Source organism: Cryptomeria japonica, chromosome 8 (genome assembly GCF_030272615.1).
Source record: "Cryptomeria japonica chromosome 8, Sugi_1.0, whole genome shotgun sequence".
NCBI lineage: Eukaryota > Viridiplantae > Streptophyta > Pinopsida > Cupressales > Cupressaceae > Cryptomeria > Cryptomeria japonica.
Window position 1 is genome coordinate 12,767,052 of NC_081412.1, and position 72,089 is coordinate 12,839,140.

The following is a 72,089-nucleotide window of genomic DNA, read 5'->3' on the forward strand; positions in this document are numbered from 1 at the left end:
ACAAGCTAAACTACCCACATAAAAATATGGCAAAGGCCTTACTATCATGCAAAGAATGGGCTATGATGGCCAGGGTGATTTGGGACCTTGCAAGAAAGGATGACATGAGCCCTTACAACTAGAGTTAAAACCCAAAGATAACATTGGATTAGGTTTTCAAAAGGAATCTCTTCCTAAGCTCAGATTCAAAGGGAAAACCAGCAAACCTCTATATCAACCTAATACTCTAAAGAGGCCACCCTTGATTATATTGGCAACACCAAGAACAACACTAACTACCCCAACAAGGTTCAGAATTCCATTAGTAGAATCCACAACACCACTCACACTGCTAAAAATACTTACAAAACCCATAATCCCACTAGCAGCACTGATAATACTTCCTACAACACTGATAATCCTACCTGCAACACCAATCATCCCACCAATCAAACCCACAACCCCATCAATAGCAGCAACCACATCAACAACACCATTAGTAGTATCTGTACCCCCAACAACATCGACATAACTAGTGAAACCATTAGCAACATTAGTGGCACCCATAGTACCAGCTGTAGATGTCTAAAAATGGTCAACGCTTGCGGAGTCATACTTTAACATTGGCGAATTGCCTTATTTTAGGTATTTTTGCGTCGCATTAACATTTCTCCTATGATTCACACTTGGTCTTTATCATTTGCTAGCATCGAGTCATTCTTCTGCATTCTTCATTTGTCTCGTCTTCAAATTTGGTCTTGTCAACAACAATCTTCAGTCATGATTTTGGTCGATCTTATCCTGTCGCATCAATGTGCGTATTCATTTGTCATCATTTTGGACATCGTCAATCCTAATTAGGGTTTTTTCCTCTTATCAATCTTGTCATCTTGCGATCGATTTGTCATCGATCATTGTCGTTTTCAATCTTATCATCATGCGATCGATTTGTCATCGATCGTTCTCATTTTCAATCTTGTCATCTTGCGATCGATTTGTCATCGATCATGGTCATTTTCAATCTTGTCATGTTGCGATCGATTTGTCATCGATCCTTGTCCTCTTGTCAACTTTGTCATTTTGCGATTGATTTGTCATCGATCATCATTGTCTTCTCAATCATATCAATTTGGATCAATTAGTCATTGTTCCTCGTCAATTGGTGCATTTATCAATCAAATCATTTGTTAGCATTGGTCTTTTATCAAGTTAGAATCACGATCAAATCAATCTTTTATCAGGACCTAATTGTCATCCTTGCATTGCTAATTCATCTTCTAGGGTTTCATGATTTAATCATTTAACCTTGTTTGTCATTTCTCCCTCTAGGTTAAATAGTTGATTTATCCTAGGTCTTCGTGTTGCAATTAAATGTTTATTTAATTGGCTAACTAATTCCTCCCTCTTTGTGAATTGATTAATAAATGAAAAATTGTTAATTAATTCACTTAATTCCTAATTTCCTTATTTTCTAAATTTCTTAATTCCCAATTTCTAATTCCTAATTTCCTAATTTCTATTTCATATAATTTCAATTCTCTCCTATTTTTCTCCTAATTTCATGGGAATGACATTTCAAGTTATCATAATTTGTCATAATTGACAATCAATCAATTTTGACATAGAAATTTGTCATAATTTTGTCATAATTATCAATCAATCAATTTTTGCATAGAAAGTGTCAAATTTGTCATAATTTGTCATATTTGTCATTCTTGATTTGCAATTTCCATTCAAATCTCTTCATGCTAATTTGATCTTTTCTCCAATTTGTCTATAAATTGGGTGAATTTCTTCAATCCCAACTAATCACTTTTGCGAATCGATCCCCGAATCAATCACGCTTCGAGTATTCTTTCACTACTATCTTGTCTACTTGCTTTCATATCATGCTTATGCACTAGTAGGTGAGATCCACAAACAAAGCTATTTGAAGGAGAAAGAAGGACAATGGAGCCACATGAAGGAGACATTCAAGTCTGCATTTGGTTTGCTTAGTTTTCAATCTTGAATGTCTTTGTTTTCATGTTTTCATTGGTTGTAATTAGGATTAATCATTGCAATTATTTTTTCATGATTGAACTAGGCTAATGTTTATCTTGCTTTGATGATTTCCACATTTCCTAGCTACATTAATTGGTGAACCCGACGTGAACTAACCCCCTAAACATGCTTTTGAGTGCTTTTGAGTTGATTTGTAGTTGAAAAACCCAAGAAGTAGGGTAATGCAGGGTTTTTTGAGAACTTCTGTGCCTGTGTGAGACAATCTGCACCTGTGTTAAGCATTTTGTGCCTGTGTCAAGGACAATCTGCACCTATGTCAAGCATTCTGCGCTTGTGTGAGACATTATGTGCTTGTGTAGGGACAGAAACAAAGGTAAAAGGTAGTGTTTTTTAGTTGCAAATTGTTTTGTTTTGCATTCTGTTTCTGCGTTTTGGTTTTTGGTACTAATTCTCTGTACAGCACCTTGGTATACACATGACAAAGACAACAAATGAAACTACTAACACATTGTATGCAAGTTCACTAGTCAAAGACTAAGAAAATCAAACTTCTGACTTGGTGGTTTTGCAGGTTGCCTTGGATTACAACTAAACTTTGTGTTTGTAATTCATATTTAGGCACTTAGTATGATTTCTAAATAGGATGGAATGAATGTATGTTTTCTTTGAGTGTTGAGTTTGACATTGGAGTAGGAGAGTATGCTCTCATCCTTTTTAGGGTGATCAGAAATCTAGATCTTCGATACCATCCTCATGTTTTGATTGTGTGTTACCTTTAGAGGGCCTGCCTTCCCGACCATTTGCTTTTGCAAGCAAGTGACAATCGTGAGAAGGGAACAACCCAAAGTGAGTACGGCTAGAATACCTTGGCATTCTAACTCACTATAAATAAATACCTGATGAGTGAAAGCTTTGAAGGAAGGGTTACATGGGAATTGTAGTTACTTGGGAAGTGATGACCCTTGAACTCTTTCTCATATCAACATCTAAGTAGGGCCTCATGGTCTAAATCATTCTTGCGCGACTACATTTGTTTGGTATCTTGGTGGGCTTAATGTCTCAATCACGCTTGCATGACAACAAGGAGTAACACTTAACAGAAATCCTTACTAAACACCTTATATTTAGAGGCCAAAAATCCTTCTAGTTGCTTGAGAAGGACAAGTTCGGATACTTGGAAGAGATACTAAGTTCGCCATGGGGAGATTTCCATGGGGACTGATGCTTGGCTACCCTAAGAAGTGGGTGCCGTGGAGGGGAGCTCGTGGGGTCAAGCATCTATGTATTCTCCTTGAATCCCATAATGAGTCTACCTCTCAAGTACCTATTGTCCTTGCCTACCATAAGAAATATGTGAATGAGCATGATTGTCTTGAGTCTAAGTTGAAATATCTTGTCTTCTTTGTTTGTTAAAAGTTGAATTGTATCTCATTTCAAAAACAAGACAAATTTATTCAAAACAAGGTTAAACACAAGAACATTTCATCCAACAAAGTTCAAAACATCTTCAAACATGGTTGTCAAACATTTTTCAAAATCTTGTCTCAACATTCATGTCACTTAGATTTAGGTTCATCTTAGGTTTGCATTTTACAAATTCATTATCAACTACCAAGGTTAGGTTTCACCTAGGTCATACTCCTTTGCATATCAATAAGGGTCATCCATTTACATGTGTCCTCTTGCATTAGAGTAATACCATTTCATAATTCAAACTTAGGTTGACATTGTCATACATTTGCATTTGCATACCCTAGGTCTCTTCATTAAGCTTAGGTCATTATCATATCATATTAGTGTCATTTGCATAGTAATTGTCTCTTTGCATATAGTGTCAAAACTAGGTTTTGTCATACTTGAGTAATCCAAATCTTTGATAAACCCTAAGTCATTATTAAGAAGTCTAGACCTTATCAAACCTTCTGTCTTTTGTCATCAATGTCATTTCGTCAAACCTAGCTTAGTATCCAAGCATATAGGGGAGACATTGTCACTTTTTCCTTTGTCACTTGGTCCTTTTGTCCTTTGAGGTCTAGACATCATTTCAATTTCTTAAGGGTCTCTTTTAGATTTGTATTCCAAAAAGTTTGTCAAAATCTTGAAAAACAACCAAAAACATAGGTTGCATTCTTGCCATAGATTGCATTCTCATTTATTTAGTTTGCATTTAGTTGCATATCATACATTACCCTTGAAAAATTCCAAAAATATTGTATTTGCATAAGTGACATGCCTGTTGAGACAAGATCAAAATCTAAAAAGACGGGCGAACCAATGTATCAACCCATTGACAACATATCAAATTCACAGTTTCAAACTAGTCAAATAGTACAAATTGAAGGTTCATCAAACACATCATTACCACCATATGGAATGGTTCAACTTGAACCACCTCCATTATATGAACCAGTGTTTGTACCCATGAAACCAGGACATGGGATTGTTCCACCAACACCAAGAGGAAATGCACCTTTTGATTGGAATCAACCAAACCTACAACATGACATTCAAACTCAAATATTATATGAGGAACAAACTCTTTCACAAGGATTTGGTTCAGATCAAGGCATTCAACAGGAGGCAAATCTAAATGTCCAACCAGATTCTTCATCAGATTCTGATGCTTCTGATGATGTTGATATGTTCCTTCAAGATCCAAAGTTAACAAAAAAGATGGATAAATTCTTGAACAAGGTATTTAAGATGTTTCCACAAAAATATCTTGACATGATGAGTAATGTGACCCCCTCAAGTGAGCAAATCAATGTGCAAAAACAACAAGGCGGTGAGCTATTAAGTTTCTCTCCGCATCCAAATGAAGAACATGTGCAACAAGAAACTCAACCTACCTTGATGAGTAAACGTGCTTCAAAGGCATTGACAGTGACTATTCCTCAAAAATCACCATTTGAGACAATAAATAATCCATTATTTAACACAACACCTATAACACAAGATAAAATGAAGACCACCCAAATATTAACAGCTGTCCCTCAACAAGAAGTGGTTCCTCACATGCATAAAATTGGATCAAAATCTAAGATGCAAGAAAGCTTCACGACTGGAATGCCTGATCTCACCAATGTCCAAAACAATTCCACAATGCAACAAAGTTCCTATGTCCCACTAAGTTCAATATATTTGCCAAACACTCAAGTACCTGTTATGCAGACTATTGTGACAGATCCTTCGATAATGGTGACACAAAGAGCTACAGATAGTGGTTTCCACCAACAACAAATGTTGCAACAATTGAGTAATACACAAAAGATACAATCAAATGTGCAAACAAACAATGTACAACAACAACAATATCACATTCAACAACAAATTGTAGTGCCTTCTACACCATTACAAACTAATGCAAACTTGCAACCATTACAATGGATTGGACAAACAACACAACAAATTAATGCAAGTGCCATACCCCATCTTAAGGAGAAACAACAAAAACCACCCAAACAAATTTTTTTGCAAATGATGGGATTTACACTGCGACAAAAATTGGCACAAAGTTAGCATCAACAACAACATGTGCCTCAATATATGCCAAGACAAACAAGCTATCATACTTCACAACCACAATTGACGTCTGTGCAATATCAACAACACCCTCAATTGCAATATCAACCTAGACTACAAATGATAATTCAACCACAAGAAGCACAACAACAAGGTCAATATCAAGGCATGGCACAACCACAACAACAAGAGGTGTACCAAGAACATTATATGCTGGAGACACCAAAGACGGAAATTTCAGAGCATCAACAACCGATCGAAAACACGATGTATCGACATAGAGTACCCACTAGGATTAATGATGGAACTCCAAAATCTGACACAATTGCGCAATAGCTTGAGAAGTTGCAATGACAAGTTAACGCTTTGGAAACCAAAGGAACAAAGAAGCTATACATAGATCAAGATTTATGTCCTAATCCATTTGACAAGAGCTTATACATGCCCCCATTCCCTAAGCATTTTGAGGCACCTAATTTTGAGAAATATAAAGGGAATGGCAATCCAAAAGACCACATTCAAGCATTTTTCATGGCGTGTACTGAAGTGAGTTATGAGGAAACATATTTAATGTGCTTATTTGCACAAAGTCTCACAGGGCAAGCCATGGATTGGTATTCGCATCTGCCCGGAAACATAAAGACTTGGTCGGAACTGGCTCAAAAGTTTATATCTCACTTCACATTCAACATCGACAGTGATGTGACCATGTCAGATTTATGCAACACCAAGCAAAAGCAAGGTGAACCATTAGTGACTTTCTTGCAACGATGGCGAAGCTTGTATAGTCATTCTTCCCTAGATATACCTGAAGAACAACAAGTGAACTTGTTTATCCAAAATTTGGTCCCAAAAATGATGTATGAACTCAAATTGAAAAGTCCCAGTACTATTGAGAAACTCATTAAGAAAGGGATGAACATTGAAACCGCTCTTGTAGCCAAGGGAATCATTAAGCTCAATAAAGACAGTGACAACACAAACAATTCAGGGGACAGAAATAGATTTTGGTATAAAAACAAGAATGTCACTAATGATGGAGTTGTTGATGCAAGAACGATGAATGCAAATCAACCCCCATTCACAATCAAGAAATTGAGTGTTCCTAATATGTCAACTATGGAACAAAATCAAACACCAATGAGCAATGTTACTCAACAGCCGCAATACCAACATCATACTCAACAATACACTCAACAATATAATCAACAACAAGGTCAGCCACAAAATCAGCAACGCAAACCTTTTCGATCGAGGGATGGGCCTTTGAGATAATTTATGCCATTGGGAGAGCCTATTGAGTCAGTAATGAAACAATTAATACAAGCAAAATTTATCAAGTTACTAGATATCAAGGCAGAACCAGTGGTAAAGCCGCATTGGTGGAATGATAATGCATATTGTGAGTACCATCGGTCAATAGGACATAAAACCATGTCATGTTTTCAATTGAAACATATGATTCAAGACTTGTTAGAGAAGGGAGTAATTGAGGTAGATCTGCCCAACATGACCTCTAACACTGATCATACAATTTTCAAAACTCCTTTGCTTGATCATGACAAGGGTAAAGTGTCTTCTTCAAACTCTACCCAAACAACAAATTATGCAAATACTAGTTATAATAATGTCATCAATTGTTTTCATGTGTCAAATGAGTATGTTTCCACCCTAAGAATAAAGGGACAAGATCCTTCTTGCGCAGTCACCACTCATCGATCCAAAATAGTATTGAAAGGAGCTCCTGTAATTCCTCCCAAACCAACTCCTGCAAGTCAGTATAATCTCTTGGATCATCTAGGAAGGACACCTACACAAATATCAATCCTTGAGTTGTTGAAAATGTCCCCCATGCATTGTGTAGTCCTAGATAAAGCTTTAATTAAGTCCACTGTCCTGACGAACATTGATGTTGACCAGTTTCAAGCCCGAATTGGACATCTAGCTATTTCCCAAAATGTTGCATTTTCTGATAATGATATTTCAATAAGCTCCCTCATAATGATCCTTTACATCCTGAAGTCTTTGTCCATAATTGCAAAATCCAATGAGCCTTGATAGATGGCGGAGCAGGTCTTAATATTTGTACCTTGAGAGTGGTCATTGGCCTTGGTTATACAGAAAATGACATTGATGCTTCCAGAAGAATAACAATCAAAGCATATGATGATGTTGAGCGCCCATCTAAAGGGATAATTACATTGCCTATTAGACTTGGTCTAGTAACAAAAAACACTTTCTTGCAGGTCTTAGACCTTGATCTCCCTTACAATATGATTCTTGGCTATCCATGGATCCACGCAATGAAAGCAGTTCCATCCACCTATCATCAATGTTTAAAATATCCTTACAATGGAACTGAGATAACAATTCTAGGAGATCCTAATCCATTTCAATTTTGTGCTACACTAAAGGATTCCCCTCAGCAGCAAGTCCTAGTCAATAGAGAGGCCCACTCACATAGTTATGTGGATCCTAATGCATTGTTAGATGTTGTCAAAGGAAAATTGAAGATACAGGACCAAGGATGCAGAGAATATTCAATGGATCAAACATTCCTCATCGGGAATTTACCAATATCTCCAAAATCATATGGCAAACCACATTTGTTGCAAAAGGAACCCAAGGTAGTTATTCAATATCAGCCTCCCACTACATTTACAAGATGGGGTGAACTTGACAAAGAAACTTTAGATGATGATGTCATAGATTGGCTTTATAAAGATCGAACTAAGACCCCACCTATCAAGTTGCCCGTGGAACGGTACGGCAAAGGATTTACTATGCTGTAGAAGAAAGGATATGATGGCTGCAGTGGCTTAGGCCCAAACAAGAATGGAAGGCTAGAACCTATTATACCTGAGATGCGACCTCCAACTTTAGGGTTAGGTTTTGTACCATTGCAAATTGGATCCTCATCTACCAAAGTGACCACGTGTGGAAAGGGGTGTGAATTTGATGATGAAATAACACCTGAGGATACCAGACCCAAAACTAATTCCAATGAATGGGAGTGGAGTTCTTTTTCTTCTAGCTCCTATGCCCTTGAAAATGTTTTCCTTGACCCTAATGAGTTGCCTATGGAAGACAAACATGAAATAACTCCCCCTTCTAAAACATGTCCTAATGCTTGGATAGAGTCATTTTGGGACCCAAGCTTCGAATAAGATACAAGCAGTTCAGACAGTGATACCTTGGATGTTTAGATCTTTACCATCTCAGTCCTCTCCCTCTTTAAAACTGATGATGACATGCCCCTCATCTATCCCCAGCTTATCCAACATGACCAACAAGAACCACTCACATTGGATTGTTTTCCAAATGACGAAGCAATTGCAGAATTCCTTGGACTATGGGAAGGCATACCACAAGGTGATCATAAGGCAGGATTTTCTATTGATCTAGATTCCACAACATATTTTGGGGAGTCAACTCCATCTTCCAATCATCAAAATGAAAAAAGAAAAGAAAAAGTAAAAAATCAAAAGAATAGGTCTTTGAGTGAAAACCGTAAGGCACTCTCTGATCATGCAAAAGTAAAAATAAAAGACGTACCTGCAGGTGAAAACCTCTCTGAGGTGCCCAAAGGTGGAAGAGTGGACATACCCCTATCAAGTTAGGATAAATCAACATTGCTTGTGGAAATGACCGAAGAGATAAATTTGGGTACACCTGACAACCCTAAGGTCATTCATTTTGCTGCTTCTCTATCAAAATAGGAAAAGATAGATTTTGTCAATTTCTTTCTTGAGAAGAAGATTAGCTTTGCATGGTCCTATGCAGATATGTCTGGCCTTGATCCAGAATTAGTCCTTCATCACTTGCCATTAAAAGCAAACACCAAGCCTGTCAAACAAAAACTCAGAAAGATGCATCCCTAGGTGGCTCTTTTGGTCAAGGTGGAATTGAAAAAATTACTAGATGTGGGCTTTATTAGACCCATTGATTATGCAGACTGGATTTCAAATTTAGTACCAGTTAGCAAGGTAACTAGGGGCATCAGAATCTGTACAGATTTTAGGGATCTCAATAAAGCATGCCCTAAAGATGATTTTCCACTGCCAAATATAGACATCATAGTTGACATGACTTCTGGATATGAGATGCTCTCATTAATGGATGGTTTCTCTGGTTCTAACCAAATTCACATTGCTCCTGAAGACCAACATAAGACTTCATTCACCTGTGCTTGGGGTACCTACTGTTGGAATGTGATGCCCTTTGGTCTTAAAAATGCAGGCACAACATATCAAAGAGTGATGATGACAATTTTCCATGATTTCATGCATACTTTGATGGAGGACTATGTTGATGACTTATTATGCAAATCTGTCACAAGAGATAGTCATCTAGCCATCCTGGGCCCAATCTTTGACTGAATGGAAACTTACAAGCTTAGACTCAATCCAAAGAAGTGTGTCTTTGGTGTCACAGCCTACAAATTACTAGGGTACATTGTTTCTCACTAAGGCATCGAAGTCGACCCGGCCAACGTTAAAGCAATAATGGATATGTCTCCTCCTTCTAATCTCCATCAACTAAGAAGTCTGTAAGGAAAGCTACAGTCAATCCGCCGCTTTATAGCTCAATTGGTAGACAAATGTCATCCATTCCAGCATCTATTGCATAAAGGAGTCACTTTTAAATGGATTGAGTAATGTCAATCAACCTTTCAAGCTCTCAAGGACTATTTGTTGTCACCGCCTATTCTAATGCCTCCTATAGAAGGAAAGCCATTTATATTGTATATTTCTGCAACTAAAACGGCACTAGGAGTTCTCTTGGCCCAACAAGATGAGAATGGAAAAGAGTGAGCTATTTATTATATCAGTCGGACACTAGTAGGCTATGAGCTGAATTATTCAACTATTGAACAAGCATGCTTAGCAGTGGTCTTTGCAACACAGAAACTCTGACACTATATGTTAAATCACCAAACATTACTGGTTGCAAAAATGGATCCCTTAAAATACTTGCTTAGTAGAGAAGCTTTGACGGGTCACCTAGCAAAGTGGGTTATGATCCTCAGTGAATTTGATATTGAGTATATGGAGCGAAAGGCAATAAAAGGGCAAGTCATAGAAGATCAACTTGTAGAAGCTCCTATTTATGATGATCATCCCATGTTGATAGATTTTCTGGATGAATCAATCTTTGCTCTTACATCTTCTAATGAATGGAAGTTATACTTTGATGGATCCCATACCAAGTTTGGCTCTGGAGCAAGCATATTGTTTGTCACCCCTCAAGGTGATGCTATTCCCAAGTCCTACAGAATAACTTTTCATTGTACCAATAACATTGCAGAGTATGAAGCACTGGTCACAGGACTTTGAGTAGCAGTCCACTGGAACATCACACATTTACAAGTCTATGGAGATTCTCAGTTAGTCATCCGACAAGTGAATGATGACTACGAAACAAAAGATGAAAAGCTTATTCCCTACAAGCATATGGTAGATTTCTTCAAGACAAAGTTCACATCTATCCATTTTAGTCAAGTTCCAAGAATGCAAAACAAGTCGGCAGATGCGATGGCTATGATCGCTTCCATGTTAAATATGCCCCACAATATGGACAAATGTGAATTTTTGGTCGAGTAGTTGCTTGTCCCTTCTTTTGACATTCTGACAGCAGATGCGATGTGCCTTCTTGTTGGTCCTAACTCCCCATGATACAATGATGTAAATCAATATTTGAAATCCCAAACCTTACCACCTAACCTTTCCGCTAACCAACGCTGAGCCTTCATCTGATAGATAGCCAAATATGTCATCATTGCTGACACCCTTTACCGTCGTTCCTTTGACCATACCCTCCTCAAGTGTTTGGATTCTGACGAAGCACAAACAACTTTACACGAGGTTCACGATGGTATATGTGGGGGCCATTTCAATGGTCTGAGCTTAGCCAAAAAGTTGATTCGTGTTGGGTATTATTGGCCCACTCTAGAAAAAGATGTTCACGATTTTGTTAAGAAGTGCTACAAATGCTAGATCCATGGAAATTACATTCATGCACCAGCCCAAGAGCTTCATTCTGTCATATCTTCGTGGCCCTTTTCTCAATGGGGATTGGATCTTATTGGCAAGATTCACCCGACATCTGCAAATGGACACAAGTTTATCATTATAGCCACAGAATATTTTACAAAATGGATCAAGGCTATCCCCATGACCTATATCACTGGTGTGCAAATTTCAAAATTCCTATTGAATTATATCATATGCAGATATGGGGTTCACCTTGCCATAGTCACCGATAATGGTCGTCCCTTCAAGAATAAAGATGTCAAGGAACTCTGTGAAAAGTTTCATATCCAACACCATTTCTCTAGTCCATACTATCCACAGGGTAATGGTCAAGGTGAAGCATCAAATAAAACCATTATCAAGATCCTAAAAAAGGTTGTCAATGACGCTGGTAGAGATTGGCATGTACAGTTGAATCCAGCACTATGGGCTTATTGCACTTCTATCCACACACCTACTGGCGCCACACCTTATTCCTTGGTGTATGGTGCGGAAACCATTTTGCCCTTGGAAGTGGAGATTCCTTCTTTGTGTGTTTCCTTGCAAAATCTGATTGATGATGAGACACACAGAGTCTCTCGGTTGCATCAACTTGAGATGTTAGATGAGAAACGTCAGACAGCCTTGACACATTTGCAAGCATATCAAAACCGTCTTCGTTGCTCTTATAATAAGAAGGTCAAAGGGAAACACTTTGAAGTGGGAGATCTGGTTTTAAAGGCAAACCCCAAGAATGCACAATCTACTGACATCATCAAAGGCAAGTTTGAACCTAATTGGGTTGGGCCTTTCATAGTGACTACAACCTATGGCTCAGGGGCATATTAGCTTGCCACTCCAGAAGGTGAACCTTTGTCTGATCCAGTAAACAGCATGCACCTTTGCAAGTACTGGGCATAATTTTCTATCAGCAGTTTTTTAAGTATGATCCTGAAAAAATACAAAAAAATCAAAAAAGCAAAAAATACAAAAAAATCAAAAAGATCAAAAAAATACAAAAAAAGTGAAAAACAAAGAAAAAGCAAAAAAAAAAAGTAAAGAAACATGATTCGTCGTCTAGTGAAAACCTGGCAAACAGGCACTTTGGGCAAGTACCTTGGTGAAAACCTGGCAAACAAGCGCCATGTGTAAGAACGATCATTTCTATTTCATCTATCTTGACCTCTAGCTATGCTTTCTCTCTAAAGATTTATCGTGTCTATCCTTGTCTTGACCCAATGTCTTGTTTCAGGCCCATGATTGGTCAACATCATTGTCTTGCATACTCTGTTTCTTGTGCATATGTTTTGGTCCTGGTCGCTCTATATGTCTTTCTGATGTGCATTGGGTGTGTTCCCCTTGTCATGATCAATCACTGGAACTTTCAAATTGAAAAATGTCCTGAAATAAAACAAAAAAATTGAAAAATGTCTTGAAATAATCCATAAAAATTGAAAAATGTCCTGAAATAAAAACAAAAAAATTGAAAAAAGTCCTGAAATAATCCATAAAAATTGAAAAATGTCCTAGAATAAAAACAAATTTTTTTTAAAATATCCTGAAATAATCCATAAAAATTGAAAAATGTCCTAAAATAAAAACAAAAAAATTGAAAAATGTCTTGAAATAAAAACAAAAAAATTGAAAAATGTCCTGAAATAATCCAAAAAAAAATTGAAAAATGTCCTAAGAAAATCCCTAAAATGTCAAATAAAGTCCTGAAAAAAATGAACAAACAAAAAATTGTAAAAACATTAAAATCCAAAAACAAACATTTTGCAATAAATGATCCCTTTGTGGATAGACAGATCGCTGAGCATACCTCCAACGACACACAATCACACACTGTGCTTTAATGAAATCACGCATTAACAGATGAACTTTTCAATCAAACCAGACATTCAAACTGATTAAAATTGTCATATCAATCAATCAACATTAATACATTCATCCTTGGCACACTATCATGGGTCTTATACAGGGTGTGGTATACTCGAAACCAGACTGTGTCCTGTCTTAGACGGGGTACCGCATTCCCTAAAACCAGACAGCATGATCATCCTATCAACACTTTCAACTTTTGACAATGAAGATCAAGATTTTTGTTTGACTTGTTGGAATTAGCGAGTCTTATCATTTATTGATTTATTTTTGATCATGTTCCTATGTTGCTCGATGATGTCACTGAGTGATTTAGAGTGACCGGGATGGTTCATGGTCCCTTTCTTTTTTTGTTGTGATTGTTGTTTGTCTGTGAGGTGTCTATCTTTTGCAAAAAGGGTTGCATTTCAGCTCTGGCCTTCAATGCCATGATGCTACACATCCATTTTGCTACATTAAAATAAAGGTTCTCACCTATAAAGTGCATTAGTGAAAGCAAGTTTTTCTTCGTCTCTAACTATCCTCTGTCTCATTTCTTCTTACTAACATTTCTTCCATCAGTTTGGGCAACCAGTCCAGTCTAGTGCTCCGATCTCCAAAAACATAAGTTGCATCCTGCATCCATTTGGTTAGTACATTTGTATTATATCAAACATCATATCAAGTATTTTATCCATTTCATATTATAAATGCATCAAAAACACAATGTATCCATACATGTTCCACAATAAACAGTGCATATGCCATCTATACATGGAAAATAACATAAGTCATAACACATTGCATCCCATCATATCAATGCATATCATATCATATGTCAAAATCATATCGAAGTACAAAATTGGACTGTCTATCCTAAGTATGGCCTGCAGGCTGACTATATAATATCACACTACATAATGTCCACTGTCTATCATAAGGAGCATGTGCCTCTATCACTGGGTGCTCCCTCTATCCTCCTCATCCCTGCCATGTCTCAGAGATGATGTTCCTCCTGGTCCTGGCTGTGGTGGTCTCATAGGTCCACTCACCCCCATGCTGCTCACTGACCTCTGAGAGCGTGCCCTACTCTCTGTCCTCGATCATGCCCGATATGATGCTACTCTCTGCTCTAGTGGAACTGCACTCTCATATAGGGTCCTCCAATGGTGTATCTCCTCTCCAGTCTCTACCAACATCTGTGCCATCTCCCGTGCACTGGCACCCCTAATCGACCCAATATACTCGGTGACTCTCTGTTCTTCTTGCTGTGCCTACGCTATTGCTATATCTCAAGCCACTGTAAGTCTGGCTATCTCCACTCTAAACTGATCCTGCTCTATCCTCAAGATTGCATTCTGTCTCTCTAATGTCACAATGTGATCATGCTGACTCGCTATGGTAGCCCTGCACATCTCCATCTCCTCTATGCTAGCTGTCTCTAGCTCTATGGGTATATCCTGCAATGACTCCTGATCGACTGAATCTGGCTCATAATCATCATCCCCCTCATCATCTCCATCCTTGTCATCTCCCTCATCCTCATCACCACCCTCATCCTCCTCATCCTCATCATCTCTCTCCTCCTCTCCTATGAGTGGGAAGTCCTCCTGTCTCCTCGGTACTGGAATATCAGGATTTGTCAATGGCACTGGTTGTCATCGTGCAAACCATCTCTCATACTCCTCTGTCATCTTGGCGTTGACCACATCTGATCTCCAATCCCACTGTCTTTTTTGTAGCTATGTGAAGTCGGTGTATGCTATGCGTGGCTGAATCATACTCCCCCACTGACTCATCTCTCTGTGAGATCGGGCAAAGTGTGCAGTCCTTCTAGGTACATCCTGCCTCTCTCCAAACTATCATCTGACTCTCTCTAGCAGGTACATCTCAATCACTCTCTAGCGATTCACTAGTCGCCCAATCAGGTATCTCTCCTATCTGCAATATGGTAGCTCATCACTATCATCTGACCATCCAGGGCAATCAAGATATGGCCTCCATGTGAACTCTCTCAATCTGTCTAGCTCATGTTGCCAATACTGTATGTATCCGAAAGGACCCTATCTCAGTGATCCCCCCTAATAGTACACATATGGTCAGTGTGGTACTACCTGTCTCTTTACAATCAGTCGACATATGGCTATGTGCTCAAATGCCCATACCTGTAGCAATGTGACTCCACAGCTCAAAGTCTGTACTCCCTGATATGCTATTTGATGCAGCTGAAAATATGGCATAGCAAGTACACATAGTCCCCATGCATACACCATCCCCTCTATCACCATCCGCTCTAGCACTCTTCTGCATCCAATAGGGAATCCATGTCCTCGTTTGTCTCCTGCTAATAAGCATGCTATAACCACATATCATCGATTGTACTCTGATGCCATGGTCTCCTAGCCAATCTCCCTCTCTACGATATCCAGATCATCTGCGTTGCACTCAAATAATCTACACAAAGCATCTCTCCCTATCACTGGGTCATACTCTATCATCTCTCCATGAATCAAAATGCGAAGGATATGCCATACATCCTCTAGTGTCACAATCACCTCTCTAGTCACCAGATGGAATGAGGAAGTCTCTGAATGCCATCGCTCTACCAATGCGGTGAGTAGTCCTGTGTTTGCCCTAATCTCGGGCATGAATGTGATATAGTATATTCCAAGTCCTGCTAATGTATCTCTATCCATGCTCCTGAGTCTATGTTGTAACATGAAGCAGTCAGGTCAGTTCTCCTACATGATCAATGGATACTGTTGACTTTGCATCACAAGTGGGGCACATTTTGTCAGTTTTAGGGTTTGCTCCTATGGGTTGCATTTCCTTGTTTCATATCCAAATCAGGGTGTTTCTCATCTATTTTGACCTATCCTATTCTTATCCCCCTTTTTTCGGATCTTTTGCATGTTGTTTTTGGCCAAATTAGGGTTGCCAGAGCACAACTGTGCCTGTGTGATAAGTCTTGCGCTTGTGTAGCACAACCTATGCCTGTGTACCCTACACAAGTGTAGAAGACCCTACACAAGCACAGGATGCACTCACACAAGCGCAGAAGTCAATTCCTACATCCCCTGTGGGCCCTGCAATGTCCCACAAGCAAGTCAAATTCATAAAATTGACAATATGGGTTTTTGAGATACATACTACTGCTCCCGCATCGTCTGGTCATCTATAGGTGCGTACATGTTCTTCGAGGTGATCTACCATTGGAATGTTCACCATCTCTCTGCAAGTGTCTTTTTCTAGAGCAACAAATTCTCCTCTTTGGCTAGTGCAAATGAGCAATTTTCACTCTCTTTGTCTCATTTATAGATCTTTGTTAGTGCATAGATGGACATGCACTCTCTCCATCTCATGCTGGTCATGGTCTTTTGCACCTTCAATTTCTTGTCATTCATGTATCCGATCTCCAATTGTCAGTCCATTTGATCCTATCATATTCTATCATTATTATCGATCAATTGGCCTCTTTTTTGCATGTTTCTGGCCAATTCCTCGAGGGGGCATGCATATGTCATTGTTATTGTCTGGGGCATTTTCATATGTCATTGTTATTGTTTAGGGCATTTTCATTATTGTTCTTTGAAACAACGCTTAAAATCGCATTGTCTCAAAGAGGGGCAAAATGTAGACATCTAAAAATGGTCAACGCTTGCAGAGTCATACTTTAACATTGGTGCATTGCCTTATTTTAGGTATTTTAGCGTCGCATTAACATTTCTCCTATGATTCACACTTGGTCTTTATCATTTGTGAGCATTGAGTCATTCTTCTGCATTCTTCATTCGTTTCGTCTTCGAATTTGGTCTTGTCGACAACAATCTTCAGTCATGATTTTGGTCGATCTTATCCTATCGCATCAATGTGTGTATTCATTTGTCATCATTTTGGACATCGTCAATCCTAATTAGGGTTTTGTCCTCTTATCAATCTTGTCATCTTGCGATCGATTTTTCATCGATCATTGTCATTTTCAATCTTATCATCATGCGATCGATTTGTCATCGATCATTCTCGTTTTCAATCTTATCGTCTTGCGATCGATTTGTCATCGATCGTGGTCATTTTCAATCTTGTCATGTTGCAATCGATTTGTCATCGATCCTTGTCCACTTGTCAAATTTGTCATTTTGTGATCAATTTTTCATCGATCATCGTCGTCTTCTCAATCATGTCAATTTGGATCAATTAGTCATTGTTCCTTGTCAATTGGCGCATTTATCAATCAAATCATCTGTTAGCATTGGTCTTTTATCAAGTTAGAATCATGATCAAATCAATCTTTTATCAAGACCTAATTGTCATCCTTGCATTACTAATTCATCTTCTAGGGTTTCATGATTTAATCATTTAAACTTGTTTGTCATTTCTCCCTCTAGGTTAAATAGTTGATTTATCCTAGGTCTTCATGTCGCAATTAAATGTTTATTTAATTGGCTAACTAATTCCTCCCTCTTTGTGAATTGATTAATAAATGAAAAATTGTTAATTAATTCACTTAATTCCTAATTTCCTTATTTTCTAAATTTCTTAATTCCCAATTTCTAATTCCTAACTTTCTAATTTCTATTTCACCTAATTTCAATTCTCTCCTATTTTTCTCCTAATTTCATGGGAATGACATTTCAAGTTATCATAATTTGTCATAATTGACAATCAATCAATTTTGACATAGAAATTTGTCATAATTTTGTCATAATTATCAATCAATCAATTTTTGCATAGAAAGTGTCAAATTTGTCATAATTTGTCATATTTGTCATTCTTGATTTGCATTTTCCATTCAAATCTCTTCATGCTAATTTGATCTTTTCTCCAATTTGTCTATAAATTGGATGAATTTCTTCAATCCCAACTAATCACTTTTGTGAATCGATCCACGAATCAATCACACTTCGAGTATTCTTGTGCTACTATCTTGTCTACTTCCTTTCACATCATTCTTATGCACTAGTAGGTGAGATCCACAAACAAAGCTATTTGAAGGAGAAAGAAGGACAATGGAGAGACATGAAGGAGACATTCAAGTCTGCATTTGGTTTGCTTAGTTTTCAATCTTGAATGTCTTGTTTTCATGTTTTCATTGGATGTAATTAAGATTAATCATTGCAATTAGTTTTTCATGATTGAACTAGGCTAATGTTTATCTTGCTTTGATGATTTCCACATTTGCTAGCTACACCAGCAATTCCATCATGAGCAGTACATCAGCCGATCACAACTGTAGTGTTCAACTCAAAAGATATCTTGGTTTGGTATAGTAATCGCATACTAGAAAGCGACTCAAAGACCGACTCACATGAGTGGGAATTTGACTTTGTACATCTATACACATCAAATGAGGAAGACACATCACCACCTCCACCTCACAAATAAATCCCTATTTACAAAGAGGCACTGATTAAAACCTCTTGTGTTCTTGAACTGGAAATTGTTACTACTTATCAAATTGTCATTAGTTTTTATATTCAAAGTCATACTATATATTCTAGTCGGTTAGCATTACCAAATCATGCAGTCGGTACACACAGAGAAGTCGGTATGAATAGTCTAGTCAATTACAGAAGAAAGCAGTCACAGAATGCAGTATTCACCGAGTTGTTTATCGAGTATCTTTTTATGGCTACCAAGCAGTAAAGTTAACACACTGAGTTGATATTCACCGAGTGAAACATGTTACCAGATACATTGAACCTAGACATGCATATGAAAATGTGTTACAAGATCAAGGTACATCTAACTGTTATTACATTGGAAATTTCACTAGAAGATTGTGTATGATTGCAAGGTCAATCTAACCAATGAAATATTTTGTTTAGTTATTCATTTATAGAATCTTGTTTGTAATATCAAAGCAATGAATTAGATCACCGCTTTAAGAGATCTATTTATACAGCATGGGAAGAGAGAAAAAGAGAGGATGTATGTGTGTGTGTGTATGTATGAAGGAAGATTGTTATAGAGACACAGAGAGGTCACCAAGAAGGTTATCAGAGAACAGTCGAAGAACAGAGTAAATAGAAGGGTTTACCGAGTTACAATATGGGTTACCGAGGTATGCTATAAGAAAGGTAATCTTATTCTGAGCACATAGAATCTGCTATAACATTTTAGATGTAAAGTTGCAGATATTTATAATGATTTTATTGTAATATTGTGAAGTTGAAAGAGAAACCTTTAACAGGGTAAAAGACTCTAACCAAGTCTATAAATTGTAAGTCCTCTAACCAGGTGCAACATTCAGATTAATGTTGTAAAATCCTTTAGCAAGGTAGATCTAACAAATCTTGTTACTCCTAATAGGGTAAGCTATCAAAAATAGCTAAATGTATCTCTAACCGAGAAATCTTTATTATTGCAGTAGTGAAGTTGTGGGTGCCATCCCCACCGCAGTTTTTCTCTCTAACCAAGAGTTTCTACGTAACCAAAATATATGTGTTATGGAGTGAATCATGTATGATTGTTATCTGTTTGTTTTAACTTTATTTTATGTTACTGCACTATTTTGTTTATGCATAGCAGTAAGGTTATTATTGAAGAAGGGTTTTGGAGTACTGATTCACCCCTCCCCTCTCAGTACATTAGCTTTCCATATTGGGCCTAACAATTGGTATCAGAGCTTGAATCTTGGAAAAGGGTTTAACTACCTAAAGAGAAAGATCTTATAAATGGAAGGCTATAAACAATCTCTAAGGATTGTATATCTACAATAAGAGCTAGATAATGCAAATCAAGTGATTGCAGACATGCAAAGGCAAATGCAAAAATATCTAAAAGTAAGAAGAAGATTATCTGATGACTTGCAGGATTCTCAAGAGTTAGTGGAACAAATTGAGACATCATCTAAGAACAGTATATCTGAAGAGACTGAAGAAATGATTGGAATGTTGAAAGAAAAGAACAAAGCATTGGCTGATCAACTAAAAGCAATGAAAAGAGAACATGAACATTTCAGTACATCAATGACTGAAAATCTAGATGCATTAAGGATAGCTGAGGATAAAGCAAGAGATCTACAAAGAGAGAAACAACAACTTGAAGTCTTAGTATCTGATAAGAATGATGAAATCATAAGGCTAACTGGTATTCAACAAAATATGACAGATCGACTAGGTTATGCAAATCATGAAGCAATTCTAAAGAATGATGAAAATCAAGCATTGAAACTTGAAGTATAAAGGTTGACTGGTGAACTTGAAACAGAGAAGAAATCGAAAGAAACATTGAAGAAGAGTTATGAAGCATCAAAGATGTTGGATGAGCAACTAAATACAAGAAGACCCAACAAAGATTCAGGACTCGGTTACAAAGGAAAAGAATCAACCGAGAAAGGAATTCATACTACCGAGAGAGGAGAATCATCAAAGAAAGCTGGAAACAAGAATAACATCAAAAGGAAGAAGCCTATTTGCTACTACTATGGAAATCAAGGTCATATTGCCAACATATGTTAGATTAGAAAAGGTAAGCAACCGAATATCACTAAGTCCAATGGATATTGTTACAATTGCAATAAATATGGTCACACATCTAATCAATGTAGGACAAATTCTGTTAACAACTATCAGAAGGCAAAATTCAAAGGGTTTTGTAGAAACTACAATAGATATGGACATAATACCAAGAAGTGTTGGTCTAAGCAAAAGAACTACATGCGGTATCCACACCGAGAAAACACTAAAGGTTACCAAACTCACATAGATCCTTACCGATAATATGCAGCAGTACCATGGGATTACAATACAAGGATATGGTGTGAATGTTGTGGAAGATATGGACATATTAGTGCCAACTATTTTATAAGGTTTGGAATGAACAACCAAAGATCATGGAGAAATCCTGGTATGGCATGTTTTCATTGTCACAAAGTTGGGCATTTAGCTGGAGATTGCAGAGATCAAGCTAGAAGAGACACTGAAGAGATAAAAGAAAAATTCAAGATGATTTGGAAAAAGAAGGAAATCATGTCAGATGAAGAAAGCACCTTACCTACCTAGTTAGGTGCACCTATTCCAAATTAGTCAGAAAAAGTATGAAGGGATTGCATTCTCTAAAGGTATTCCAAATTAGTCAGAAAAGTACTTTATAGGAAACCTATCAAGTTGGTGTATACAGGAAGCCTGTCAAGTCAGTTGATGAAGGAAATTTGGTTACTCGGTTAAAAATGAAAAAATGAGTAAATCGGTAAAAGGTGAATCGAGTGCATTTAATGTTTTGACCTAACTTGCACGGAGCCTGATAAGGTATTTTTGAGTACTTAAAGGTATTTTCACAGTCATTTTCATTCACCAAGTTTTCAAGAGAGCAGAGTAGAGCGAATCAAGGTGATCAAACTTCATTCAGAGCAAATTTCAAGGTATTTACATCAAATCTATTCACACTGTTAAGCTGGTTTCCGATCTTGTCAAATTGCTATTATCTTTCGAGTATGAAGCATCAATCATTTGTAAACCCTAAGGTTAGTTTGAAAAGTTTTACCTGAAACTTACAATGGCACCCAAGATCCAAGATCCCGTAGTTGTCAAAAATGTGGAGAAGCCCTCACTGAAATATTCTTTGACTCCCAAAGTCGCCTCTGAATCGGATGACAAAACTGCATTTTCACTCATCCCGGATCGAGTCTTGTTAGTTGAAGATGTTAGATTCTTCACCAAATGTCGTGTTGAGGAACTTGGTCATGTTGAGATTAGTGACACACATGATGAACTTTGTACTGATGGCAAAATGGATAGCAAATTCAAGCATATCAAAATCAAGGGATTAACTGAAGCCCTAGCCTATCCCCGTGTTTTCAAACCCCAATGGGTTAAGTTTGTCTTGAGCAGAGTACATGATTATTTTATGTGGCTAGAGGAGAAACCATTCAAAATCACCAAGGAAATCATTCATGTGATCACCGGGTATCCTATCTATGATCATGCATGAGCACAGAAAATGATATCACAAAAGGAGCTAATCAATCTAATTGGAGTAGAATCTGATTACAGAGGATTGAAATTGAACAATGTCACTAATGCAGAACTCAAGTTTGCAATTAGAGTAATTGGTTACTTTTTCTTCCAATCTGCAAGGGAAAATAGTGTACCATGTGCCATAGTTGACTTGGCCTACAAAATAGTGAAGAAGGGAATGAAAGTAGATTTATGTGAAGTGCTACTGAAGAACTTGTTTGAGAACCTAAACACAATAAGGAAGCCGAAGAAGAACAACTCGACAAATACACTAAAGTTTGGTTCACTTCTTGTATGCATGCTTTTCTACTTTGAGAAGTTCTTTCCCTCAGTCAGTAAAGTAGTTTGGGAGCTACACCGACCTATCACCCATCAAATCAATGATTTTATCAAGAAACTGGGAGATAACTTTAAGGATATCATGGATGACTATTTCAGCAAATTTCAAGAGAAGATGCACAATAGGTACAGGATTCCACCACAACTGGTAGAAAAATATAAGGATGATATATGTTTTGAGGTAGACACCGATTATTGTTATATGAATGTTGTTGAACCAATGACTCAATCTTTTCCACCAATAGGTTATGAGATTGACTATGATATAACACAACAACAAATTGATGCCTATCTATCATTGCCAAGGCATGCTACCGAACTAAGATATGGAACATATGAAGAGGTGAAGGAAAAAGTAAAAATGAGCATTGTAGTACCTAAGGCTACAAGAAAAGCTACAAAAATGATAAAGGTTTTATCTAAGAAATTTGGAGAAGAATCCTCCTCTACACCTATCAAAGGCACTCTTGCCATTACCAAAGAGGAATAAGAAGCTCAAGAGGCAGCAATAATATTAAGTACTAAGTTGCCTAAGGGTAAAGTTTTGAAAAGAAAGAAACAAGACATTTCAAAGGCCCTACCGACTCCACCAACAAAGAGACCCAACACTAGAGCATCAGCTGCATCGTCAAGTAAGAAACAAAAGAGTGTTGCTATACCCAAGGTAACCAAGACCTATAAGAAATCTACTCAGAGACTCATTTTGGCAAAAGAGTCTAGTGATACAAAATCTGATGATGCGAAAAAATTTCAAATTGTAAAAAGCAAAAAGGTAAATATTCATAGTGTTGAAAATTTTTGTGCCAATCTTAAAGAGTATGGTGGATTTGCAGGATTTAGATATGTTAAGTATGAGACTAGGAATAATGATGAGAAACGACAAATTGAAGAAGATGTCATCTGCACACTTCTAAATTTTCGACTAGCTCCATTAGAACTAGTAAAGTCACTTCTGAGTGAATTATACTTACATATTGATAACAGATGGAAATATGCAATGGACTCAGAGAGACAAATAAGAGAAAGAAGTCTAGTCCATCTATTCCCTGATATGTCTATAGCAGAAATCAAGGAGCATTTGACCACTTACAATTCTAAATTTCTTGTCAAACAAAGAGCCTTAAAATTGATGAATGGGCTATACATTGATGTGGAAAATGAGACAAAAGCCAAGTGGTAGGAAATTTTCAAACTAAAGGATGTCGGTGAACATTCTCAAGTTGAAATTATTGATGTCATCGAGCAAGATCCTGATGTCACTAAGAAAGGTCTAGACCCGCCTGACACTATTCAAATTGATGAAGATGTCATGAATGAAGAAACACCGGAGCAGGAAATGATTGAAGGTACTACCTATGCAAAACTTGTATCTAGTGAATCTATTTTAGAACAAGTTCAGCCTTATCCACCGGTGAAGCCACCTATCTCAACCGAAGCTCCTAAGGACACAGATCAAGGCACCGAAGGTCACAAGTCTGAAGTAGTAGAAGATACAACCAAAGATCAGACGTCTCAAGCACCATCAAGCACTGTAAATTTTGCAGCTGAGACCCCTAGCACCAAGACATCCAAGGACACTACAATGACTATAGGAACCGACCAAAGTGTTGCATCTACCGAACAACCTATCGAGGGTCAGCAAGCCTCACAAGCACTCGTCTTAGTGCAACCAACCAAAGGAAAAGAGAAGAAGGTGAGAAAGAATAGTTTCAAAATTGATTTGACTAAACCGATAGTGTTGCCCAATGTCGATATCTCAAAATTAAAAGGGCAAGCACTTATCGATTTCAGTGAACTATGCAAAGCAAAGGCTGAACAGTAAAAACAATTGGCTATTCAAAAGAAGAATAAAGTACTACAGAAGGTCAAGACACTACTAACAAAAATGCTACCTTCAGCAATAGTGTCAACTGATGCAGCCATCCACATTCAACTGGATGAACTCCTTACTCAAATAGAAACATCTCGAGTTGATGCATCTAAGTACTTAAGAAAGCTAAAAGATAAAGAGCTTACAACAAAAATGATTGAAGAGGTACAAAAAGCTCTAGCTATAGGAAAAGTAAAGCTTGTCAAATTCATTGCTGAGTTGTCCCCTCAGCTCAAGCATATTCTTTATTTATTTTAGAAACTTTGTACATTTTCCTTATTCATTAAAGATATCAAGAATAAAACTGATGCAATCGAGAAAGAGATCACCAATCTCTCAACTAAGTTGACCACCGAGCCTAATTTAGTTCAGAATTTTTATACCAAGCTTCAATAGCTCATGGCTCAACAGTTAGAACTTAGAAATGAAGAGCATAAGATCAGGATGGATATAATGACCCTTCAGACATTATTCCTTCCTCATCTCTCATCAGTACAGGAATAGATCAACAGAGCTACACACCTATCAACTACACAAGAGGGAAGCACTCTTGATGGCTTAATATCACTATTAGCTGATATTCAAGCACAAAATTTCATTAATGGAAAGTGTAAAGGATTCACTCTCATTTGCCCTCATCGATGCCCGGAACAAGTATAAATCTATTTTTGATCAGTTACTGCCCCCGGATGGAAATTAAATTTTTGATGTTTGTCAAAAAGGGGGAGAAATACTATAATACTACATAGGGGGAGTAATACCAAACAAAGGGGGAGTAATACTATATTTGGAGAGTGATACAATTTTTGGTAACACAATTTTGAGTATTGTATACAAGGGGAGTATACCAAGCAAAATATATAGAGCAATCAAAGCACACAAGCATAGAACAAAATTGAGCATGCAAAATCCAAGTTATGTACAGAATAATGATAAGGGGAGTATATCTACATATACTATTTCATTGACTATTGTATATATTGTCAAGTGTAGTCATTTTGCAAAGTATATAAATTTTTGAGTTATGACTTTGAAAGTAGTTTTTGTCAAATATCTCAACTAATGTCAAAAAGGGAGATTGTTACTACTTATCAAATTGCCATTAGTTTTTATATTCAAAGTCATACTATATATTCTATTTGGCTAGCATTACCGAATCATGCAATCAGTACACACAGAGAAGTCAGTTACAGAAGAAAGAAGTCACAGAACGTAGTATTCACCAAGTTGTTTACCAAGTATCTTTTTAGGGCTACCGAGCAGTAAAGTTAACACACCGAGTTGATATTCACTGAGTGAAATGTGTTACCAGATACATTGAACCTAGACATGCATATGAAAACATGTTACAAGATCGAGGCACATCTAACCATCATTACATTGGAAATTGCACTAGAATATTGTGTATGATTGCAAGGTCAATCTAACCAATGAAATATTTTGTTTAGTTATTCATTCAAGGAATCTTGTTTGTAAGATTGAAGCAATGAATTAGATCACCACTTTAAGAGATCTATTTATATAGCATGGGAAGAGAGAAAAAGAGAGGATGTATGTGTGTGTGCGTGTATGTATGAAGGAAGACTATTACAGAGACATAGAGAGGTCACCGAGAAGGTTATCAAAGAATAGTCAAAGAATAGAGTAAACATAAGGGTTTACCGAGTTACAATATGGGTTACCGAGGTATGCTATAAGCAAGGTAATCTTATTCTGAGCACATAGAATCTGCTATAACATTTCAGATGTAAAGTTGTAGATATTTATAATGATTTTATTGTAATATTGTGAAGTTGAAAGAGAAACCTTTAACAGGGTAAAAGACTCTAACCAAGTCTATAAATTGTAATTCCTCTAACCAAGTGTAGCATTCAAATTAATGTTGTAAAATCCTTTAGCAAGGTAGATCTAACAGATCTTGCTACTCCTAACAGGGTAAGCTATCATAAATAGCTAAATATAGCTCTAACCGAGCAATCTTTATTATTGCAGTAGTGAAGTTGTGGGTGCCATCCCCACCGCAGTTTTTCTCTCTAACCAAGAGTTTCTGTGTAACCAAAATATGTGTTATGGAGTGAATCATGTATGATTGTTATCTATTTGTTTTAACTTTATTTTATGTTACTGCACTATTTTGTTTATGCATAATAGTAAGGTTATTATTGAAGAAGGGTTTTGGAGTACTGATTCACCCCTCCCCTCTTAGTACATTAGCTTTCCATATTGGGCCTAACAGAAACACCTTCCATAGAGCCTACGTCACATCCTACACCTGATTCTGATAGAGAGAGTACCATCAATGACCTTCACCACAATGTCTTAACCCTCACTGACGCATCCCATTGACTTTTTGGAACTATGGGATAAATACCAAGCGGGGATCACAAAGTTGGATTTTCCATCGAAATTAATAGCGCAACATACTTTGGGGCTGATGACAAACCTTTCAACTACAAAAATATCATAATAAAACATGGATCTTCTAGTAAAAACCACACTGTGGCACTGTTTGATCCCAAAAAAGTAAAAAGGAAAGAGCGTATCCAATGGTGAAACCTCTCTAAGGCTCCTACAGATGAAATGTTTGACATCCTCCCCTCTAGTACAAATCAAGAGACATCGACAATCCTAATCGAGGAAACAAAATAATTCAATGTGGGGACACCTGAGACTCCTCACCGAATACATTTGGCATCTCTACTCACTCCAGAGGAATAGCCAAAATTTGTAGAATTCTTCCGGAAGCATCAAATCAACTTTGCATGGTCTTATGTAGACATGCCTACCCTAGATCCTTATTTGGCCATGCATCACCTCACCATGGCAGAAGGAGATAAATCGGTAAAACAAAAGCTCAGAAAGATGCACCCATAGATTGTTGTGGTTGTCAAGGTATAATTCAAAAAGCTCTTAGATGTTGGTTACATTCGACCAATCAATTATGCTGTTTGGATCTCCAACATTGTACCTATCGGCTAGCCTAATGGGGGCATCTGTATCTGTACTGACTTTAGAGATTTGAACAAATCATGCCCTAAGGATGGCTTCCCCTTACCCAACATCAATATGATTGTTGATCTCACAGCAGGTCATGCAATGCTTTCACTTATGGATGGATTTTTCAGGGTACAACCAGAGCAAGATTGCTCCAAAAGATCAACATAAAACTATTTTCACATGGCCATGGGGAACCTACTATTGGAATGTGATGCCATTTGGTTTGAAAAATTAAGGGGCAACCTATCAATGAATACCATCTTTCATGACCTAATGCAAACTATAATGGAGTATTATGTCGATGATTTACTCGCTAAATCATTAACAAGAGAGGTTCATCTGGAAATACTGGGTTAGATCTTTGACAGATTAGAGCAATATCATGTACGACTTAATCCCAAGAAATGTGTCTTTGGAGTAACCTCAGGGAAGCTTCTAGGATACATTGTCTCAAGCAAAGGCATTGAGGATGATCCGACAAAATTCAAAGCAATCGTGGACATGCCACCTTGAAAGAACATCAGTCAATTAAGGACATTACAAGGGCACCTACAATCAATTCAGAGATTCATTGCATAACTGGCAGACAAGTGTCACCCATTCACACATATGTTGCACAAAAATATCTACTTTCAATGGGATACAAAGTGCCAGCAAGCATTCCAAATGCTTAAAGATTACCTGATGAGTACACTATTGCTAATCCCACCAGATCCAAGTAGACCTCTATTGGTCTATATTTCAGCTACTAATACAACATTAGGAGTACTGCTGGCACAACACAATGCAAAAGGGAAAGAGTGTTTGGTAGGCTATATATCTCGTGCATTGGTAGGCTATGAACTCAATTACACACCTATTGAGCGAGCTTTCCTAGAAGTAATCTTGGCAACCACCAATATAAGGCACTACATGTTGACACATAAGGTACAACTCATTTCCAAGATCGATCCACTAAAGTACCTACTCAGCAAAGCAGCATTGATAGGCCGCTTGGCCAAATGGGTGATGATTTTGACTGAATTTGATATTAAATATGTGGACCGTAAGGCTATCAAGGGCCAAGTTATTGTAGATCAGTTGGCCAATGCACCCCACACAGGTGATCATCCTCTTGTTTCAAATTTTCCAGATGAAGAGATCTTCATGATCACAACAACACAACCTTGGAAGTTATACTTTGATGGCTCATACACTAGCCATGGCTCAGGAGCAAGCATTTTGTTTATCACACCTCAAGGTGACAGCATCCTAAAGTCTTACAGGCTAACTTTTCCATGTACAAACAACATAGCAGAGTATGAGGCCTTGATCACAGGACTTAGACTAGCCATATAATGGAAACTGAAAGAGCTATAGGTATATGGCGACTCTCAACTGGTCATCCAACAAGTCACATATGAATATCAGACCAAGGAAGATAATCTTATGTCGTACAAGCAAATGGTGGACAGTTTAAAAGCATCTTTTACAACTGTCACCTTTGAGCAGATACCCAGAGATCAGAATCAAGTTGTTGACGCCATGGCCACAATTACATCTCTCCAAGATCTTCCATAGAATTTAACACGCTATGAGTTCTTGGTAGAACAACTTTGGATTCTTGCTTATGATATCCCTGAATCCGAGATGATATATCGCCTTACCGGTTCTAATTCCTCGAGGTACGGTGAGTTCTACACCTACCTACGCGATCACACACTTCCTCCTAACCAATCAAATAACCAATGCAAAACTTTCATCTGACAAACCACTCAATACACCATCATTGTTGAAACCCTATACCGACGCAGTCTTGATGGTACTCTCCTTTGATGTTTGGAATAGGATGAGACAACAAAGGCCTTGGAAGAGGTACATGAAGGAATTTGTGGGACTCACTCAAGCAGTCCTTCACTAGCCAAGAAAATCATGTGAGCAGGATGCTATTGGCCATCCATGGAAAAAAATTCCTACTATTTTGTTAGAAAATGCAAGTGCTAAGTTCACGGAGACCTAATACATGCACCAACACAGGAATTGCAACCAATCACAACACCATGACCCTTTTGTCAATGGGGACTTGACCTTGTGGGTAAAATTAATCTATCTTCATCCAACGACCACAAATTTATTATTACCGCCATCGAATACTTCACAAAGTGGATTGAAGTCATTCCACTTACCCAAGTCACTGACAAGTAGATCACCTCATTCATCCTTAATTACATCATCTTCCAGTATGGTGTACCGATGTCCATCATCATAGATAATGGGCTTCCTTTCAAAAATCAGGATGTCCGTGAGCTCTGTGAGAAGTTTCACATCCAATACTGCTTTTCTACTCCCTATTACCCACAAGGCAATGGTCAGGCCAAAGAATCGAACAAAAACATATTGAGAATCCTCAAGAAAATAGTTAATGATGTTGGTCGTGATTGGCACGTTCAATTAAATCCAGCACTATGGGCATATCGAACTATCATTCAAACCCTTACAGGTGCAACTCCCTATTCACTGGTCTATGGCGCATAAGCCATCCTTCCTATTGAGGTTGAGATACTGTCTCTACGAGTTTCCTTGCACAATCTAATAGATGATGAAGCATACCAAGTCTCACATCTTCAAGACTTGAAACTACTTGATGAAAGGCGACAAGCTGCATGCAACCACCTCAAGCATATTAGCAGCGCATGAGCATAAGCTATAATCATCAGGTTAAACCTCATACATTTGACATAGGTGATCTTATTCTCAGGGATAATCCTCATAACCAACCAAACAAAGAACATCAGGGGAATTTTGAATCAAACTGGCTGGGTCCATATGTTATCACTGCGATATTTGTGTCTGGGGCATATCAGTTGGCTACTTCAGAAGGGGAACTGCTAGTAGATCTGATCAACAACATGTACCTCAAATGGTTTCATACATAAGCTATACAGAGAATCAGGGTCCAATACATGCCAAAAAAAAACCAAAAACATTCAGAAAATTGTCCTGAAGAAAATACAAAAAAAAATTCAAAAATCAAAAAATAGTAAAGAAAAATCATTCATCCAAATAGTGAATAACCACTCTAGTGGCACCTTGGGTAAGTGCGATGGTGAAAACTTGGCAAACAGGTGCCACTTGTAAAGGTTATGGCTCCATTGTCTTTCAAAATTGTTGCAATCACAGTCATGTTGGCATTTGGCATTATAACAGACAATGGGAGATTGTTGGCATTTCAATAAGGATATTGAGAAGGTTGTTGATGATTATGGATATAACTGATTAAGGATGTTTACTATCTTAATATTATTATTTTGTCATTGACGTCAAGAAATTGTTTTTCTAATTCAGTATGATGTGATGAGTATAAAGATGTCGGTAAACAACATAGAAAGAATATGATGAATAAGGGGATGAATAAGGTATTCAATCGGCAACTATTACTGAGTCAGAAAATGATGAGATCATGATGTTTAGATTGTTTTAACATCATACATATGTTGTAAATTGTAAGGTTAATACTATACTATGTTACTGAGCAAAGAACCTAGTCGGTAAACCCTAAGGTTATCGCTATCGGTTAATGAAGGCAGAATGTCTACCGAGTGAAGTTTAGTATTTACCGAGTTATTACCGAGTTGTTATTGAGTTGTTACCGAGTTGTAACCAAGCTATAATAGAATACATTAAATGGTTACATGCATTATTTAATGAAGGAAGCTAATGAGCTGGAACTGATTAAATGATTGGTATGTCATGCATGAAATTTGTTAATGAATCTATGGCAAAGGAAAATCGGCATGAAGATCTACAACACAAATTGAACTGCATTACCTTAGCACAAGTTCCAAGAAATGTATGCAAGTTCCTAGGCGAGGTAAAACTTTTTTCAGATCGAAGGATACATTGAACCGGGACAAGTTTGAAGATCTGATGGCTATGATTGATCATGGGAAGTATGAACAAGGAGATTAAGAAGTTGGCGAATTGTTTATAAATAGGGAACCGTTGATAAACAATGCATGCAAGCAAATGTATACACAGGAATGCTACATAGTGATTACGAAGCATAGAAGCTTGAAGACCTATTTGAATAACAGAGTATAGAAGCCCAGCAGATGGACAAGATTAGTTCTATGTCTAGATTGTATTGAGCAAATAAGAATCTGCTTTAGCATTTTAGATGTGAAGTTGCAGATAGATTTTTATTACTGTTATTTTGTGAAAGTGATAGAAAATCTCTTAACCAAGTGGACTTAATAGTCTTATTTGTAAAACCCTCTAGCAAGGTGACATTATGATTGAGTGTTTGAAATCCTTTAACAAGGTCACTTCTAACAAGGTGAAGATCCTAACAGATCTGAGGGAAATCCCTTAACCGGGTCACATCTAGCAATGTGTTTGTAATCTTTAACAGGATTTGCTTTTAACCGAGCATACTCTAGAAGAGTATATTTCTTAGTGGGTCCAAAATCCCACAGTGGTTTTTCCCTATTTGGGTTTCCACATTAAATCTGGTGTTATGAATTTTATGATGTTTATATGCTTTTGAGTTTGCATGTTTAGTAGTTTTGGTTATATTACTGAAGTATATGTTACCGAGGTTGAATCTGATGTTTTTATGGAAGATTAAGTTTGTATGATTCACCCCCCCCCCTCTCATCTTGTTGGCTATTGGATTTGTACTTACATTAAGTATCAGAACTATCAATTGGTATTAGAGCTTTGGACTCCGAAAGAAAAAGTTTAAAGGTACTTGAGGCAAAGATCCAAAGATGTATAAGAGGGATGCACCAAAGCTGAACAAGTCAAGTTTCTCTACATGGCAGAAAAGGATGAAGCTACACCTATCAGGAGTTGGAGAATATGCTATATATCATCTGGAGAATGATTTCATCACACTAAGCACCTATCCATTTACTATGGAAGAAATATAGGCAAAGCAAGAACATATCCAAGAAATGATTGAAATAACATCTGCATTGACTAACTCAGAGTTTAATGATCTAGAAGGCTGCAATGATGCAAAGGCAATGTGAGACAAGCTCATATTTGTATATGGCAGTGATGAACATGTTCAAAGAGCAAAAGTAAATAGTCTAAGAGGAAAACTTGAATCTATGAGGATGAATGAAGGTGAGAACATAACCCAATACAGTTCAAGACTAAAGGAGATTGTCAATCAAATCAATGGAGTAGGTGGAACTATTGAAGAAAGGGATATAAAAAGTAAGTTGTTAAGAACCCTTCTATCGGCTTATGCAATCTGAGTCTCTGCAATCAATGAATTGAGGTCTGTACCTAATATGCCAGTTTCTTTAGATGCTACTATTGGTAAGCTACATGCATTTGAGTTAAGTAACTTTGATAACAGTGGATCTTCGGTAAATAAAGTTGAATATGCATCTAGTTCTTTTAATCTTGATGAATCTAATGATTACAATGAAAGAAAGTACAAGTACTCTGAAGGAGATCACAGTGGAGCAAGTGAAAGACTTTGTAAGAACATGGAAGAAGTACACAAACTGTATGAGGAAATCAGAAAGCAGGAAGAGTTTGCAGCACTATTAGCTAGAAGGTTACCAAGAAGAAAAGGTAAGTATAAAGGAAAACTACATTTGAAATGTTTCAATTGTGATAAAATAAGACATATGGCTTCTAACTATCCTGACAAAGATTCTACTGAAAAGAGACATTACCGAGATGACAGACAAAAAGATAATCATTACAGAGGACACAGAGACTTCAGAAGAAGAGATAGAAAGACATGCTTAATAGCCGATGAGGAATCCAACGATGATAAATTAGATGAAACAGATACAGGGGAAGTAGCTTATGTGGCTATCAAAGATGGATCAGATGAAGAAAGGTATGAAGAAAAAGCCCTAATATCTCACATAAATACTAATGATTCTTGGATCATAGATAGTGGATGCTCACATCATATGACAGGTGATAAACACAAGTTTGTTATGTTAGAATATTATGATGGAGCCTATGTAAGATTTGGTAATGATGCACCATGTCAAGTAAGAGGTAAAGGATCTATAACAATTTGTTGAGTGTAGCACAACTAAACAATACAGGTTACCGAATCGAATTTCGAAAAGGAATTGTCAAAGTTCATGACAAGACAGGAAAGTTAGCTGCTACCGGGGCACAAACAAAAGGTAATACATTTCACCTTGACTCAACTTGGAACAAGTGTCTATATGCAAAGATAGATGATACTTGGTTATGGCATAAAAGTTTTTGTCATGTAAATTTTGATAATCTAATCAAAATAAGTAAGAAGTGTCGAGTAAGAGGTCTACCAAGTCTTGAAAAACCTGAGAATGCTATGTGTCAAGGATGCTAGATAGGTGAGATGACAAGATCAAGCTTTAGAAGTAAGTCTTACACCTGTAAGGGAATTTTAGATCTTGTGCACACTGATCTTTGTGGTCCTATGAAAGTTCAAACTTATAATGGTGACAAATATTTCATATTATTTGTGGATGATTACTCAAGGATGATGTCAGTAATGTTTTTAAAAGAAAAATCAAAAGCTTTTCAAATGTTTAAATGGTACAAGGCAAGAGTTGAAAATGAAACAAGAAGACAATTGAAATGTCTTAGATCAGATAGAGGAGGAGAGTTCACATCTAATGAGTTCAACTTATTCTGCAATGATCATGGTATTAAAAGACAAGTCTCTGCACTGAGAACTCCACAACAAAATGGAATTGATGAGAGAAGAAATAGATCTATTGTGGATTGTGCCAAAACCTTGATGATTGAAAAGAAAGTGCCACAAACATTTTGGAGAGAACCAATAAGCACAGTAGTTTACACCCTGAACCGAGTACAACTGAAAAAATGTACTTTGAAGACACCATATGAAATTTTGTATGACAAGAAACCTAATGTAAGTTATTTTTAAATCTTTGGAAGTAGATGCTATGTACACAAAGATGATAGAAATGGCAAGTTTGATCAGAAAAGTGAAGAAGGAACATTTCTAGGTTATTCTTCTAGAAGCAAAGCATTTAAATGTCTGATCAAATCATTTAACAAAATAGTAGAAAGTGCAAATGTGAAAATTGATGAATTTGGAGAAAGAAATGATGAAGGAAATTCCAAAGAACTAGAATATTATGATGAATTTGTCTATGTTCAACCAACAAGTCCTACTGAGAAAACTATTGAAGAAAATGAAGAGAATATCCAGTTACTGAGTGATTTTAAAGATCATACAGAGCCTACCGAGCCTGTATAAGCCAAGTGTGTCAGAACACACCATGCACCAAGTCAAATTATAGGAAATTATGATGATCCAATGATGACAAGGAACAAACTGAGACAGAACACATGTTAGATATCTAAATTTGAACCGAGAATAGTGAAAGAGGCATTTAACAGTGAAGATTGGATAAATGCTATGACAGAAGAGATTGATCAAATCAAGAAGAATGACACATGGACACTAATCCCAAGACCGAAGGAAAAAAATGTAATTGGTACAAAGTGGATTTTTTAGAAACAAGCTAAATAAAAAAGGTGAAGTCATTCAAAATAAAGCTAGACTATTATGCAAAGGTTATGCTCAAGAAGAAGGAATTGATTATGGAAAAACTTTTGCACCTGTGGCTAGACTTGAAGGAGTAATAACATTGTTGGCATATGCTACTTTAAAAAACTTCAAGGTATATCAAATGGATGTCAAATCTGCATTTCTGAATGGAATATTAGAAGAAGAAGTTTTTATTGAACAACCTGAAGGATTTGTTGAAGACAAGAGTAAAGATCAGGTATGTAAATGAACAAAGCTTTATATGGTCTGAAACAAGGACCTAGAGCATGTTATGAAAGATTGCACTCTTATTTGATTAAGATTGGTTTTATAAGGGCAATTGAGAACAACAATATGTACATGAAGAATGATGAAAATGGGATACTGATCTCAACCATATTTGTTGATGATATTATATTTTGTGGAAATGACTCTTTATGCAAGAACTTTGGAAATGAAATGAGAAAAGAATTTGAGATGTCATTAATTGGTGAGATAAAGTATTTTATTGGTTTACAGATATTGCAAATGAAAAAGGAGATTTTCATTACTCAATCCAAGTACATAAAGGAAATCTTGAAGAAATTTGGAATGGAGGATTCAAAACCAGTAAGTACTCCTATGACTACCAATTGTAAACTATCAAAGAATGATGAATCTGCATCTGTTGATGAGACACTTTACCGATCCATGATTGGAAAGTTGCAATATGTTGTTCACAACAGGCCAGACATAGCACATGCAGTAGGTATAGTTGCAAGATTTTCTGCAGATCCTAAGGAAACACACATGACAACAATCAAAAAAAATGTTAGATACTTGAAAGGCACCGAGGATTATGGCTTAGTATATCAGAAAAAGAATGATTTTGATTTAAAAGTTTATACTGATGCTGATTGGGTAGGCAACATTGATGACAGAAAAAGCACAAGTGGAGGAGCTTTCTTTTTGGGAGAAAGACTAGTGAGTTGGCTTAGCAAGAAACAAGGATGTGTTTCACAGTCAACAGTAGAAGTTGAATACGTTACTATAGCATTGAATTGTACCAACATAGCATGGATCAAACAACTATTGGAAGGTATAAATGAGAAAGTTACTGAGCCAGTAACTATATTCTGTGATAATACTAGTGCCATTAACATTTCAAAGAATCCTATTATGCACTCTAAGACAAAGCACATCTCTATCAAATATCATTATCTTGGAGAAGAAGCTCAAGAGAAGAAAGTGGTGTTGGAGTATGTTAACACAAAGGAACAAATAGCAAATATCTTCACCAAGCCACTACCAAGGGATTCTTTTGAGTATCTTAGAAGTACGTTAGGGGTCCTACCCCTATCTTCTACTCACTGACTAAGTTTGGTGAAAGAATCAATTTGATGACTATCAAATATCTTTTAAGAGTTGATGTTGATTTACACACTTGAGGATGTTTTCTAAAGGTGTGCAGGAAACAGTGCAGGATACAATACAGGAAACAGGAATTGAAGACAAAATGCTCTGACCGAGACTAAGTTGACACATTATAGCAAGAATTCACTTCATACAGGAAGAAATTATGTTTTAGTTCTTTACTTTGGCATTGTTGTCAAAGGGGGAGGAGACTAGAGAAAGAGACTGGAAAAGAATGAGAAGACTAAAAAAAATGGAAAGGAGAAGACTAAAAAAAAAGGAGAAGTCTAATCTATGGGGGAGAATTCTGATGACAGGAAGAGAGTATTTCAGAATCTCACAAACAACTCACAGCAATCCGAATCAATTAGGTCAAATCATTGGTTTTTCCATCAATGCCAAAGGGGGAGATTGTTGGCATTTCAATAAGGATATTGAGAAGGTTGTTGATGATTATGGATATAACTAATTAAGGATGTTTACTGTCTTAATATTATTATTTTGTCATTGATGTCAAGAAATTGATTTTCTAATTCAGTATGATGTTGCCATATCTTGAGAAGTATGGTTTGATGAGTATAAAGATGTCGGTAAAAGACACAGAAAGAATATGATGAATAAGGGGATGAATAAGGTATTCAATGTGCAACTATTACTGAGTCAGACAATGATGAGATCATGATGTTTAGATTGTTTTAACATCATACATATGTTGTAAATTGTAAGGTTAATACTATACTATGTTACCGAGCAAAGAACCTAGTCAGTAAACCCTAAGGAACCTAGTCGATAAACCCTAAGGTTATTGCTATTGGTTAATGAAGGCAAAATGTCTACCGAGTGAAGTTTAGTATTTACTGAGTTATTATCGAGTTGTTACCGAGTTAGTACTAAGTTGTAACTGAGCTATAATAGAATACATTAAATGGTTACATGCGTTATTTAATGAAAGAAGCTGATGAGATGGAACTGATTAAATGATTGGTATGTCATGCATGAAGTTTGTTAGTGAATCTATGGCAAAGGAAAATTGGCATGAAGATCTACAATGCAGATTGAACCGCATTACCCTAGCACAAGTTCCAAGAAATGTATGCAAGTTCCTAGGCGGGGTAAAACATTTTTCAGATCAAAGGATACATTGAACCTGGACAAGTTTGAAGATCTAATGGCTATGATTGATCATGGGAAGTGGGATCAAGGAGATTAAGCGGTTGGTGAATTGTTTATAAATAGAGAACTGTTGATAAACAATGCATGCAGGAAAATGTATGCACAGGGATGCTACATAGTGATTACCGAGCACAGAAGCTTGAAGACCTGTTTGAATAATAGAGTATAGAAGCCCAACAGATGGACAAGATTAGTTCTATGTCTAGATTGTATTGAGAAAATAAGAATCTGCTTTAGCATTTTAGATGTGAAGTTGCAGATAGATTTTTATTACTATTATTTTGTGAAAGTGACAGAAAATCTCTTAACCAAGTGGACTTAATAGTCTTATTTGTAAAACCCTCTAGCAAGGTGACATTATGATTGAGTGTTTGAAATCCTTTAACAAGGTCACTTGTAACAAGGTGAAGATCCTAACAGATCTGAGGGAAATCCCTTAACCAGATCACATCTAGCAATGTGTTTGTAATCTTTAACATGATTTTCTTTTAACCGAGCATACTCTAGAAGAGTATATTTCTTAGTGGGTCCGAAATCCCACAGTGGTGTTTCCCTATTTGGGTTTCCACATTAAATCTAGTGTTATGAGGTTTATGATGTTTATATGCTTTTGTGTTTGCATGTTTAGCAGTTTTGGTTATATTACTGAAGTATATGTTACTGAGGTTGAATCTTATGTTTTTATGGAAGATTAAGTTTGTATGATTCACCCCCCCCTCTCATCTTGTTGGCTATTGGGTCTGTACTTACATTAAGTATCAGAACTATAAAGTCATTGCATCCATTCATCCATCAATCAAACCATGGCTTGTTATTGATCTGCAATCAGGGTTAGTACTTCATGCATCTTGCATCCTTCTTTTTCATATTAATATCTAAACTGGGGGCAATGCTCTTAACCTATTTATGGAAGTGGATTTTGCGTTACTTGTAATTCATTAAGTTCTTGATTTAAAACTAATGCACAAAATATCCAAAAACATAATAAAACATCAAAAATCAATCAAAAACAAGGTAATGCATAAAATCCTTTGTACATACGCATTGCCACAGACATCAAACAAACATTTTGAGCTACTCAAACAATGATCACTTATCAAATAAACCAAACAATCAAAACATCTACACATAATTGTCTTAACAGGGATGCATCCTTCCTTCCAAAACACAAAGACATGATAACATTTTCTTTGACAAGAAAATTGTATTTAAGCTATCAAGTATTTGGTTAGTTTGTTAGTTATTTATTCATTTATATCAGGTTCCTACACTACTACAGGATATCCACAAGTGATTAGAGTAGCTAGGATGGTTCCTAAGTATCATTTTGTTTATTATCTACGATTTGTTCCAATGAAGTTCTGGGCATGTACTAATGGTGTCTACGTGGGAAGTTCACTAAGCTACATGATCATATGCAAAAATCTAGTCATGGATCACTATGGCTTACTAACTATAGCATATACCTCGACCATCTGCACATGAACCAAAATGGAGGGTCCATATTCTTTATCTATACTGCTTGCTTACAAGTACAATGCTCCAAACTTGGTTCCTACTACCTCATCCAATATTGATACTACCATGCTTGATGATGAAAATAAAGCACTATGAATACTCTATGGAATGTCATTCCATCTCATCTGTATATATTGCATTCCCTCCATCCATACATCCATATAGCTACATATCATTCATACATAGTAATAAATGCACTCTATTTTGCTCCTCTCCCACATGAATGGGTCTTAGGTCCTCCATATCTTCTATCTAACATTGAATCCCCCCCTCACCCTCCCCATCTCAATCCTCATCATAACTTGCTTACCCTGCATCGTTTCCCATCCAACCCAATCAAGCCACATTCATCACCGCCCATCTCTAACAGGAGGGGTTGTGTTTCCCATCCTCAATCATCCCCTAAAGCAAAGCAAGTTACTCTGTCTACACAGGCACATCGACTCACACACACCTAGACTATCAATAGATACTTTTTGATCAAGTATCTTCGGGTCACAATAAGTAATCAGTTATGGCAAACCTAGACTACAACACGCATTTATCACAATGACCTAGTCTCAACAGGGCTGCTATGATTCACCACAACCAACCTACAACACAAACACTATCAATTGATCAACCATTCAAACACAATCCAACATCCAATTACATCAATTGTCTCAAGTCTCAACAAGTATTTTTCTTCAAATACCTTGACTTCATTAGGCAATTACATCAATTGTCTAAGTCAAAACAGGTCACTTTGATTCACTTACTCAGACCTTATCCTATCCAAGAGAACAACTGACATCAAGCGTCACACTTTGACTCAACCGGGGCAATTACACTGATTGCACTAGATTGTCCAACCAATTTTGATCAATTATACAATATCAATCAAAAGCACACACACATCATTTGCACCATATCTCTTGCATGACCTAAGGGTACTCACTGGCTTTCCGTTTCTCTGTATTCCCTCTATTTTTTCTCATTCTTTCACCATTATTTCTAAATTTCTTCTATTGTACTTCCCCCCAACTACTTTCTTTTTTTTGAGAGATCGCCCAATTTTTCAAAAATTTTCAACCCATCTCTTGAGGGGGCATACCACCCACTAAATTAACATTTATGGGGCATATTTCTCTGCATATATTTTTCTTTCTTTGAAATGATGCAATAAACCGCACCATCTCAAAGAGGGGAAAATGTAGTCACATAAATCTATCCACTTAATTAAATGAATATTTACTATTTATTTGATTATCTAACTCTCAATAATCAATTAATTAAATTCATATTTAATTAATTCATCTTCAACCCCTTCTTCTATTAACTAAATAAATTATTCAATTTATTTAAATTAATTCATTAAGCCACACTCAAAATCAATTAAATGAATAAATCATATTTATTTAATTCAACCCCCATTTCCTCTTTTAAATAAATAATTAAAACATTTATTTAAATCCCTAAAATACCCCCCCCCCCCCCCACTTGCATTCTCCTACAAATGCAAGTTGTAACCACAATTGAAATAAATTAATTTTATTTTTAATTAAATCCTATTTTCCCTCACCCACCAAACCCACTTGCAATCCTAAATCCTCTTCTAGACTCTTCTAACCACTTTCTAAATTCTTCTAATCATTCCTAATTATCTTAATCCATCTCCTAAATATTCTCACATTCCTAAGCAACTTGAAGTCACTTCTCAAAGCCTCCAAAAGTCTTTGAAAAGCATTTAATGCTTTATGTGTTCAACAAGCTAACCCCTAAAGTCTTCCAAACCACTAATGGCTCTTACATGACCATTTATGGCTCTTACATAACCATTTATGGTTAACTCAACTCACCCACATGGTTAGAGACTTTCCTTCTAACTCAACCCTCATTTGACTCATGGGTCTCTTCTACCATTTATTGCTTTGACCATGGTTATCCTCACTAACTCTTGCACAAGAGTTTATCCATTGGATAATGGATTTATTCATTCAACTCAACATTAACCTTACCTCCCAAGCTAACCTTCAAGTCATGTCAAGCTTTTAATGCTTCTTCTGTCTCCTCTCAACCCATCTCATGATGGCATTTGTCATCCTGGGTTGGATTGAAAACCCTCACATGGATCATAAACCCATCAATCCTAACCCTTGTTAAGATTATCCAATCTTGACCATCCATTGCTCTATTTTACCTATAATTAGAGTTCACATTCCTCATTTTAAAATCCTCAAGCATCTAAGATCATCTAGCCATAATCCATAAATCTTGTATGCATCTAAGTTATAGTAAATTTGAGAGAGCATTTTAGAGTAAATTCATAAATCCACATTGTCTTTTCTCTAAAATTAACATTAGTTAATTAAATAACATCTCATATTTAGTTTTTTTTACATTTTCAATCTTGAATCTCCATAAGACATCCAGAATAGTGCAAAAAGCTACTGAGAGCTGCACTCATTTGGAACTTGGAGAAGAGAGGAACAAGGGAGGAGCAACTACAAGCATGTTGGACAGCATTTGGGGATGTTTCACTGCATTCCTTTGTTTTGTTAAGCTTTCCATTTTAAGTTTGGTATCTCTCTTGATATGCTTTCTTAGGATAGTCTTTCATATATGATTTCTGACACTAACACTAACATTTGAATTGCTCCTTGTGTTTGTGTGTCTTCCTAACATCCTTTTTGTAGAGCATTAGTATGGTATGGTATGGGATGTCGGTATGGTTATGTCTGCATTATCAGAGAGAGGTTTATGTTGGAGCAAGGTCATATCACTCAACGAAGGGTTTGTGAAGGTTTTGGTATTGCAGGGAAGACATTTGTGCTTAACCGAAACTATATCAAGCATTAGGAGATGTTATTTTCATAGTTCATTTTGTCTAGATTTTAGTCCGATGTTTATGTAAGTCAGTGAGACTTTCTTTTGTGATGAGCAGTGAGGAATAGGTGCTTGGCCTGATTGCAAGTGCAATCCCCATTGTGATTATTTCACATACTATTGTATAAGTATTATCTAACTATGGGTAGCATTTCCCACATTGGTTTTTCCCTTTACCGGGTTTTCCACATCAAAAATATTGGTGTTGTGTGTTCTATGTTGTATCTTTCACTATGTTGTTTAAATTGTGCTGTGGTAAATGGTTTATAAATTGTATTAATTTTTTAACTTATGGAAACTGATTCACCCCACCTCTCATTTTTCCTCCAGTATCAGAGATTCTAATAGAGACATCATTAAAGATCACTAAATTATAACATTTTAAATTAAAACACATGAAGAGCATTCAAATTAAGGGAAGGTAGAGAAAGACTAGATCATAATATACTAATTCAAACAATAAGTTTATAGTACAAACATGTATTAAGGGGTCATATGGGGTCACACATGTGGTGTTAGAACACCGTATAACCCCTAAGGACACCATATAAACCATTAGGACATCATATGGTCCTAATGGTTCATATAGTATCATAACAGGTTGAATACCATATCATTAGGAGTCATATGGGGTCCTAAGGGATCACACATGGTGTTAGAACACCATATGACCACTAAGGACACCATATGAACCATTAGGACATCATATGGTCCTAATAGTTAGGGGTCATATGGGATCCTTAGGGGTCACACATGGTGTTAAAAAATCGTATGACCCTTTAGGACACCATATGAACCATTAGGACATCATAAGGTCCTAATCATTTATATAGTGTACTAAAGGGTTGAATGTGGTGTCGTTAGGGGTCATATGGGGTCCTAAGTGGTCACACATGGTGTTAGAACACCGTATGACCCCTTAGGACACCATATGAGCCAGTAGGACATAATATGGTCCTAATGGTTCATATTTTTAATGTGAGGATCTGGTTATTACTGAGAGGGGGGTGAATCAATAATATCAATAAACTGCAATCTTTCACCAATTTGAAAATACTTCTCAAAAATAGTTTATAACCAGTACCGCTAACTACTCAATCAAACACTTAAAGTAAATTTACCAAACTACTCATTCATGTGTTCATCAACATATATGCAATGTAAAGATATCAAATCCACACATAAACAAATCAACCACCATATGAACATAGAGAGTTTTCACGTGGAAACCCAAATGGAAAAAACCATGGTGGGAATTGGTACCCACAAAATTTGCACTCTTTTGGAATGTGCCCTATTAAAGACCTAGCTCGGTTATGAGTTTTACAATAATGCCCAGCTAAGAGCGGACCCTGTTAGGAGTCACTCGGTGAAGGGATTTTAACCTCAACTTTGTTAGGAGCCCTACTAATGGGGAGACTACCTATTTAACCATAAATTAAATTTCTTGATGGTTTTTTCTATCCCTTCCTGGGTTCCAAGTGTACTCTTCTAGACTTCGAGGTGCTTCCCTACCATTTGTTTGCTTAACACCAACCTCAAGCTCACAAAGTAAGATCACTCACTATATCCTTGCAGGGGTGAAGGAAACACTCATTCTTGACTCTTTACAAAACCACCCATCTGTTAGGTCCCAGAGACAACTGAGAGGGGGGGGGTGAATCAGTTGTCTAACAAATTCAAACCAAAAACAACTTTACCAACTTAATGATTAATACCAGTAAACCAGTCTTTAATTCCGGTAGACAATTTTATCATTTAATTGTAATACCAGTAAAGATTAATGCATGAAACAAAAAGACAAAGTCATCCACAAAACAACACCAATATTTGTACGTGGAAACCTTGTAAGGGGAAAAACCACGGTGGGAAACCTTGCCCACAATCAGATGATACTACTGCAGATAGTATGTGTATACAAAATGGGGTTTGCACATGAAGAAAGGTCAAGTGCCTAGAGCTCACTGTTCAAACACAAATAGGAGTCACACTGACTACAATTGGATGGTTAAATCCAGTAAGGATGTACTGCTCAAATTAGCATCTTTCTATGCTAGATTCAGTACCGGTGTAGTTCTAATTGTCTTCACAAAAACCCTCCTTCAACCTTCAAGTGATGTCTGCGTGTATAGCTCTCCTTATACTCACATATGCCTTCACACAATTCTTTTTTGCATTCCACATATGATCTTACAAATAAGATCTTACATTTATATCATAACCTTAGTAGGTCAGCTCTAAAGGATATTACAATAAAATCAATTTACAAATAAAACAATGTCCGATGCAATAACCAATTCAACATGTTGGCTTGATGCATTTACAATAGTAATAAGACATCTCAATAGCGTGCCATGCTGATCTAGAAAAGATAAACCTACTAGTGTATATCCTGGACCTATTTGCCGGTAACAACAAATATGCAAATACGAAATATGTCAATGACCAAAACTCCAAGATAAAGTGTCCAAACAATGTCTTCGACATAACCAGGTGTTTTCCATGCTATTCCAAGTGTTGATGAACATTATATCCTGTCGGTGTACCAGATACTGGTGATTGTGCTTAAGTCACTTGCATGTCGGTGAATGTTGTTGATTCTCCAAAGTGCTAGAGTTGATAAGTGTTTAGTAGGTGTTGACATCAATGACAAAACCATACCAAAATACCAACAATCTCCCCCTTTGGCATTGATGGAAACACAAGATGGAAAAACTATCAAAGTGTCAAAACAGAAATGCCAAATACCAAATACCAATAATCTCCCCAAAGTAACAATCTCTCCCCCTGGGAGTGACATGAGTTTTCCTTGTGTTTTTCCATACCAATCTCTCCCCCTTTGAGATCAAATGCCAAAGAAATATAAAGACCATTTTTTAGATACAAAATACCAACCAATTCACTATGCTAACTACTCCCCCTGAGAAGTAGCTTCTCATCAAAGTCGGAGTAAAAGATTTCTTTGTTAATTCTGTCGGTTGATGGCTATCATCAACTTTCTAAGTTTATACCAACAGGGGTATGACCCCAAGCTGGTCTCTGAGATATTCAAAATTCTCCTTAGGTAGAGGTTTAGTGAAAATATCTGCAATCTTCTCTTTAGTATTCACATAAACTATTTTAATTTCTTTTGCTTCAACATTTTCCCTTAGAAAATTCAGTTTGATAGAAACTTGTTTGGTTTTAGAATGTAATACCGGATTCTTAGATATATCAATTGCTGCAGTGTTATCACAATAGACAGTAATAGGTTCCTTGCATTTTACCTTTATGTATTTCAACATTTTCTTAAGCCATAGTACCTGTGTATAGTTGGTTGTTGCTGCAACATATTCTGATTCAACTATTGATAAAGATGTACAGCTTTGATTCTTAATCAACCAAGAAATTAATCTACTTCCAAGAAAAATTGCTTCGTCGGTGGTGCTTTTTCTATCATCCACATCTCCTGCCCAATTTGCATCTATGTATGCACATAATTCAAAGTTTTCATCTCTAGGATACCATAATCCAAGATTTGTAGTGCCTTGTAAGTACCCAAAAATCTTTTTTATTGCTGATTCATGATTTTCTCTAGGATTACTCTAAAATCTTGAAACAATACATACTGCATTCATGATATCAGGACTTATTTGTGTCAAATACAATAAACCTCCTATCATAGATTTGTACCTAGCCAGATTAACAGGTGTAGATTCATCCCTTAGTGATAATTTGTCATTTGTAGTCATAGGTGTGCTTACCGATTTAGAGTTCTCCATCCCATATTTCTTTAATAAATCCTTCAAGTACTTGGATTGACTCAAGAATATACCTTTATCAGTTTGTGAAATCTGCAATCTTAAAAAGAATTTTATTTCTCCAATCATAGACATTTCAAATTCTTGCTACATTTCAATAAAAAATTCTTTACATAATCCATCTTCTCCTCCAAAGATTATATCATCAACAAAAACTTCTATAACCAAGATGTCATCATTTGTCACTTTATAATATAGGTTGTTGTCAGCATTACCTTTAGAAAAACCAGTCTTCAAAAGATACTTATCCAATCTTGCATACCAAGCTCTTGAAGCTTGTTTCAACCCATACAAAGCTTTCCTTAACCTGCAAACCATATCTTTGTTATCTATCAAAGAAAATCCATCAGGTTGTTCAATGTAAACTTCTTCTTCAGGATCTCCATTCAAAAATGCACATTTAATATCCATTTGATATACTTTGTAGTTCTTGTATGCTGCAAAAGCCAAAAATAATCTAACTGCCTCAATTCTAGCTACCAGTGCAAAGGTTTCATTATAATCAATTCCAACTTTTTGAGAATATCCCTTACACACTAGTATTGCTTTATTCTTGATTACCTTACCATCTTCATTAAGTTTGTTTCTGAATACCCACTTTGTTCCAATCACATTTTTGTATTTAGGCTGAGGAACTAATGTCCATGTGTTATATTTCTCAATTTGTTCTAGTTCCTCTTCCATAGCTTTAATCCAGTGTTTATATTCATATGCCTCATTATTTGATGATGGTTCAATTTGAGAAATAAGACATACCTCTTCATTTTCCAGTCTTCCTCTTGTCATAACTCCTTTATTCTTATTCCCAATTATTTGATCTTTAGAGTGATTCAGTCTTACATACCGGGGTGTCTTCGTTTGTTTTTGTTCCTTAGTTACTGTGGAATATTCAGATGATGCCTATGTAACTGGATCTTCATTTTGTGCCGGTGGGTTCAATGTAGGTTCATTTGTTAGAATCTATGTTGCTGGTTTAGAGTCTATATACCTTGAAGTTCCTCTGAATTGTTTATCAATCTTCACATTTGTACTCTCAACAATTTTCTGCAATCTCTTGTTAAAACATCTATATGCTTTGCTCTTAGATGAATAACCAAGAAATATTCCTTCATCACTTCTAGGACCAAATTTGCCAATATACTCATCCCTTCTAATATAGCATTTACTTCCAAATATTCTAAGATATTTAAGAGTAGGAGTAATACCAAACCACAGTTCATGAGGGGTCTTACCAGTTTCTCCTTTGATGTGAACTTTGTTGAAAGTATAGACCAATGTGCTTACTACCTCTTTCCAATACACATGTGGTAGATTTTCTTCTGATAACATACTTCTTGTTGCATCCAAGATAGTTCTGTTTTTCCTTTCAACAACTCCATTTTGTTGTGGTGTTTGGGGTACTGATAGTTGTCTTCTGATTCCATTCACTTCATAAAATGCATTAAATTCCTTAGATGTAAATTCTCCTCCTTGATCTGATCTTAGACATTTGATTTTCTTACCAGTTTCATTCTCTACCATTGCTTTGAACAGTTTGAACTTTCCAAGTGCTTTTGATTTTTCTTTGAGAAAAGTAACCCAACACATTCTAAAGTAGTCATCAATCATTAGCATGAAATATCTATCACCTTGCAAGCTTTTAGTTCTAGCTGGACCACATAAATCAGTATGAATTAAGTCAAGAGCATTATTTGATTTTTCTGGAATACTTTTAAAAGTAGCTCTAACTTGTTTTCCAAATTGACATTCCTTACATACTATATTGTGAGGTTTGACAATTTTAGGTAAATCTCTAACTACCTCAGTAGTACTGATTTTTACCATGCAATCAAAATTTACATGACAGAGTCTCTTATGCCATAGCCAACTTTCATCAATATGTGCAATCAAGCATGTCTTTTCACTATTACTCAAGTGAAAGATATTACCTCTAGTTTGATTACCAGTTGCAATTTCCAAGCCAGTTCTATTCATGATTTTGCATTTTCCATTTTTGAATTGTAACTGAAATCCTTTCTCAACTAATTGACCAACACTCAAAAGATTATGCTTTAAACCTTCAACATAGTAAACATTGTCAATATTATGCTTACCATCAAGAGATATTGTACCTTTACCTTTGATCAAACAAGCTTTATCATCTCCAAATCTCACTAGACCTCCATTATATTCCTAAAAGTTCAAGAATTGACTTTTATCACCAGTCATATGATGTGAGCATCCTGAATCAATGATCCATTCATCCTTAACTTCAACTTTAGTTGTCAAGGCCTACTCTACCGATTGAATAGTAGGTGTCGATTGATCTTCTGTTGTAGAAACAAAAACCCATCCATTGTCTGTTGGATCCTCATCAGAATCATCAGTCACTCCTTCATCACCAAGATAACAATATTTATCTTTATTCTTCTTAAATATATATCTTTGATATTCAGGGTTAGGCTTGTATGTTCTCCTAGCTTCTTCTCTTAGTCTAGCATGTCTATCAGGGCATCTAGAATCCATATGACCAATCTTATTACAGTTAAATCATTTAAATGGTGATTTACCTTCATACTTACTTCCAACTAGACCTTTAGGCATTTTTCTTGCAAATAGTGCTTCAAGTTCTTCAAGTTCTTCATTTTCTCTCCTTCTTTCCTCAAGTTCTTTTGCATAAAAGGCTTTCCAATCAGACTTGTCAAATGATGGTGTAGATGATGTTGATGCCTTAAAAGCTAAATCTATCTTTATAGTAGCAACAAGACCAAATTCCTCAATTTCAAAAGATGAAAGTTCTCTAATCGATGTATCCCTAGTTACTGATGTATTAGGCATTGTTCTTAACTCATTTATAGCAGTAACCTTCATTTTATATGTCGGTGGCAATCCTCTTAAAACTTTTGAAACAATTTCATCTTCACTTAAGGTTCCTCCACAATATTTCATGCCCAAAACAATTTCATTTACTCTTTCCATAAAAGCAGAAATCCTTTCATCTTCTTCCATTTTCAGATTTTCATACCTGACCTAGAAGCTTTCAAGTTTTACAATTTTGATTGTGGAATCTCTTTCACTCAGTGTTTCCAAATGATCCCAAATAGCTTTAGCAGTTGATCTATCTGATAATCCCATGATTTGCTAATCTGTTAATGCACTCAAAAGTGCTTCTCTTGCTTTGCAATCATTTTCTTCATCTTTAGCCAAGTTTGGTGGATTAGGCTGACTGGTTGTAGGAGTTGTATATCCATTCTTTGTAACATCCCAGATGTCTTTTTCAATGCAATTTAGATGTGTCTTGATTCTGATCTTCCATATGCCATAATTAGTTCCATCAAGTTTAGGACTGTCCTTCCTGAAATAGTTAGTAGACATTGGATCTCCTCAAGCTGTTAAACTTCTGCAAAAAGAGGACTAGGCTTTGATACCAATTGTTAGGTCTCAAAGACAACTGAGAGGAGGGGTGAATCAGTTGTCTAACAAACTCAAACCAAAAACAACTTTACCAACTTAATGATTAATACTGGTAAACTAGTCTTTAATGTGGGTAGACAGTTTTATTATTTAATTGTAATACCAGTAAAGATTAATGCATGAAACAAAAGGAAAAAGTCATCCACAACACATAACACCAATATTTGTACATGGAAACCCTGTAAGGGGAAAAACAATGGTGAGAAAACTTACTCATAATCAGATGATACTACTGCAGATAGTATGTGTATATAAAATGGGGTCTGCACATGCAGAAAGGCCAAGCGCCTAGAGCTCACATCTCAAACATAATTAGGAGTCACACTGACTACAATTGGATGGTTAAATCCAATAAGGATGTACTGCTCAAATTAGCATCTTTCTATGCTAGATTCAGTACCAGTGTAGTTTTGATTGTCTTCACAAAAACCCTCCTTCAACCTTCAAATGATGTCTGTGTGTATAGCTCTGCTTATTATCACATATACCTTCACACAATTCTTTTTTGCATTTCACATATGATCTTACAAATAAGATCTTACATTTATATCATAACTTAAGACCAATTTTAGTAGGTCGTCTCTAAAGGATATTACAATAAAATCAATTTACAAATAAAATAATTTCCGATGCAATAACCGATTCAACATGTTGGCTTGATGCATTTACAATAATAATAAGACATCTCCATAGTGTGTCGTTCTGATCTAGAAAAGATAAACCTACCAGTGTATATCCTGGACCTATTTTTCGGTAATAGAAAATATGCAAATACAAAATATGCCAATGACCAAAACTCCAAGACAAAGTGTCCAAACGATGTCTTCAACATAACCAGGTGTTTTCCATGCTATTCCAAGTGTCAGTGAACATTATATCCTACTAGTGTACCAGATATCGGTGACTGTGCATAAGTCACTTGCCAGTGAATGTTGTTGATTCTTCAAAGTGCCAGAGTTGATAAGTGTTTAGTAGGTGTTGACATCAATGACAAAACCATACCAAAATACCAACACCATCTTATTTGGTTTAGCAAACTTTCCTCTTGATTACTCAATGTTTGAATCTCAGGGTTGTAGCATTCTAGATCTTCTTCCAACTCTCAAAAATATCCTTCCATTGCAAGTTATCTCAATCAATTACTGATACCTAGTCAAACTACCATCAAGCTTGCCTAGGTTCAGTATGCAAAAATGGCAATTGCCATTTCTTCACTTCCTCCTACTACTACTCTACTTCTACTATACATTTTTGGCTCTTCCTGAAGAACTCCAATAGCCATGTGGATCCCACGGTGGAGGTTCAAGACAGAGCCATATTTACATAGTGAGATCAAAACATAAATGAACAACAAAAAGGAACTTAAATTACAGAACTGTAATGAAAATCAAAATAAATAGTACAACAATAGAAAACTAGGAAACAGACTATATGTATATCTTTTAGTGCTTCAACCTTTCAATAACCAACATCCAACCCTTTAAAAATGCCCACTGGGTCTTTTAAACATTCCATCCGTCATGAAACTATTGGCAATATTGCATTATAACAGACAATGAAAGATTGTTGGCATTTCTTAAGGATATTGAGAAGGTTGTTGATGATTATGGATATAACTGATTAAAGATGTTTTACTGTCTTGATATTATTATTTTGTCATTGATGTCAAGAAATTGATTTTCTAGTTCAGTATGATGTTGCCATATCTTGAGAAGTATGATTTGAAGATTATAAAGATGTTAGTAAAAGACACGGGAAAGAATATGACGAATAAGGTATTCAATGGGCAACTACTATCGAGTTAGACAATGATGAGATCATGATGTTTTAGATTTTTTTAACATCATACATATGTTGTAAATTGTAAAGGTTAATACTATACTATGTTATCAAGAAAAGAACCTAGTCGGTAAACCCTAAGGAACCTAGTCCGTAAACCCTAAGGTTATCGCTATCGGTTAATGAAGGTGGAATGTCTACCAAGTGGAGATTAGTATTCACCAAGTTGTTACCAAGTTGTAACCGAGCTATAACAGAATCCATTAAATGTTTACATGCAGTATTTAATGAAGGAAGCTAATGAGCTAGAGCGGATTAAATGATTGGTAAGTCATGGAAGAAGTTTTTTAACAAATCTAAGGCAATGGAAAGTCGGCATGAAGATCTATAGCTCAGATTGAACCACAATACCCTAGCACAAGTTCCAAGACTATTATGCAAGTTCCAAGGTGGGGTAAAACATTTTCAGATCGAAAGATGCATTGAACCTAGACAAGATTGAAGATCTGATGGCTATGATTGATCATGGGAAATGTGATCAAGGAGATTAAGCGATTACCTAATTGTTTATAAATAGGAAATTGTTGATAAACAATATATGCGGGCAAGTGTATGCACAAAGATGCTACATAGTGATTACCGAGCACAAAAGCTTGAAGACCTATTAGAATAACAGAGTATAGAAGCCCATCAGATAGACAAGATTAGTTCTATGTCTAGATTGTATTGAACAAATAGGAATCTACTTTAGCATGTTAGATGTGAAGTTGCAGATAGATTTTTATTACTATTATTTTGTGAAAGTGACAGAAAATCTCTTAACTGAGTGGAATTAACAGTCTTATATGTAGATCCTCTAGCAAGGTGACATTTTGATTGAGTGTTTGAAATCCTTTAACAAGGTCACTTCTAACAAAGTGAAGATCCTAATAGATCTGAGCGACATCCCTTAACCGGGTCACATCTAGCAATGTGTTTGTAATCTTTAATAGGATTTTCTTTTAACAGAGCATACTCCAGAAGAGTATATTTCTTAGTGGGTCCGAAATCCCACAGTGGTTTTTCCCTATTTGGGTTTCCACGTTAAATCTAGTGTTATGAGGTTTATATTGTTCATATGCTTTTGAGTTTGCATGTTTAACAGTTTTGGTTATATGACTGATATATATGTTACTGAGGTTGAATCTGATGTTTTTATGGATGATTAAGTTTGTATGATTCACCCCCCCCCCTCTCATCTTGTTGGCTATTGGCTCTGTACTTATATTAAGTATTAGAACTATCAATTGGTATCAGAGCTTTGGACTCCAGAAGGAAAGTTTAAAGGCACTTGAGTTAAAGATCCAAAGATGTATAAGAGGGATGCATCGAAGCTGAACAAGTCAAGTTCCTCTACATGGCAGAAAAGGATGAAGCTACATCTATCAGGAGTTGGAGAATATGTTGTATACTATCTGGAGAACAATTTTGTTACACCGAGCACCTATCCATTGAGTATGGAAGAGATAAAGGCAAAGCAAGAACATATTCAAGCAATGATAGAAATAACATCTGCATTGACCGATTCAGAGTTTAATGATCTAGAAGGCTGCAATGATGCAAAGGCAATGTGGGATAAGCTCATATCAGTATATGGAGGAGATGAACATGTTCAAAGAGAAAAATTAGACAGTTTGAGAGGACAACTTGAATCTATGAGGATGAATGAAGGTGAGAACATAACTCAGTACAGTACAAGACTAAAGGAGATTGTCAATCAAATCAAAGGAGCAGGTGGAACTATTGAAGAAAAGGATATAACAAGTAAGTTGTTAAGAACCCTTCTACCAACTTATGCAATCCGAGTCTCTGCAATCAATGAATTGAGGTCTGTACCTCATATGCCAGTTTCTTTGGATGCTACTATTGGTAAGCTACATGCATTTGAGTTAAGCAATTTTGATAATAATGGATCTTTGGTAAATAAAGTTGAATCTTCATTTAGTTCTTTTCATCTTGATGAATCTAATAATTACAATGAAAGAAAGTATAAGTAATTTGAAGGAGATCATAGTGGAGCAAGTGAAAGATTTTGGAAGAACATGGAAGAAGTACACAAACTATATGAGGAAATCAGAAAGCAAGAAGAGTTTGAGGCACTATTAGCCAAAAGGTTACCGAGAGGCAAAGGTAAGTATAAAGGAAAACTACCTTTGAAATGTTTCAATTGTGATAAGATAGGACATATGGCTTCTAACTATCCTGACAAAGATTTTACTGAAAAGAGAGATTACCAAGATGACAGACAGAAAGATAACCATTACAGAGGACACCGAGACTTCAGAAGAAGAGATAGAAAGACATGCTTAATAGCTGATGAGGAATCTAACGATGATAAATCAAATGAGACTGATACAGAGGAAGTAGTTTATGTGGCTATCAAGGATGGCTCAGATGAAGAAATGTATGAAGAAAAATCCCTAATATCTCACATAAACACTAATGATTCTTGGATTATAGATAGTGGATGCTCACATCATATGACAGGAGATAGACACAAGTTTGTTATATTAGAAGATTATGATGGAGGCTATGTTAGATTTGGTAATGATGCACCATGTCTGGTAGGAGGTAAAGGATCTATAACACTTCTTGATAATGCAAGATGCAATGATGTTTATTGGGTTGAAGGTCTGAAATACAATTTGTTGAGTGTAGTACAGCTAAACAACACAAGTTACCGAATAGAATTTCAGAAAGGAATTGTCAAAGTTCATGACAAGAATGGAAAGTTAGCTGCTACCAGGACACAAACAAAAGGTAATACATTTCACCTTGACTCAACTCAGAATAAGTGTTTGCATGCAAAGATTGATGATACCTTGTTATAGCATAAAAGGTTTTATCATGTAAATTTTGATAATCTGATCAAAATAAGTAAGAAGCACAGAGTAAGAGGTCTACCAAGTCTTGAAAAACCTGAGAATGCTATGTGTCAAGGATGCCAGATGGGTAAGATGACAAGATCAAGTTTTACAAGTAAGTCTTACACTTCTAAGGGAATTTTAGATCTAGTGCACACTGATCTTTGTGGGCCTATGAAAGTTCAAAGTTATTATGGTGATACGTATTTCATATTATTTGTGGATGACTATTCAAGGATGATATCAGTAATGTTTTTAAGTTAAAAATCAGAAGCTTTTGAAATGTTTAAATGGTACAAGGCAAGAGTTGAAAATAAAACAGGAAGACAACCTGAAATGTCTTAGATCAGATAGAGGAAGAGAGTTCACATCTGATGAATTCAACTTATTCTACAATGATCATGGTATTAAAAGACAAGTCTCTACATTGAGAACTCCACAGTAGAATGGAATAGTTGAAAGAAGAAATAGATCTATTGTGGATTGTGCTAGAACATTAATGATTGAAAATAAAGTGCCACAAACATTTTGGAGAGAAGAAATAAGCACAACTATTTACACCTTGAACCGAATTCAATTGAAGAAAGGTACTTTGAAGACACCATATGAAATCTGGTATGATAAGAAACCTAATGTTAGTTATTTTAAAATCTTTGGAAGTAGATGTTATGTTCTTAAAGATGATAGAAATGGCAAGTTTGATCAGAAAAGTGAAGAAGGAACATTTCTAGGTTATTCTTCTAGAAGCAAAGCATTTAAATATCTAATCAAATCATCTAACAAAATAGTAGAAAGTGCAAATGTGAAAATGGATGAATTTGCAGAAAGAAATGATGAAGGAAATTCCAAGGAACCAGAAGACTATGATGAATTTGTCTATTTTCAACTGAGAAGTCCTACTGAGAAAACTGTTGAAGAAAATGAAGAGAATATCCAGTTACTGAGTGATGAAGAAGATCATACAGAACCTACCGAGCATGTATTAGCCAAGTATGTCAGAAAACATCATGCACCAAGTCAGATTATAGGAGATAAGGATGATCTAGTGATGAAAAGGAACAAACTGAGACAGAACGCATGTTTGATATCTGAATTTGAACCGAGAATAGTAAAAGAGGCATTTAACAGTGAAGATTGGGTAAATGCTATGACAGAAGAGATTGATCAAATCAAGAAGAATGACACATGGACACTAATCCCAAGACCGAAGGACAAAAATGTAATCGGTACAAAGTGGTTTTTTAGAAACAAGCTAAATGAAAAAGAAGTCATTCAAAACAAAGCAAGATTAGTTTGAAAAGGTTATGCTCAAGAAGAAGGAATTGATTATGATGAAACTTTTGCACCTGTTGCTAGACTTGAAGGAGTAAGAACATTGTTGGCCTATGCTACTTTAAAGAACTTCAAGGTATATCAAATGGATGTCAAATCTGCATTTCTAAAAGGAATATTAGAAGAAGAAGTTTTCATTGAACAACTTGAAGGATTTGTTGAAGACAATAATAAAGATATGTAAATTGAACAAAGCTTTATATGGTTTGAAACAAGCACCAAGAGCATGGAATGAAAGATTGCACTCTTATTTGATTAAGATTGGTTTTATAAGGACAAGTGAGAACAACAACATGTACATGAAGAATGATGAAAATGGAATACTGATCTCACCCATATTTGTTGATGATATTATATTTTGTGGAAATGACTCTTTATGCAAGAATTTTGGAAATGAAATGAGCAAAGTATTTGAGATGTCATTAATCGGTGAGATAAAGTATTTTATAGGTTTACAGATACTGCAAATGAAAAGTGAGATTTTCATTACTCAATCCAAGTACATAAAGGAAATCTTGAAGAAATTTGGAATGGATGATTCAAAATCCGTAAGTGCTCCTATGACTACCAACTGTAAATTATCTAAGAATGATGAATCTGCATCTGTTAATGAGAGACTCTACCAATCCATGATTGGAAAACTACAATATGTTGTTCACAGCAGACCAGACATAGAACATACAGTAGGTATAGTTGCAAGATTCTCTGCAGATCCTAATGAAACACACATGACAGCAATCAAAAGAATTTTTAGATACTTGAAAGGCACAGAGGATAATGGCTTAGTATATCAGAAAGGAAATGATTTTGATTTAAAAGTTTATACTGATGCTGACTGGGCAGGCAACATTGATGACAAAAAAAACACAAGTGGAAGAGCTTTCTTTTTGGGAGAAAGACTAGTGAGTTGGCTTAGCAAGAAATAAGGATGTGTTTCACAATCAATAGCAGAAGCTGAATACGTTGCTGCAACATTAAATTGTACCAACATTGCATGGATCAAACAACTGTTGGAAGGTATAAATGAGAAAGTTAGCAAGCCAGTAACTATATTCTATGACAATACCAGTGCCATTAATATTTCAAAGAATCCTGTTATGCACTCTAAGACAAAGCACATATCTATCAAATATCATTATCTTAGAGAAGAAGCTCAAGAGAAGAAAGTGGTGTTGGAATATGTTAGCACAAAGGAGCAAATAGCAGATATCTTCACCAAGCCACTACCAAAGGACACTTTTGAATATCTCAGAAGTAAGTTAGGGGTCCTACCCCCATCTTCTACTCACTGACCGAGTTCAGTGAAAGAATCAATCCGATGACTCTAATGAATATCTTTTGGGAGTTGATGTTGAGTTATACACTTTAGGATGTTTTCTAAAAGTGTACAGGAATTAATACAAGAAATATTACAGGGAACAGGAATTGAAGACAAATGCTCTGACCATGACTCAGTTGACACACAACAGCAGGAAATTACTTCTTACAGAAAGAAATTATGTTTTAAGTTCTTTTTGGCATTGTTGTCAAAGGGGGAGAAGACCTACCAAGGGGGAGAAGACCTATCAGGGGAGAAGACTAATAGAAAACTAAGCAGACTATAGATTGGGAAGAAGACTGAAGAAATGAGGAGAAGTCTAATGTATGGAGGAGAGCATTTTAGCATTTCATAATCACAGCAATCTAAATCTATTAAGGTCAAATCAATTGGTTTTGCCATCAATGCTAAAGGGGGAAATTGTTGGCAATATTGCATTATAATAGACAATGAAAGATTGTTGGCATTTCTTAAGGATATTGAGAAGGTTGTTGATGATTATGGATATAACTAATTAAAGATGTTTTACTGTCTTGATATTATTATTTTGTCATTGATGTCAAGAAATTGATTTTCTAATTCAGTATGATGTTGCCATATCTTGAGAAGTATGATATGAAGATTATAAAGATGTCAGTAAAAGACACAGGAAAGAATATGATTAATAAGGTATTCAATGGGAAACTACTACTGAGTCAGACAATGATGAGATCATACATATGTTGTAAATTGTAAAGGTTAATACAATACTATGTTATCAAGCAAAGAACCTAGTCGGTAAACCCTAAGGTTATCACTATTGGTTAATGAAGGCAGAATGTCTACCGAGTGGAGTTTAGTATTCACTGAGTTGTTACTGAGTTGTAATCGAGCTATAACAGAATGCATTAAATATTTACATGTGGTATTTAATGGAGGAAGTTGATGAGCTGCAGCAGATTAAATGATTGGTAAGCCATGGAAGAAGTTTGTTAATGAATCTAAGGCAATGGAAAGTCGGCATGAAGATCTATAGCTCAGATTGAACCATAATACCCTGGCACAAGTTCCAAGACTATTATGCAAGTTCCAAGGCGGGGTAAAACATTTTCAGATCGAAAGATGCATTGAACCTGGACAAGATTGAAGATCTGATGGCTATGATTGATCATCAGAAATGTGATCAAGGAGATTAAGCGGTTACCTAATTGTTTATAAATAGGAAACTATTGATAAACAATATATGTGGGCAAGTGTATGCACAGAGATGCTACATAGTGATTATCAAGCACAGAAGCTTGAAGACCTATTAGAATAATAGAGTATAGAATCCCAGCAAATAGACAAGATTAGTTCTATGTCTAGATTGTATTGAACAAATAGGAATCTGCTTTAGCATTTAAGATGTGAAGTTGCAGATAGATTTTTATTACTATTATTTTGTGAAAGTGAGAGAAAATCTCTTAACCGAGTGGACTTAACAGTCTTATATGAAAATCCTCTAGCAAGGTGACATTCTGATTGAGTGTTTGAAATCCTTTAACATGGTTGCTTCTAACAAAGTGAAGATCCTAACAAATCTGAGGGAAATCCCTTAACCGGGTCACATCTAGCAATGTGTTTGTTAAGTCCCAGAGACAACTGAGAGGGGGGGGTGAATTAGTTGTCTAACAAATTCAAACCAAAAACTAATTAACCAACTTAATGCTTAATACCGGTAAACCAGTTAAATATGCCAGTAGACAGTGTTAACAGTAAATTGCTATACCGATAAGGATTAATGCATGAAACATAAACATAAAGTCATCCACAACACATGACACCAATATTTGTACGTGGAAACCCTATAAGGGGAAAAGCCACAGTGGGAAACCTTACCCACAATTAGATGATACTACTGCAGATAGTAAGTGTACATAAATGGGGTCTGCACATGCAGAAAGACCAACAGCCTAGAGCTCACTGCTCAATCACAAAATGGGAGTCACACTGATTACAGTTGGATGGTTAAATCCAATAAGAATGTACTGCACAAAATAGCATCTTCATATGTTGGATTTAGTACCGGTGTAATGCTGATATGCTTCTACAAAAACCTAACTTCACCTTCAAATGATTTCTTCATGTATATCCCTATTTGATCTCACATATACCTTCACTCAATTCTTTTCCACATTCCACACTTGATCTTACAAATAAGATCTCACATTTATACCATACCCTAAGACCAATTTTAGTAGGTCGGCTCTACAAGATATTACAATAAAAACATTTTACAAACAATATAATATCCGATGCAATAACCAATTGAACATGTCGGCTTGATGCATTTACAACAATAATAAATCATCTCCATAGTGTGCCATGCTGATCTAGAAAAGATAAACCTGTCGGTGTAACCCTAGATAACCTGGACCTATTTGCCGGTAAAAGCAAATATGCAAATATGAATATACCAATGATTAATTCTTCAAAACAAAGTGTCCACACAATGTCTTTGACATTACCAAGTGTCTTCCATATCATTCTAGGTACCGGTGAACAATATATCCTGCCGATGAACCATATACCAGTAACAGTTGCACAGTTTACTTGCTTGCTGGTGAATGTTGTTGGATCTTCAGAGTAGGTGTTGACATCAATGACAAAACCATACCAAAATACCAACAATCTCCCCCTTTGGCATTGATGGCAACACAAGATGGAAAAACCATCAAAGTGCCAAAATAGAAATGCCAAATACAAAAACCAACAATATCCATTTCTCCCCTTGGGAGTAACATGAGTTTATCCAAAGATTATTTTCAATACCAATCCCTCCTTAAATCTCTCCCCAAAAAGATAATGTGTTTTTCCATAGATATCTCTCCCCCTTTGACATCAAATGCCAAAGTCACAAAAGTCAAGTTCATACAAAATACCAACTACTCCCCCTGAGAAGTAACTTCCTCATCAAATACTAGAATAAAAGATTTGTCTTTTTAATTATGTCAGTTGATGACAATCATCAACTATCTAAGTCTCTACCGGTGGTGGTATGACTCCAAGTTGATCTCTGAGATATTCAAAAGTCTCCTTAGGCATAGGTTTTGTGAAAATATCTGCAAGTTGTTCTTTAGTATTCACATAAACCAGTTTTATCTCCTTTTCTTCAACTTTTTCCTTTAGAAAATTCAGTTTGATATAAGCATGTTTTGTTTTAGAATGTAATACCAGATTCCTAGATATATCAATTGCTATAGTGTTATCACAGTATATAGTAATGGGTTTCTTGCATTTTACCTTTATGTCTTTCAACATTTTCTTAAGCCATAATACCTGTGTACAGTTAGTTGCTGTTGTAACATATTCTGATTCTACTGTTGATAAAGATGTACAACTCTGTTTCTTACTCAACCAAGAAACTAATCTCTTTCCAAGAAAGAATGCTCCTCCAGTGGTTCTTTTTCTATCATCTACATATTCTGCCCAATTTGCATCTGTGTATGCACATAGGTCAAAATTTTCATCTTTAGGATACCATAATCCAAGATTTGTTGTGCCTTGTAGGTACCGAAAAATCCTTTTTACTGCTGATTCATGATTTTCCTTAGGATTACTCTAAAATCTAGAAACAATACATACTACATTCATAATGTCAGGCCTAGTTTGTGTCAAATATAGTAAACCTCCTATCATAGATTTGTATCTAGTTGGATTAACAGGTGTAGATTCATCCCTTTGTGATAATTTTTCATTTGTAGTCATAGGTGTGCTTACTAGTTTAGAGTTCTCCATCCTAAATTTCTTTAGTAATTCTTTCAAGTACTTGGATTGACTTAAAAATATACCTTTATCAGTCTAAGAAATCTGCAAACTTAAAAAGAATTTTATTTCTCCAATCATAGACATTTCAAATTCTTGTTGCATTTCAAGAGAAAATTCCTTACATAATCCATCTTCTCCTCCAAAGATTATATCATCAACAAATACTTCAATAATCAAGATGTCATCATTAGTTATTTTGTACTATAAATTGCTATCTGCATTTCCTTTAGTAACACCAATCTTCAAAAGATACTTATCCAACCTTGCATCCCAAGATCTTGGGGCTTGTTTCAATCCATATAGAGCTTTTCTTAACCTGCAAACCATATCATTGTCATCTGTCAAAGAAAATCCATCAGGTTGTTCAATATATACTTCTTCTTCAAGATCTCCATTCAAAAATGCACATTTAATATCCATTTGATAAACTTTGTAGTCTTTGTGAGCTGCAAAAGCCAAAAATAATCTAACTGCCTGAATTCTGGCTACCGATGCAAAGGTTTCATTGTAATCAACTCCTTCTTTCTAAGAATATCCCTTACACACTAGTCTTGCTTTATTTCTGACAACCTTACCATCTTCATTAAGTTTATTTCTAAATACCCATTTAGTTCCAATTACATTTTTATCTTTAGGCCGGGGAACTAATGTCCAAGTATTATTTTTCTTAATTTGTCCTAATTGTTCTTCCATAGCTTTAATCCAAAATTTATCTTCACATGCCTCATTGATAGATGATGGTTCAATTTGAGAAATAAGACATACCTCTTTATTTGCTAATCTTCCTCTTGTCATAACTCCTTTAAATTTGTTTCCAATTATCTAATCTTCAGAATGATTCAATCTTACATACTGGGGTGTCTTAGTTTGCTATTGTTCTTCAATTATTGTGGAATCTTCTGGTGATACCGGGGTAACTAGATATTCATTTTGTACCAGTGGATTCAGTATAAGTTCATTTGTCACAATTTCTGTTGTTGGTTCAGAGTCTATATACCTTGAAGTTCCTCTGAATTGTTCATCAATCTTTACATTTGTACTCTCAACAATTTTCTGCAATATTTTATTAAAACATCTATATGCCTTGCTCTTAGAAGAATAACCAAGAAATATTTCTTCATCACTTCTAGGATCAAATTTGCCAATATACTCATCTCTTCTAATATAAAATTTACTTCCAAAAATTATGAAATACTTAAGAGTAGGAATATTACCAAACCATAGTTCATGAGGGGTCTTACCAGTTTCACCTTTGATGTGAACTTTGTTGAATGTATAGACAGCAGTGCTAACTGCCTTTCTCCAATACACATGTGGTAGATTTGCTTCTGATAACATACTTCTAGATGCATCCAAGATAGTTCTATTTTTCCTTTCAACAACTCCATTCTGTTGTGGTGTCTGAGGTGCTGATAACTGTCTTCTGATTCCATTTACTTCACAGAATGTATTAAAGTCCTTAGATGTGAATTCTCCTCCTTGATCTGATCTTAAACATTTGATTTTCTTACCAGTTTCATTTTCGACCATTGCTTTGAATAGTTTTAACTTTCCAAGTGCTTTTGATTTCTCTCTGAGAAAAGTAACCCAACACATTCTAGAATAATCATCAATAATTAGCATGAAATATCTATCACCTTGTAAGCTTCTAGTTCTAGCTGGACCACATAAATCAGTGTGAATTAAATCAAGAGCATTATTGGATTTTTCTGGAATACTTTTGAAACTAGCTCTAACTTGTTTTCCAAATTGACATTCCTTACAAATTGTATTCTGAGGTTTCACAATTTTAGGTAGATCTCTAACTACTTTAGAAGTATTGATTTTTACCATGCAATCAAATTTTACATGACATAGTCTCTTATGCCATAACCAACTTTCATCTATATGTGCAATTAAGCATGCCTTTTCACTGTTATTCAAATGAAAGATATTGCCTCTGGTCTGATTACTGGTTGCAATTTCCAAACCAGTTTTATTCATGATTTTACATTTTCCATTTTTAAATTGTAACTAAAATCCCTTCTCAACTAATTGTCCAACACTTAAAATATTATGCTTTAATCCTTCAACATAGTAGACATTATCAGTGTTATGCTTACCATCAAGAGATATTGAACCCTTACCTTTAATTGAATAGGCTTTATCATCTCCAAATCTTACTAAACCTCCATTGTATTCTTGAAAGTTCAAGAATTTACCTTTGTCTCCAATCATATGATGTGAGCATCCTGAGTCAATGATCCATTCATCCTTTGCTTCAACTTTAGCTGCTAGGGCTTGTTCTACCTGTTGAGCAGTAGGTGCTAGTTGATCTTCGGTTATAGCAACAAAAACCCATCCATTGTCTGCTGGATCCTCATCAGAATCATTAGTCACACCGCCATTAGCAATGTAACAAGATTTATCTTTGCTCTTCTTCAATTTGTATCTCTGATATTCAGGATTAGGCTTGTATGTTCTTCTAGCTTCTTCTCTTAGTCTAGCATGTCTATTAGGGCATCTTGAAGCCATATGACCAATCTTATTGTAGTTAAAACATTTAAAGGGTGCTTTACCTTCATACTTACTTCCAATTGGACCTTTTGGCATTTTTCTTGCAAATAGTGCTTCAAGTTCTTCAAGCTCTTCATTCTCCTCTCTAGATTCTTCAAGTTCTCTTGCATAAAAGGCTCTCTAGTCTGATTTGTCAAATCATGGAGCAGATGATGTTGATGCTTTAAATGCCAAATCAATTTTTATAGTAGCAACAGGACCAAATCCCTCAATTTCAAAAGCTGAAAGTTTTCCAATCTATGTATCCCTAGTTACTGATGTATTAAGATTGTTCTCAACTCATTTATAGAAGTAACCTTCATTTTATATGCCGGTGGAAAACCTCTTAAGATTTTTGAAACAATTTCATCCTTACTCAGAGTTCCTCCACAACATTTAATACCCAAAACAATTTCATTTACTCTTTCCATACAAGAAGAAATCCTTTCATCTTCTTCCATTTTCAGATGTTCATACCTGACTTGGAAGCTTTCAAGTTTTGCAATTTTGACTGTGGAATCTCCTTCATTCTATGTTTCCAAGTGATCCCAAATAGCTTTAGCAGTAGACCTATCTGATAATCCCATGATTTGTTGATCTGATAATGCGCTCAAAAGTGCTTCTCTTGCTTTGCAATCATTTTATTCATCTTTAGCTAAGGTAGTTGGAGTAGTCTGACCAGCTACAACAGTAGTATAACTATTCTTAGTAACTTCCCAGATGTCTTTACCAATGTAGTTTAGATGTGTCTTCATTCTAATCTTCCATATCCCATAGTTGGTTCCATCAAGTTTAGGACCATCCTTCCTGAAATAATTAGTAGACATTGGATCTCCTCAAGTTGTTAAACTTCTGCAAAACAGGACTAAGCTCTGATACCAATTGTTAGGTCCCGGAGACAACTGAGAGGGGGGGGGGGGTGAATCAGTTGTCTAATAAATTCAAACCAAAAACTAATTAACTAGCTTAATGCTTAATACCGGTAAACCAGTTAAGTATACCGGTAGACAGTGTTAACAGTAAATTGCTATACCGGTAAGGATTAATGCATGAAACATAAACATAAAGTCATCCACAACACATGACACCAATATTTGTACGTGGAAACCCTATAAGGGGAAAAACCACGGTGGGAAACCTTACCCACAATCAGATGATACTACTACAGATAGTAAGTGTACATAAATGGGGTCTGCACATGCAGAAAAGCCAACAACCTACAGCTCACTGCTCAATCACAAAATGGGAGTCACACTGACTACAGTTGGATGGTTAAATCCAATAAGAATGTACTACACAAAATAGCATCTTCATATGTTGGATTCAGTACCAGTGTAATGGTGATATGCTTCTACAAAAACCTAACTTCACCTTCAAATGATGTCTTCATGTATACCCCTGCTTGATCTCGCATATTCCTTCACTCAATTCTTTTTCGCATTCTACACTTGATCTTACAAATAAGATCTTACATTTATACCATACCCTAAGACCAATTTTAGTAGGTCGGCTCTACAAGATATTACAATAAAAACATTTTACAAACAATATAATATCTGATGCAATAACTGATTGAACATGTCAGCTTGATGCATTTACAACAATAATAAATCATCTCCATAGCGTGTCATGTTGATCTGGAAAAGATAAACCTGCCAGTGTAACCCTAGATAACCTGGACCTATTTGCCGGTAAAAGAAAATATGCAAATATGAATATACCAATGATTAATTCTTCAAAACAAAGTGTCCACATGATGTCTTTGACATTACCAAGTGTCTTCCATATCATTCCATGTACCGGTGAACAATATATCCTACCGGTGAACCATATACTAGTAACTGTTGCACAGTTTACTTGCTTATCGATGAATGTTGTTGGATCTTCAAAGTAGGTGTTGACATCAATGACAAAACCATACCAAAATACCAACAATGTTTGTAATCTTTAACAGGATTTTCTTTTAACTAAGCATACTCTAGAAGAGTATATTTCTTAGTGGGTCCGAAATCCCACAGTGGTTTTTCCCTATTTGGGTTTCCATGTTAAATCTGGTGTTATGAGGTTTATATTGTTCATATGCTTTTGAGTTTGCATGTTTAATAGTTTTGGTTATATGACTGATATATATGTTACCAAGGTTGAATCTGATGTTTTTATGGATGATTAAGTTTGTATGATTCACCCTGCCCCTCTCATCTTGTTGGCTATTGGATATGTACTTATATTAAGTATCAGAACTATCAGAAACATAGATGGTTTCAAAATAAAAAATAGTTACAAAATGGTCCATCTGCGTAGCCACAGAACCTGGCTTCCAACTGCCAATGTCAACTTTCTGGGCTTCGCACTTCCTATCGGGTCATCGGGAAGTCTTCAAAACTTTACTTTCGATGATCGATGACAATGTTTACCTTTCGCACTTTGTCCATCAGGTGTTGGGATAGCAAGAATTCCCTTCGTCCAATAGCCGATGCCTTTCTCCGCTTGTTGGGCTTTTCTATCGGTCTTCGAGAAGATAACTGAAAAGCTAATCCGATTGTCCGATCTAATCAATCTCTCTTTTGTGCTTCACCACATGGCATTCACTGATTGGTTCCAGGGGCTATACCCTGACATCTTAGCATGGCCTCTAACCACCCAGAATTCTCAATTTGATCATCCAATCTACTCAATCTCTCTTTTGTGCTTCGCCACATGGCATTCACTGTTTGGTTCCTGAGGCTCTACCCTGACATCTCAGCATGACCTCTCTAACCTCCCGGAATGCTCTTCTTTTTCACTGGGTCCCACCATGGTTGCCAAGTCGCAATAGATAATGTTCGATCATTTTCTTGTCATAGTATAGCAACAGTTGTCGAATCCTTTTGGAAGTCACAGGACTTTCTCACTTGTTATCGGCTAGCACTTTCCTATCGGGTCTGCAGGATAGCATAAAAACTGAAAAACTGCAAAGAAAATAACCAAACAAATATCTACATGACCATGGGAGGGTCTCAAAAGTCAAAAAAAATTTCAAGGGCATATCAACCCTTAGGTGCTCCTGCACCATACTCCCCCAAAAACAAAGAAGTCAAGTGACTTCACTTGAGAACAAGGAAAGATCAATTCCCGACTTCACAAAGTCTAATTCAGGGACCCAAGTCGCTTCAGAATTAGTTTTATGCATCCATTTCACCAAATTTTCCATGTAGACCTGTTGTCTAGTCTTCTTGAGAACATGAGAATCTAATAATTTCTCTGCTTGAGGCATGGAAGAAGAAAGTAATGGCAGATCGGCAAGTGACTGTTGAACATCTGAAACTCATGCATCCTCCTTGGGAAGTTGTCACTTATAGACAACTAAATCTGCAACATTGAAAATGGGAGACAAAGCAATATCAGATGGCAAATCAATCTGATAGGCATTAGAGCCATACTTGGCTAAAACTTTACATGGGCCTATTCTCCTCATTTGTAGCTTGGTGGGAATCCCTTTTGGAAGTCGAGCCTTTTTCAAATGTACCATCACCAAATCTCCAACTGAAAATTACACATCTCTCTGTGTGGCATCAACTCTGGCTTTAACTTTTTGTGAAGAATCTTGGAGAGTTTGCCTGACTTGGTCATGAACCTCCTTCATAGATTGAGTGACATCATCAGCTTGACCACTTTTGTGTGACAAATTACCAAGGTCTCATAATTCCATAACACCTTGTGGTTGCATACCATACACTATCTCAAAAGGACTCTTCCCAGTAGACCTGTTGACACTGTCATTATATGCAACCTCTGCCTAGTGAAGAACCTGATCCCAACTCTGTCCATACTCTTTGGTCAAACACCTTAAAAGGCTTCCAAGTGTCCCATTTACCACCTCTATTTGACCATCTGTTTGGGGATGATAGGCTGAACCAAAAGACAAATTTGATTCCAGTCTTTTCCAAAGAGTTTTCCAAAAATGTCTAAGGAATTTGACATCTATATCTGAAACAATACTAACCGAAAAACCATGGATTCTAATAACCTCTTTGAAAAACAATTATGCAATCTAACTAGCATCATGAGTAGTTTTACAAGGAACAAAATGAACAACAAAAATGCTATCACAACCAAGCTTTGTTTTGGGTAATCCAACCACAAAATCCATACTCACACATTCCCATGGCCTTGTAGGAATAGGTAATGGCTGATAAACACTAGCATTAGTGTTAGGTCCCCGGGACAACTGAGAGGGGGGGTGAATCATTTGTCAAATAAATTCAAACCAAAACAACTTTGCCAACTTAAATGCTTAATACTGGTAAACCAAAATTTTATGCCGGTAGACAGTTTTATTAGTTAATTACAATACCGGTAAAGATTAATACATGAAACAGATAGACAGTAACATCCACAACACATAACAACAATATTTGTACGTGGAAACCCTATAAGGGGAAAAACCATAGTGGGAAACCTTACCCACAATTAGATGATACTACTGCAGATAATATGAGTATACAAATGGGGTCTGCACATGTAGAAAGGCCAAGTGCCTAGAGCTCAATGCTCAAACACAAATAGGAGTCACACTGACTACAATTGGATGGTTAAATCCAATAAGGATGTACTGCTCAAAAATAGCATCTTACTATGCTGGATTTAGTACCGGTGTAGTTCTGATTGTCTTCACAAAAACCCTCCTTCAACCTTCAAATGATGTCTATGTGTAAAGCTCTGCTTATTCTCGCATATACCAAATTATTGCTTCCTTTGTATTCCACATTTGATTTTAAAAATAAGATCTTACATTTATATCATAACCTAAGACCAATTTTAGTAGGTCGGCTTTAAAGGATATTACAATAAAATCAATTTACAAATAAAACAATATCTGATGCAATGATCGATTCAACATGTCGGCTTGATGCATTTACAACAATAATAAAACATCTCCATAGCATGTCGTGTTGATCTAGAATAGATAAGCCTATCGGTGAATGATCTGGACCTATTTGATGATAATAGAAAATATGCAAATACGAATATGTCAATGAACAAATCTCCAAGACAAAGTGTCCAAACAATGTCTTCGACATAACTAGGTGTTTTTCATATCATTCCAAGTGCCGGTGAACATTATATTCTATTGATGTACCAAGTACCGGTGACTGTGCATAAGTCACTTGCTTGTCGGTGAACATTGTCAATTCTTCAAAGTGCTAGAGTTGATAAGCGATAGTAGGTGTTGACATCAATGACAAAACCATACCAAAATACCAACAATTAATAGGCATGCCTTTAGCTTTCTAACAAACCATACACTGCTCAACATACCTTCTGATATCCCTCTACATTTTGGGCCAATAGTAGAACCTTTGAACAAGTTCCAATGTCTTATTAAAGCCAAAATGACCACTCAATCATCCATTGTGCTTTTCCTGGATCAGATTTTCCCTCATCGATCCTTTGGGAACACACAACTGTCCATCTTTAAACAACAAACCTTTCTACAAAGTAAAGTCAGTATATTCAATATGAAAATGATTTTGAAATTCTTGACAAATGTTGTAAATGGCTGAAAAATCTTCATCATTGGGGTACAAATCCTTGAAGTAATCAACTCCAATACTTTGAATCTGCACTTCTTGCATTTTTAGTAGCCTTCTACTCAAAGCATCTGCTACTTTATTACACTGTCCTTTCTTATGCTTAATAGAAAAAGTATATGACTATAGATACTGAACCCATTTAACATGCCTATGACTCAACTTATCTTGTGAATTCAGAAAACTTAAAGCTTGATTATCTATGTAAACAACAAACTCCTTAGGTAACAAGTAGTGCCTCTACTTCCTAAGAGCTTGAACAAGGGAATACAACTTGAGATCATAGGATGAATACTTCTTGGCATCATTGAGCTTCTCACTAAAGAAAGCTACAGGTCTATTCTCTTGACTCAAAACAACACGAACTGCTATATTACTGGCATCACATTCAATTGTGAACAACTTGTCAAAACTAGGAAGAATGAGTACTGGTTGTGTAGCTACCTTTTGTTTCAAAAGGTCAAACCCTTTGTTAGCTACATTTGTCCACTGAAACTTAGTGTTAACTCTATTAGGATTCCCAAAGATATTGAGAGAGGGGGGGGGTGAATCAGTATCTGACCGGTTAGATAATTTTCTTAACTTATAACATGAAAAACATATTAAAACTATGTACTAGTAAACCATAAATAATGCAACAAATAAGAACACCAACCACAACATGAAAAGCACACCATAACACAATATTTTAATGAGGAAACCCGATGCGGGAAAAACCTCGGCGGGATTTGTGACCCACAATATTCACTTACTAGCCAATAAGGGAATATTATTGTTTACAATAGGGGCCTACACATGCAGGAAGGCCAAGTGCCTAGAGCTCACTGCTCAATTACAAAAGAAGTCACACTGACTTACAAAAATTTATTATACTAATCCAATGTCTTGTACTACTTCAGATCAGCATCTACTATGCTAGATTCAGTACCGGTTTAAGCTCTGCAATATAAATAAACCCTTATCCCAATAATTTGTACATTAGGTCTGCTACCTTCTTTTCATACTTTGCATTATCTCTTCTTTTCTTATATAAATGATCTACAATGATCTCATACGTATATGATGTTGGCATATGTGCAGAGTATGTTGACATGATGATATTGTATTTTGTCATTGATGTCAATATGATGAAGAGTGAACCAGTATATTGAAGTAAGTACTTGCAAGAGAACCAATATATGTGAAAAAGTGAAGCGGTATGGCTATCCAAGTGAACTGGTATGTTGAAATGTGAATCGGTATATGTGAAAAAGTGAAGCGGTATGTTTGTCCATGTGAACCGGTATATGGAATGTTTTGTATCAAGGTTTCATATGTTGGCATATGGACACTCCAATGAGACATTGTATGTGATTGAAGGTTTTTTCATTGATGACAACCTTGCAATCCTATGGCACCGGCAAGACATCATACCGACAAAGCATTACACAGGCAAGACAGTGCACCAGCATCAACAAGATCACTCTACACCGGCACCAACACCAGCACAGAAGAAAAGATGTATACCGACATAGAAGCTGATAGGATTTTTGTTATGTAATATTTTGTTTATTATTATAAGCCGACTTGGCAAATTGTAAAATGACTCTTGTATATAAAGGAGATCATTGTAGACATTTAGAGAGGTAATGTAGCAAGCATAAAAAAATTATTAGGTAGACCTAATGTGCGAATTATAGGTCAAGGGTATATGTAAAGAACAAAGCAAGAACCGGTACTGAATCTAGCATTGGAGATGCTATTGTAAAACAATACAAGTCATTGGACTAGTATAATCCTTTTTGTAAGTCAGTGTGACTTCTCATTGAGCAGTGAGCTCTAGGCAATTGGCCTTCCTGCATGTGCAAGCCCCTATTGTAAGTAATATTCTCTTATTGGCCAGTGAGTGAATATTGTGGGTCACAAATCCCACCAAGGTTTTTCCCACACTGGGTTTCCTCGTTAAACATCTTGTGTTATGGTGTTCTTTTCATGTGAATGTTTCTGATTCTGTTTATTGCATTAATTCTTGCATACCGGTATATTGTTATTTTATGTTCTACATGTTTTAACTTAAAAAACTCTTATTACCGGTTAGATGCTGATTCACCCCCCTCTCAGTATCAGTGGGAATCCTAACAATTGGTATCAGAGCCTGGTCCTCTATTTTCAGAAGCCTAATAGCTTGAGTAAGATCTTAACATCGATAAAGATGGAAAATCTGATGAAGCAACTTGAAGGAGCTCTTACAGTCTATGATGAAGAGAAGTTGAAAAATATCAAATTAGAAGATGATTTAAGAGCAGCTCAGGATATCATTCAGGCACTTCAAGAAAATCTTACTGTTGCAAGAAATAAGAGAAGAGAACTTTGTGAAAAATTGAAAAATGAGAATGATGAAAAGGAATCACTTAATGATATGATAAGCAAGCTGAAACAAGAGAACATGACAACAAAAAATGAAATGCAGGATATGACTATGAGATTTTGTAAAGAGATTGAGGATAGGAAGAAGAATGAAGAAGAATTGACCAGAAGACTAAGTGATGTAGCAAATGAGAACACAAGACTTAGCTATGAAAATGACATGTTGAAGACAGATCTTATGCATACTCAGAATGACTCAAATGAACTGATGAGACAAAAAGAAATCTTGGAAAGGGAATTGGAAACTGCAAATCAACATAAAGAAAAATTCAAGAAAAGCTCAAAAGAACTTGGTACCTTATTGAAGAATCAAAAACCTAAAGGTGACACTTCTAGAATTGGCTTTGAAGTTGGTGAAAGCTCTGGTACTGCAAATACTCAGGATCACAGCAAACTGGTAAGACCACCTAATGCTTATAAATTCAATAAAAAATGCTTTAACTGTAATAAGTATGGTCATAGGGCAAATGAATGTACATCTAGAAATTATCAGAATATCAATACATCCATCGATCAATGTTCAAAATGCAACAAAATTGGTCATCACTCTGAAAACTGCAGAATGAATGTGAGATGTTATGTTTATGTAAGATTTGGACATTTATCTAATCAATGCAGAACACAAACCGACATAGGTTATGGGAAAGTTATTCAGAAAAATAATGTAACTTGTTATGCATGTAACAAGGTCGAGCATATTGCTAAATTTTGTAGAAGTAAAGGTACACCGGTAGACAACAAAAGTGCTAGCTTGAGAAGTAAAGAAAAGGTTGAAGAGGTTAAGCAAGATTTCTCAAAGCAATGGATTAGAAAAGATGATCTAAATATTGGGAATACTCCTCCACCGATAGAACCAACAATTCAAGGAGAATCTGTTTGGCTAGATGCAATTCATAAGATCACCAAGGAAGCGGTAAAAACTGTCACAGGGTTACCAACCACCGGTAAGAGACCAAACAAAAACAAGAAGGTTTCCAATGATTTAGTTATAGACCTAATAGGTGCAACATTCGATAAGAGATCTCTAAGGGTTAATGATGTAAAAGATATCAATGTGAGTTTCATAAGTATGATATTAGGTTACAAAGCCACTCATGCTAATAGACTTACCTTAGTTTCAAGTTTATGCATTAAGAGTACTTATGATATGGTAACAGACAATGCAAAATTTGACATCTGTGAATGGTTAAAAGAT